At 39.7% G+C, this 72,089-nt stretch overlaps 1 protein-coding gene across 1 annotated transcript; it reads left to right on the forward strand.

Moving 5' to 3' along the window:
- Positions 1-40,560: 40,560 nt before the first annotated feature.
- Positions 40,561-41,349, forward strand: LOC125160408 (U2 small nuclear ribonucleoprotein A'-like). The gene is given in 2 exon segments (XM_047849346.1): positions 40,561-40,715; positions 40,718-41,349. Coding segments are annotated over 2 exon segments (759 nt in total). The 5' UTR covers positions 40,561-40,567; the 3' UTR covers positions 41,329-41,349.
- Positions 41,350-72,089: the final 30,740 nt, after the last annotated feature.

The following is a 72,089-nucleotide window of genomic DNA, read 5'->3' on the forward strand; positions in this document are numbered from 1 at the left end:
ATGCTGTTTTAGAACTGTATGTTTTTATTCACGCTGTTGCCTCTTTCTGGTATGATTTTCTCACCCACTTGGCCCATGTTCATTTCCCAAAGCCCAGTTGGTTTTCTACTTGTAGGAAGCTTTCTTCACTGCCCCCCTCCTTTCTTTCTTTCCTACACCTTAAAGATCCATTCTTTCACTCATACCGCTTGATTGCAATTATTTGTTCATACAGATGTCTTCCCTACTTGGCTGCGAGCTCATTCACAATATGGATCATATTCTACCTTGGCATCCTGGTATGTAGCAGAGAATCAGTAAGTGCCTGCTGGATTGATTTGAATGCCAATGTCACAGGTATCTCAGAAGACTCACAAGCCTGAGTGTACAGGGTAAGGAAAAAATTGAGATTAGCTCTACTTTCCCAGCCTTCTGATGCCAGAGGCATGAAAGACCTCAAATATGAAAAGGTTTCTAATTTGAGATGTTCCAGTGGAGTCCATTTTCCTCTTAATTTATTTTTGGCTGATTTGGAAAAAGCTAAGTTACTTCTGAAATTGAACGGAAGATCAAGTGTGTTATTCACTTACAGAAACATCTTTCTCTTCCTAACTACCTGGGAACATGTGCTATCTTTGCTTCTCATTGCAGGGGTGGCCCAGGGTCAGAGCCTTTCATTTCCGATGCTCTGTGTATAGCCTCCAGTGGATCAGATTCTGCTTGCTATTCCTGGCGATGTTTTATTCATTAGAATGTTGCCAAATGGAAATTACCTTTTGACTGCTAACAAGCTGTACTAACATGAACCTTTATATATATATATATATATATATATATATATATATATATATATTTATATATGTTATATAATTATATATTTATATATACAAATAAATTATATATTTTTACATATGTGTAAATAAATTATATATATTTTTTATATATTTATACATACATATATAAATAAAGCTAGCCTAAATCAAGGTGCAAGGATAGAGCCATCTATTTGTCTACTCCTGTCTGCAAAACAGCGTTGGACAGAGCTCTTGCTTGGTGACACCTCCCTGTAATCAGCACTTTCCTGATCACCCCATCACACTCTGTTCCTTTACCCTGCTTGACTTGTCTTCATGGCTCTTATCACCACCTGACAGATTTGTTAGGTTATTGGCCATGTTTTCTCCTAGAGTACATGCACCATGAGAACAGGAGTTATGTATTCATTGCTGTATCAAAGCCCCTAGAACCATGCATGGCACGGAGTAGGTGCTTGATAAATACATGTCAAGCGAATGGAGGATGGGACTTCTCACCAGTACTCGTAATGCCCTCAACATGTGTCAAGCATCGGGGTGAGCACTTGGTATACATTATTTCCTGTCCTTCTCACACCATCCAACCGGGAGGGTATTGTGCCATTTCCACTTACCCTGAAGCAAATGAAACTTAGAGCTAGCAAGGTGCGCAAGGTTTCACAGCTTTTAAGTGGTGACGCTGAATGTTGTCAGAGCCCATGTGGTTAACCAGTATGCTGTTTGTGATGGGTGCGTCCAGGTTCTCTGTCCAGTCACTGGAGTTAAGTGGTGCTGTTTCGTGTGCAATATTCTGTCATTTAGGGTCTTGGGAATCCGCATGTGTCATTCTGTGTCATTTGTCTAGTCTTTACCCCCATAAAGATAATAATTGCTAAGATTTAAAATTTTTAAGGAACTTAAATTTTAGGGATTTTATCAAGTCCTTTATCTGGATGATCTAATTTGATCTTCCACCCTACAGAAGAGGTATTATTATCTCCCTTGCATGGATGGGGAGAGGAGATTCAGATAGGTTAAGTGACTTACCCAAAACCACATTGCTGACAAATGGCAAAAGTTGGGACTTGAATGCAGCTTTCCTGTTTTCCATGCCTATTTGCTGACCTTGAACCCTGTACTCTTTAACCGGAATTCCCTGTGTGATATTATACATGCAGCTAGAAGAATGTACTAGTGCATCCCTAAACTGTATATTCAGAAACTGCACAATGGGAGGAAATAATCTCAGGGAGCTTTGTCATGGCTGAGTCACATGTGGAGAAATAGGTCCATGTTCAGGAGATAGATTTTAAGGGAAGGTACCAAACCAGAGAACTTTGTATGAAGATGGGAAGGATGAGGAGCTTAGAAGCCCTTTACTTGAAGATTTTTTTGGGCAGGGCAAGGATGTTTACCTTTTAGAAGGGAAAACAGAGGCCAGAGGCACATGATGGTACACAAGTAGGGTAGGAAGCAGAGTTGGACAGGAGAGGAGGGACCACTTTGCTGTTTATTAGGAGGAAGCATATCATGGTGGTTATAAGCCTGCATCCTGGGCTTAAATGGTCTAGGTTTATGTCCCACTTTATCCTCGTACTAGATGCTGTCCTTGGGCAACTTATTTCACCTCTTGGTTCTTTTGTCTTAAATGAAGACAGTCTTACTTCCCTCACCATGTTGAGATGAGAATTGGGACAATGTATCGAAAGCCCTAGCACAGGGCCTAGCTCAGAGTAAAATTCTGATGTTGGCTGTCATCCTTGTTGCTAGTTGTGGCTTCAAAGTGTAAAAGGAGAGCTACATGTCATGGACTGAGGCTCCTGGTGTGCCAGTGCTGCTAGGGGAAACTCTCACTTATCTGTTTCATTGGCTTCATTCTTCAAAGAGATACCTGAGCCCTACAGAGGACAAAGTTCTGTCTTGAGGCTGTATAGGGGGTTATCTGCAGGACCAAGGCTGTTACTTCGCTCTTCTAACAAATACTGTCTAAGGTTGTTTTAAACAACTTTTTAAGTGTTTATTTTTGAGAGAGAGAGAGAGAGAGAGAGAGAGAGAGCGAGCGAGCACGAGCAAGTGGGGGAGGGGTAAAGAGAGTGGGAGACACAGAATCTGAAGCAGGCTCCAGGCTCTGAGCTGTCAGCACAGAGCCCGATGCAGGGCTGGAACCCTTGAATGGTGAGATCATGACCTGAGCCAAAGTCAGACACTCAACCTACTGAGCCACCTAGGCACCTCAAGGTTTTTCGTTTGTTTGTTTGTTTTAAACATGGCTGGTGGCTGTACTAAGCACCAGCTCTAGGACAGTAATGCACTACCAGCCTCAGGGAGTAGGCCCTTGGGTACATCTGGATCATCAGTCCCTCAGCACTATTGGAGACAGGTGAAGCAGAATGGTATTAACTGCTCTATGCTTGTCTTGCCAGTTCCACCACAAACTGTCAGAATCTGAACCACTACTCACCAGCTCTCCTGCCGCACCCCAGCTCTTGCCACCATCACCTGCATGGTTACAGTAGTCTGCAGACTACTGTTCCCTGCAGCTAGTTTTTCTCCCATCAGATATTCTCCATGCAGCAGCCAGAGGGATCTTGTGACCTATAAATTTAATCATGCTTCCCACTCTCACCCTGTTTAGCTTCTTCCACCTGGCTCATGTTATACTTGAAACAGAATCAAAATTACTCAATATTGTCTTCCAGATATTATAGGATCTGCCCTTGATTTTTTCTCTGATGTCCTCCCCTTTCACTCCCACTCACTCTCAACCTCTAGCCACACTAGCATTTTTCCTATTCTCAAAGGTACCAGCACAGGACCTTTGCATATGTTCTTCCTCCAGATATTTGAATGGATGGCTTCTCTTTTTCCATCATATTTCAGCCTAACTTCCCCTTCCTTAGTGAGGCTATTCCTATGGTGGCCCTGTCCTCCTCTCTCTCATCCTGTTTTATTGTCTTCATGGTGCAGACCCAGTTTCTGAAATTATCCTTATGTGTTTTTTTTCTAAGCAAATTCTTTTACACTGGGGTCTTTTTACTTGTTTGCTGCTATATCATCATTCCCAAAATGATGTCTGAGTTTTGGTAGATGTACTTTAAATATTTTTTAATGAATGAATGAACCCCTTGTAAATCGGGGCTTACTTTACCACAAGAGAGTTGTGTTTATAATATGAACACAGAGGTCCGCATCAGGGGAAGGAAGTTTGGGCCTGAACTCAGTTTTTATGGAGATTTAACTTCTCCATTAAGGAGCATAAATGTAGGTTCTTTTAAGCTTGGAGCACAGGGATCTGTTATTAGGAGTCTAGGAGGGCATTATAGCTAAATGTAGTGGGAATCCAGACATCAGCAGCTAGAGCTTGAGGTGAAGAAGGGGGAAAGCCAGAGAGGGGTCAAGGAGGCAGTTAATTTATCATCTCTGCCAATATTTGAAATACCATAATTAGCCTCTTGTTCTTCCTTTTCAGTTGTATGTTCCTTCCCCTTTTCTCTTTCTGGTATCAAAGTGGCAAAAGATAGGATGGGGTTGGCCCCTGGAGCTTAATCTTTGCCTAGTTAATTTCTACGGTAGGGTTATGACCTTTCAAATGTCATCAGGGGTCAGAGGAAGTAGCAGAAATGTATCAATTTATAGGGGGGGGGAATGGAGAGTGGTGGGGCGGGTGAGCTGGAGAGCATGGGCCCAGTGCAAGGGGAGCATGCAAACCACTGCTGAGTCAGTAACCAGATTTGCTACTTGCCTGGCCAGTTTGAGAGAGAGTCAGTATTAAGAACATTGATCCTTCTGATTTTATGATGAAGTGTTTTGTTTGCTTGTTTGTTTTTTAAACTAGCCCATACTTTGTGGATTTGTAAATTTCCTTCATACAAACATTTGTTTGGCATATGTTAACTTAGAATCTTGGTGCATGACAAACCAAATTGTCATCATACATGTATCAAGAAGTTGGCTGGGTTTTTGTTTTTGTTTTTTAAGTGGAGTGAATCCTAATTACCCATTTGGTTTCATTCCTTCACCTAAGACTTACACTTAATATAGTGTGGTTAGTTAAATATCAGAGTTAAATATACATTGTTGGCTACTTTGTTACTTTTTCATTATAATGTGAATGATAGCTGCCCCAACCCAAAGTCTCTGTTTTCTTAGTATTACTTACGGATCTTCTACACAGGTGTTTCTATAGAAGTATATTAGAATAGAATAGGATATCTAGTGCTGTTTTAAAAGAGGCTGTAACAAGCCTCTTTAACAAATGGTGCTGGGAGAACTGGACAGCAACATGCAGAAGGTTGAAACTAGACCACTTTCTCACACCATTCACAAAAATAAACTCAAAATGGATAAAGGACCTAAATGTGAGACAGGAAACCATCAAAACTTTAGAGGAGAAAGCAGGAAAAGACCTCTCTGACCTCAGCCGTAGCAATCTCTTACTGGACACATCCCCAAAGGCAAGGGAATTAAAAGCAAAAGTGAATTACTGGGACCTTATGAAGATAAAAAGCTTCTGCACAGCCAAGGAAACAACCAACAAAACTAAAAGGCAACCAACGGAATGGGAAAAGATATTCGCAAATGACATATCGGACAAAGGGCTAGTATCCAAAATCTATAAAGAGCTCACCAAACTCCACACCCGAAAAACAAATAACCCAGTGAAGAAATGGGCAGAAAACATGAATAGACACTTCTCTAAAGAAGACATCCGGATGGCCAACAGGCACATGAAAAGATGTTCAGCGTCGCTCCTTATCAGGGAAATACAAATCAAAACCACACTCAGGTATCACCTCACGCCAGTCAGAGTGGCCAAAATGAACAAATCCGGAGACTATAGATGCTGGAGAGGATGTGGAGAAACGGGAACCCTCTTGCACTGTTGGTGGGAATGCAAATTGGTGCAGCCGCTCTGGAAAGCAGTGTGGAGGTTCCTCAGAAAATTAAAAATAGACCTACCCTATGACCCAGCAATAGCACTGCTAGGAATTTATCCAAGGGATACAGGAGCACTGATGCATAGGGCCACGTGTACCCCAATGTTCATAGCAGCACTCTCAACAATAGCCAAATTATGGAAAGAGCCTAAATGTCCATCAACTGATGAATGGATAAAGAAATTGTGGTTTATATACACAATGGAATATTACGTGGCAATGAGAAAAAATGAAATATGGCCTTTCGTAGCAACGTGGATGGAACTGGAGAGTGTGATGCTAAGTGAAATAAGCCATACAGAGAAAGACAGATACCATATGGTTTCACTCTTATGTGGATCCTGAGAAACTTCACAGGAACCCATGGGGGAGGGGAAGGAAAAAAAAAAAAAAAGAGGTTAGAATGGGAGAGAGCCAAAGCATAAGAGACTTAAAAACTGAGAACAAACTGAGGGTTGATGGGGGGTGGGAGGGAGGAGAGGGTGGGTGATGGGTATTGAGGAGGGCACCTTTTGGGATGAGCACTGGGTGTTGTATGGAAGCCAATTTGTCAATAAATTTCAAAAAAAAAAAAAAAAAAAAAATAAAAAAAAATAAAATAAAATAAAAAAAAAAAATAAAAAAAAATAAAAAAAAATAAAAGAGGCTGTAACATACCTGATTATTTATAATAGCAAAATGATTGTAGGAGCATGTCCACTTAAAAGAAGATTAGATTAAATTGCCCATTATTGTTTGATCACTTGGAAGAGAGAAAGTATATGAGAGAATTGACAGTAAATTTATTTTATGGGAAAATTTTGGAGTCTGGTTATTTTCCTGCTCCAGGGGTGCCCAATGTAGAGAATTTAAAAAGATTAGCTAGAATTGTAGTTTGTAATGACAAATTCTCGTCTATACTAGATAAATAACCTAGCTAGAGGATTTCAGATCCAGATAATTTGAAAGTGAAATAATACTCACTACCATTGGCATGAGTTAATCTCTGTTGGAGACTGCAATGCTGATGGAAACAGTCTTTTGTGTCACGGATCCACAAGGGCCTTAGGCAAGTCATTGGTTCTCTAGTAAACAACTCTCATTCTCTGTACAGATTCTAGCAAGAGACCTCCCAGGTCCAGTGTGAGTTACTGACCTCGTATAGACTTGTCCCCTGGGTACTACTTTAAATTTATCTCAGTCTGAGAGTAACTGGGTTCTAATATCTAAGGGCTGTTGAGTAGCCTTTGTGAAATGGTGTGTGGCATCAGACCATTAGTGCACCGACAAGCTGTATATCAGCCAACCTCTATCACTACCTCTTTTCTCCCTCAAGGTTTAGAGACTGGGATGGAAGAGGGGAAATGAAAGTGGCCTTCCACCCCAAGAGTTCTCTTTGTAGTACAGTTAAGGCATAGTGGCAGGTAAAATAAACCTTGTGCAATCTCTTCTGACAAGTCTTCACCTCTAAGACAGGTTCCTTTAAGCATCTTTCCTTATAATAGTAAACCATTTGGAACATCCTGGGTCTCTAGACTTCATGCAAAGGGACAAGAAGGGTTGGGATCTACATCTGCATCTATATCATCTATATTCATACCTCTATCCTTTTTGAACATTCTAGTTTCTCACCCAGGAGTGCTCTGTTTGATAAGCCACTCCTCTTTTGGAGCCTGTCTTTATCTGTCCTTTGCTGACTGACTATAATCACCTCAGGAGCATATGAATGAACCCTGGATTCTGGAACCCTGTCTCAGACCCGCTGAGTCAGAATCTCCCTGGCAAGAAGCTGAGGAGTCTGCACACTGGGAACAAGTGTATGTACTTTGAGTTTGGTCTTCCCTTCACCGAGTTCTCATTCATCTCCTTCATTTGAAAGAGGTGCATATTGGCAAAAGGCTTTATTTCTGTTTTTATTTTCAGTGTGTCAGACGGAGCCGGGGCTAATGATATTACTGAACTAATGCATTTGGAGATTGCTGGGTTCCATCACTGTGGGGCATGATGTATTGAGATTATGTTTCTTTGGTTTTAAACAGCAACATGACATAGGGAAGGAGTGCAAAACCAGGAGTCTTTAGGAAAGACAGTCCAGATTTGAAAACATGACCATTAGGACTACCTGGTTGGCCTTGTTAGCTGAGTGTGCTACTCTTGATTTCAGCTCAGTCATGATCTCATGGTTGTGAGATTGAGCCCCATGTCGGGCTCCACACTGGGCACAGAGCCTCCGTGAGATTCTTTCCTTCTCCCTCCTTCTGCCCCTCCCCTGCTTGTGTGCATGTCTGTGTGCACATGCTTTCTCTGTCTCTCAAAAAAAAAAATGAAAACATGACACATGAAGTGGGCTGGGCCTTTTTTCTTGAGTGTAGATAGCACAAGGGCAGGAATGTCTACAGTGTATCTTCAATAAATATTTGAATAAATAAATAAGTGAATTAGTAGAGGACTCTCATTACTGAGGAATAGTTCACTGGGGTTTGTGAGAGGATGCTAATGTTTTAGCACCCTTTTAGGGAACATGCTGCTATGGATTGAAAGTTTATATTCTCCCCAAAGTCTTATGTTGAAGCCTTAAATTCAAGCATAATCATGTTCAGAAAGGGGGTCTTTGGGAGGCAATTAGGTTTAGATGAAGTAGTGAGGGGGGACGCCCGGGTATCTCATTTGGTTGTGTCTGACTCTTGGTTTTGGGTCAGGTCATGATCTCACAGTTCATGAGATCAAGCCCCACATCTGGCTGTGTGCTGACTGCATGGAGCCTGCTTTGGATTCCCTTTCTCCTTCATAATCTGCCCCTCCCTCACTTGCACATGCCCTCTCTCTCTCTCTCTCTCTCTCTCTCTCCCAGTCACTATCTCATCTCTAAATAAATAAATAACTTAAAAAAAAAAACCTTAAGAGAAAAGATGCGGTAATGAGAGTGAGACCCATTATAGGATTATTGCCTTTATAGGATGAGATACAAGAGAGAAGAACTCTCTCATTGCTAGGTCAAGATATAGCAAGATGTCTATTTGTAAACCAGGAAAAGAACCCTCACAAGCAACCACGTTGGCCAGCACCTTGATCTTGAGTTTCTAGCCTCCAGAGCCATGAGGCATGCAGGTCTGTTTCTTCACCCACTCATTGTATGGTATTTTGTTATAATATTGCAAGGTGACACATGCTCATGTGTGAGGAAGGTCTTTCTGGAAAGATAACACCATTCTATGAGTCAAGATGTCGTTCTGTCTTCTTTCTTGCTCAGTCTTGGGAGCCCGTGATAATCCCTGTCCTGTAGCAGGGGCGAGTTAGCAGTTAGTTGAATGAATGACTTGTATAGGTCTTGAGCCCAAGGGAGCAACTACAGTTTGGCAGACTCCTGGATGACAAGAATGGCAGGGGCTCACTGTGAGCAGCAGGGGCATCTGTGTCTCCTGGACACTGACATGCTTGCTCAGAGCTTGGAAAGGGCCCTGCTCCCAGCAGCTTGGCTCCTGGACACACTCATCCAGGGTCCACCTGGAAGGTAAAAGGACTCTTGAAACTGAGGGGACATGTGGGGTGAACGGTGAGTCAGGCCAGCCATGTGGGTTTCACAGTCACCCTGATAAGTATGAGCTTTACCAGTGACTTTGCTGCCACCTTGGCTCCACCAGTCAGACAGCACTTTGTAACCTTCCTTCTGGGGTCTCATTAGTTGAGGGAAAGCTTTTGTCTCTGCCAAGTCAGGGATGGCCTCTCCAAGAAGCAGGTTAATTAAGGTGGTGGACAACAGGAGGCGCCAATAAGAAAATCTTTTGGAGTAAAATGCTAGCAGCTTTAAGGGAGAGAGACGCCACTGGTGAAATATCAGGTCACCCCAGCAAGTCCAACCTTTGCCTCTTTATCTACAAAAGGAAGATAATCATATTGGTGACATCTGTCATGAGAGCTAGTGAGGATTACTTGGGATTATATACATGGAAGCACTGGGTATATTAATGTCCTATACAAATGCTAGCTTATTCTGTTTACTTTCTGGCAGAGACCTGCTATATGGTAAGCTCTCTGTGTGGGGAAAAGTTTGATGTCCTGGTATCTAATTAGTCTCTACAGTATAAAATTTGTTTTTACATTTATTTATTTTTGAGAGAGTGAGACAGATTATAAGTAGGGGAGGGGCAGGGAGAGGAGGAGACACAGAATCAGAAGCAGGCTCCAGGCTCCTAGCAAGCGTTCAGCACAGAGCCCGTACTCTCTACAATATAAAGTAGAGAAAGGAATGTTTTAAGGGGGAAAAAAACCAAGCAGAAGGTACTGGGAGAAAAACTGCCTAAAGGGGGAGAAAGAACATTTTTGGGCCGAGGAATTAAAATGCTTTATCGAGCTCCCCTATATTTATTGCTACATTATTTATAGTAGCCAAGAAATAGAAACCACCTAAGTGTCTATCATTGGATGAATGGATAAAGAAAATGGAGTGGACACATGCACACACACACACACACACGCAGGAATATTAGCCATAAAAAAGAGATCTTGCCATTTATAATAACAAGGATGAGCCTAGAGCATATTTGACTAAGTGAAATAAGTTAGAGAAAGACAAACACCATATAGTTTTACTTACATGTAGAATCAAAAAAACAAAACAAATGAACAGACAAATAAACAGAAGCAGACTTGTAAATACAGAGAACACACTGGTGATTGCCAAAGGGGCGATGGGTCGGGGATGGGTGAAATAGGTGAAGGGGATTAAGAAGTACAGACATCCAGTTATAAAGTAATTAAGTCATGGGGATAAAAAGTACAGCATATGGAATATAGTCCATAAGGTTGTAATAATGTTGCATGGTGACAGATGGTAACCACGCTTACTGTGGCGAGCATTTTGTAATGTATATAATTATCAAATCTCTGTACACCTGAACCAAGAACATATTAGATGTAAACTTAGCTTCAATTAAAAAAAAACACAGAATATTCTTCAAGGAGACACTATGGAGCTGGGCTTGGGAGACTGGATAGGATTTTTCTGGGGTGCCGAGATGTGGAGGGAAGAAGACCTTTGAGGAAAAGGGATCACCACCAGTAAAAGGGCCGGAGACTTCGAGACTGTGGAACCTGGCTTGGCAGTGGTGAGAAATCCACACAGGATACAGATGTGGGTGCAAGCAGGAGATGAGACTGGAAAGGCAAACGGCAGCCAGATGGCGGAAGCCCTCAAGGCAGGTGGAGAGCTGATCTGTGTGTAAAGGGGGCCGTTAAACGCAGTGGAGGAAGGATGTTCTCTGACTCAGGCCATACCCTAGGAAAACAATACTGATGGCAGTAGGATAGAGACAGGGTGCTAATAATGCACATTTTGGTTTTCACCAACTTCAGAGGTTATTTGGAACCATAGGAAAATGAACAGGAAAGAACGCTTGGAATTTCAGATCTACTTCTGCAAAGGGATGAGAAACAAAATGCTTTCTGATAATGATCCAGGAACAGTTCCTATGACTGGAGCAGGTTCTTGAAACAGCCAGGCCAATTCAGATATAGTGGAATCTCCGGGCAGAGCACTTCACCATATTGCTAGTTCAGTGAAACTATTTTTTTCCTGGGCTTATTGCATTGTTTTGGTAACCCCTTGGAAACCTGGGAAAGTGGAGAGTGCAATAATAAACGCGAGACTTGCTCTTCACCACCTGTGTTAAAATGGGGGTTTCTATGGATTCATTGTTACCCCGATTTTCTGAGTTAAGGATAAATTATTTCACATATTGGAAGACTTCATGTTGTCTGCCTATAATCACATATTAAAAATGAACATTTTCTCATTTTGTTGCTAATGATAAAGCAATATCTTTTCAATGCAGAAAGTTTGGAAAACAGAAAGGCGCTTTTGCAAGATAACGATTGTAAATATTTTCCCTTAAATTCTTCTAGTCTTAAAGAGATATGTATACCAGATATATATGTATGTAGATACACATATGTTGGTGTGCCTGTACATCTGGATATGTTTATACAACATCAACTTTCTCTAAAGTTTCATGACATAATGTTTCTCTCTGTACCTATTGTTGTAAATATATTTACACATATCAAGTTATGCACAATATTTTTGTGTGTGTGTTCAGCTTTGTTCCCTTTTAAGTAGATTATGCACATTTTCTCGTCATAAAATAGTCCTTCTATTATGTGCTTTGATGTTCAGAAAAGTGACCCCCCCCATAGTGTGAAGTCTTTACACTAATTTATAGCACACTACACTGTGCTGTGACACAGTACTTAATAATTTCTTAGATTTCTAAAGAATTTTTATGCATATTATCTTTGGATCGAGGGGTTATCATTATTCCTGCTTAATAGATTAAAGGTTGTAATCTCAAAAATTTGAGACTTTGTCCAGGTTAAATAGTCAGTAACCTTGTTATTAACAAGGCCCGTTGTGAATAAGCCTTGAGTGTCTGAGAATACGACTCGAATCATAAAACAATTTACACCAGTGGTTAAGCACATGGACTATAGAAAAGACTTCCTAGGTTTAAATTCCAGCTCTGCCACTTACTTGGCCAAATTCCTCAACTTGTCTGAGCCTCTTGGCTGTGAAATGGGGATACTAACAAGATCTTTATCACCTGGATTGTGGTGGTGAGTGAATGTACTAATTTATGAGCTGCTCTTAGACTCTGCCTAGCTCATGGTAAATACTGTCTTTATGAAAGACAGTATTATTAAAACAGATAATTAAAACAGATCTTTTCTTTCCAATGTGCCAACTGTCTCTTTTTAAATGTCTAAACCTTAATCTCTTGAATTTGTTTATTTCATGTTCTCCAGCAAAGGTGATTTTATTTAAGACTCTATCTAAATGTAACAAAGGAAAGTTCATTCAAGGAAGGCATATGCACAGCTGTTACCTCCCTTCTGAGAGGGCTCATTTTTTTTCCTAGAGGTAAATGAACATTTGACAAGAGAATAATGCAGTATTTTCCTTAAGATTGTTGCTGAAGCTGGAGGCAGTACTACTTATAGGTTTTGCCTGGTGAAGGATCACACTATGGGGGCAATTTTTGGCTTGTTGGACTTTTAGTGTTGCCCCAGTTCCTGGCTGAGTTGCTGACACCCTTGGTTAAAATTTCAAAGGGGAGGCAGCTTCACTCCCTTGTTAATCAGGGTGTTTAATGCAAGAGATAATGATGTGATATGTAACCACATGCAACTGCCAAACCATATGGCACCTGCTTACTGTTATTTATGGTGAAGGCATTTATGCTTTTAGTTTCCCGAAGCAGTGGACTACATCTGAAATGATGCTCCAGAGCGCTTGGAGAGGCCGTGGGTGCTCCCATCATGTCCTAAATCAACCTCCCTAGGTCCAGTCTGTGAACAGCATGACGGGGAATCAGCACCTGTGATACAGTTTGAATCAAAATGCAGCATGTACTCGAAACTGCACAGAGCAGGAAAGAAATTTAAGTGTTCACCTAGAAACAAAGCCTTGTCACCAACTTTTCAAGAGATTGCTAGGGTATCAGCTGGAGCTCTTAGGTAAAAAGGAGAGTGAAAACAATATTTTATTGGTTTCTCGTAATGTAGATGGATTTGGCTTAAAAAAATAGCTATGGGGTAAAATTTTGTATTCATAGTAACACTGAAAGCTACCATGTATCAAACTTGCAACACGCTAGACACAGCAGCTTTAAGGGCAGGCTGATCATGTGCCCACGTGCTAGTCTGTGAGTGGTGTGAGAGCATCACTGTGAGAAGGGAAGAGAGACTGTTTACCAGATGTCATCCCCACAGAGAGTGCTGTATACACTGTGTCACTTAGGTCATACACATTTTCTGTCCTATGTATCACTAGCCTGTGGTGAGAGGGGATACCCAGGGGCCTTGTGCAACCTCATGGGGCTGATAATACAAATAATGAATGGATGGCATGGCATGGATACAGGCCAAACATTTCAGATTTGAGTGAGGACAGGGGTGGTCCCCTTGGTGCTCATCAGGTAAATGTCTTCGTCATTCTCTAGAGCAGTGATTTACAACTAGGGGGGTGATCCCCCACCCCCATCTTGTGGGACGAGGCTCTTGGCAATATCTAAGGACATTTTTTGGTTGTTCTAACTGGTGGGGAACGCTAGTGGCCTCTTGTAGGTAGAAACCAGGGAGAAACCACTGTCAATTCTACAGTGGACAGGACACCTATTTGCCTCCCCTGCAATAAATAATCCTGGCTAAATGTCCAGGGAGCTGATATTGATAAACCTAGCTCTAGAGTGAGTCTGAGGCCAAAGTTGAATTCCTGAGAGAGGAAGGACTGGCCAACATGTTTCTCTTCTCCATCCTTCTCTCAGTGCAGCCAGTTAGCATCTTTACTAAATAAATGTTAAACAGATATTTAAAGAAATTATTTCTGGGACCTATCAGCCTGTGCAAGATGCTCCTGTGTCCTGGTACTGACTAGGCACTGTGCGAAGTGTTTGAAATGTGTTGTTTTATCAAATCTGATAAATAACCCTACAAAACTGAAGATAGCATTAGTCTCTTGTAGAAAGCAAAGGAGAAAAATCCAAACCTTTACTTTTAGTAAGTACCTCTCAGTATTATTTAGAACCAAATAACAAGGCAATCAGTACCTTATAACACGGTTGTTTTTCTGGAAGATGGAAATAAACCTTATTTTACACCTAGGAAGGGACCAGGAAACTGATATTTTTTTTAAGGGACATTACAAAGCCATAGACTTGAAAGAACTGACAAATAGCATTCTTTCAAGCTTGGTTATTAGGGAAAGAATGAACTTATTAATGCATGCACGGAGTGCTTCCTGCCACATAAGTGCATGAGAGATGATACATGGCTGTGTGCATAGAACTATAACTTTCCCGTTGTGGTCTCCATTCATGGGGGAGACACAGTACCCAAGGAATGTAAATTCCTTAGGCCTCAGAGCCTGATTTGTTAGCTGGACGACAATTTTCTTACCTACTTGTTTGCTTTCCTCAGGACCTACTATAAGGTCTGATCTTGATCCTATAGACTGTTAGTTTTGAAATGAACTCAGACTCTGTTTTAAGTACATTACACATATTAACTCATTCATGCATCATGAATATGTCCATTTTGTTCACAGGGAACCTCAGATGCAGGGAGCTAACTACCCAGTGTCAAGTCAGGGCTAAGCCCATATTTGAACCCAGAATTCATCCATTAGGATGTTCAGTCCCTCTGTGTCTAGTGTGTATTGTCAGAGCATGCCTGAACGGAAATTGGCTAGAACCCAGACTCTACTACTTCCTGCCATGTGTTCTTACCCCTTTAAGCAAAAATCTCTTTATTTGTAAAATAGAAGTAAAAACTATCTTCTGTGTTGTTACAAATACATCAGTTCTCATTATCTGAGGTAGTTATGGTCTATAAAGTTGCTATCAACACAAATTAGCGAATACATTTAGGTTCCTATGAGCTTATGTTCATTTTTGTCAACCAGGCAGTACATAATCTTATTTTATGTGTGTTTGTATTTAAAGCTACGTTATTTTATATATATTGATGATTCTTTAACATTGAACTCATGGCAAACAGCACTGTAACTTGTGCCTGAACAAGGCTTATCTAACACATGTATGTTTTCCATAAGGCACATCATAGCCTTCTTGAACTTGAGAACACTAGACAGCATGAAAATATGTGTGGGCCATTTTAAGCAGTGAAATCAACAAAATGTGAAAATACAAGGTACTAAATAGACTGTGGAAAAGTTACTTGTTTACACATGAGACCTGAAAGGAGGCAGAGTGTCACCTTATTTGACCTTAGCTGGAAACGTGTACATGTCTGAATGAATGCAAAATTCTGAGAGTATTGCTTTTAGAGTTACAATTTTAGAGGGTGGGCAGATTAGCATATGTGGAATACGTGAAGCATGAGGATGGCTTCCATGTACCTCCAGGGTTATAATAAGTATATATGAACTAAGCTGTGTATGTATAGTAAATAGCATGTAACCATGAGCACATGGAGAATGTTTAACAAGTGGCAACTCTTTTTATTTTATTTTTTACTTATTTTTTTTAAAGTTTATTTATTTTGAGAGAGAGAATGAGAATGATCGGGGAGGGACAGAGAGGGAGGGAGAGAGAATCCCAAGCATGTCCCATGCTGCCAGGGTGGAGCCCAATGTGGGGCTTGAACCCATGAACCGTGAGATCATAGCCTGAGGTGAAAGGAAGAGTCAGTGGCTTAAGCGTCTGAGTCACGCAGGCTCCCCCATTTTTGTTATTTTAAATCAAGGTATACCAATAATGATGTCCATTTGTGTGGCTCTGCACTGGACTTCTGTAGACCAGGAAGTTCTGTTCAAGAGGAGATATGTGACTACAAGAAACAGCCTTTTTGTTGTTGTTGATTTATTTATTTTGAGAGAGAGTGTGTGTAAGTGAGCAGGGGAGAGTTGGGAGGGGGTGTGCAGATCCCCATTGGGGCTCAATCCCACAAACCATAAGATCATGATCTGAGCCTACGTCAACAGTCAGACGCTTAACTGAACGACTCAGGTGCCCCCAAGAAGTAGGCTTTAAGGATGGTACACTTGATCTACCTGCTGTCTTTATTTCAGGGTGTGAACTAAGCGAAGAGTTAGGATAGATTGGATTTTTTTGGGGGGAGGTATGGTAGAATAAGGGAAATGGGGGGAAGGGTATGTTCAGTCTCCCACCTCTGCCTACATTGTAGGCTTCCTGCTTTTTATTCCAAATTTTGTTAATGCTTCTCAAAGTGTGATCGCCCAAACCAGCATGAAGCATCAACATGAGCTAGGAACTTGTTAGAAGTAAAAATTTGCACCCAGACCTCCTGAAATCGAAGCTCTGTGGATGGGCCCAGCACCTGTGTAGAAAGATCAAGTGGTTCTGAAGCAGGCCCAGGTGGAGAACCCCTGCTCTGGTCTAACCCCCTGCGGAAGATAGTGAGTTCTTTTGGTCACTGAGTACTTGGCAGCCTATGAATCCAGTGAGATGACTGTTCAGAACTTTTTTCTTGGTGGTTAAAACTTGAATGGATTTGTCTGGGATTGTTTGGGGACTAATCCTTGTGTTAAAAAAACAAACAAAAAAACCCACAAAAAGACTCTCTCTGTTTGGCTTATGATAATTTCTGAAGCTTCCTTTTCAGGTTTCAGCTTTTTATTTAATGGCTAACAGTAGAGCTTTTTTTTTTTATTATTTTAAATTCATTTTTATGCAAATGCCTCCATTCTCGAGACAGATAAGGCATGTGAGTGGATTTGTCTTTCACGTTCTAAGGCATATGGATTGTCAAGGTTTTCCTTTCATTTGCAAAAAGTTTAGGCCATTTCATGTTTCTTTTTTGCCTACCTGTTCTCTAACCAGATTTTCTCTTTGGGTGTTATTTGATAACTCCCACTTTGCAGGACAGTGATATTATGACTGTTTTTAAAGTTTCCGTTTTTGTCAAGTTATTTATGCATTTAGTTGACAAATGTTGATGACACCACACTCTATGCGGGGCCACTAAGCTCAATTTTCGAGATCCATCACTGGACATAACAGAGATGGTCCCTGTCCTTGTGCTGCTTGCCTCCACATGGCGACAGATGGTAAATAGCACAACAGTTATCAGAGCTTTGACGGCTTCTATGGAAGAAATGCATGAGGCTCTGAGAGAGTACGTGATGTAAATAAAACCTGGTCAGGAAATGGGTCCCTGTGTGCTTAACATTTGGATAGGCTTTTTAACTGATGAGGAAAAACTGATGAGGCAAAGGTGTACACATGGTAGGGAGTGGGGAGGGGGAAAATGTGTGCAGATCTTCAAGAAGAAGTAAATGTGGTCAGGGATTCAGAAACTGAAGTAAAGAGTGGTGCAAGGCAGAGCTGGTCAGGTAAGCAGCTGACATGTGCATGACTAATATGGCGCAAGGGATTGTGCCAAAAAAAAACTCCAGCTGATGGATCACACAAAGCACATTAAGATGTGAATCTCATGTTCTTAGTGATCATTGTACTGGAAGGGAAGGTTGGGAGTGCTACTCTTCCTATGGCTCTGTAGGATTGACGGTCCAAGTATATTAGAGTGGAAGGTCTTCATGCTTTCAGTTGATTTTTGAAATATTTAGCCATTATTGAAGGTATGTGATCACCAGAAAATCTGTGTAGATCAATTACTTGTAAACAGGTGTTGGAGATCATTTTAGTACTCCCCTCCCCCCACCCCCACCCCGTTTATCTGCTCAGATTTAGGGCAGGGAAGTTTTGCAAGGTTAGGGTTTGGGCAGTCTGGACCAGAGGATGTTACTAGGAGAGTGACCCAGGCCGATGAGCAGAATGCAGTGGTAGGGAGAGGAGCAGGTTAGGGACATTGAAGATGCACATTTTGCATCTTGCCTGGAACTTGATTCTTTAAAAAAAATTTTTTTAACATTTATTCATTTCTGAGAAAGCATGGTCTGGGGAGGGGCAGAGAAAGAGGGAGACACAGTATCCAAAGCAGGCTCCAGGCTCTGAACTGTCAGGACAGAGCCTGAGGCAGGGCTTGAACTCACAAACCATGAGATCATGACTCCACTGAGCCACCGAGGCGCCCCTGGAACTTGATTCTTAGGCAGGGTATATTTCCTCCCCTTTTCCCTTAGGCCTTCAAAATAATGATCAGATCCCAAAAATCCCAGACCAGAGATCATTTCAAATCCCAGATGACATAGGTGAAGCTTTATGTGGAAAGAGATTCTCTGTTTCATAAGTATAGATACAGGAATTAGATTAGGCACTTTTTCCACCTGCAGACACGAGATGTCTAAATCTGAGATATAGACCAGTGCTTCTTTCTAGCATACCCTTGAGCATCTTTTACGTAGTGGGAGGCAGAGTGTGAAAGTAGATTACCCTGCTACGTTTTGATGAACAGCATTGGCTGCTGTTGGGCAGAAGGAGGAGGGGCCCAAAGTGCTATCATAAATGGATACCCTGGGTGTAGGGAGGGACTCACAGGGCACAGAAGACAAAGTTAGTTGACTTCTCAATATTACTTTCCCCTCTGGTTCTTTGAACCGCATTCTATTCTTAAGGCTACTGTGGCCCCTTGAGGCTTGGAAATAATATTAGACATAGACATAGTTATTGTAGTTTTTTGAGACAACTTTGAGTTATGACATCACTATTTCAAGATTCATTTCCATCTTTTTGAGGATGAATCCTTTTATTTCATGATTAGAAAATTTTGGAGGTCATTCCATGTATATGTTTCAATTTGCCTTGAAAATAGCTTTCCCAGTATCTTTGAGAAAAGCTTCCATTTGAAGTTATTTTGGAGAAGCTTTGCATTGTAGTAACATCTTTGGTTAAATTGAGCTGATAACTGACCATATGAGGTATTTTTGGTCTTCAGACACCTACTGGGCCGGTCTACCTTATACACATATTAGAATTTCAGTTATTGGAAGTCAGTTATCATGAATGACTGGTGTTTCGATATTGTTTTCTCCAAAACCTCTTGGGTTTTGGTAATCTGATTCATCTCTCAAGGTTCAAATGCAGTCTACCTGGATTACATTTGAGGATGAGTTCACTACTGACAGCTTGCAGTGTTGAAGAGGTAGCATCTCAAAATAACAGACTTTATTTTTTTTTTACCTCTAGCACAAAATTAAAACTATTAAGTCTTTGAATAAATGTTCAAATAAAACATAATGGTTGAGCTCTAACAATTTTATTTTAATACAGTGCTAGTAGTAACAGGCTTGCAGTCATAAGCTAGATTTGTACTCAGTGTTTTCAAGGAAAACATTTTCAGTCAGTTTTGGGTATAATGAAATATTTGAAACAACATTCAATTCTGTTTTGTTTTCTGGGATGAATCCTCTGAGAACATGTCTTGAGTTCCATTCATCTATCTTTCTGTTGTTTACTAAACAGAGAAATGACATGGGTAAATTAAGCAGATTCTTAGGAGGCAAGGTTGTTGGTGGGGTCATCCCCTGCTGGATGCTTTTGGGTGCCTGTATTGCTTTTTATGAGTTAGATAACAAAGCACGGGCAGCAGTTATGAGTAGGGGGCTTGGTGAGGAAGAAGATGAAGACCGTAACTGTGACATTTTGGCTTTGAATTGCCTATGGAATATCCAAGAATATATACCCCTTAGACATTGGATTCCTGTTTGATGTTCAGGAGCAAGATCTGGTCTGGTAATACAGACTGGGAAGATTTCACCATATGAATAATACTGAAAGAATGGGGAGAGGATGGGAACACAGAAAAATGAGCCAGATAAGAAAAAAACGAGTACAGGAATGAAGGCATGCATGACTTCCACATTTAAAAGAGGGGAAAAAAGAAAAGGGGAAGTCGGAAGGTAGCTGAGAAACAGCAGCTAGAGAGGTAGATAGAAAACAGAATGTGTGGGTTCCTTAACCCATGGTTTCCTCCTATCTCTCTGATTTGCCTTCTCTGTCAATTCTAGTGTCCAGGGAGACAGCTTCAAGGAAAATGAGGACAGAGCAGTATTCATTATGTTTAGCAATAAGGAATCCATTGGTAATCTTGGCAAGAATACTTACAGTGGAATCTGTTCTTCCTTTCTTTTTAAAATACTTTCTATTATGGAAAATTTCAAATGTACACAAAACTGAAAGGATAATTTAAAAAATGCCCACAAACCTATAATCTTTACATAATAATGACCTTCATTTTTGGATTCCTGTGAGTTCTTTATTATTATTATTTAAAAAAATTTTTTAAATGTTTATTTTATTTTTGAGAGAGAGAGACAGAGTGTGAGCAGGAGAGGAGCAGAGAGAGAGGGAAACAGGGAATCCAAAGCAGGTTCCAGACTCTGAGCTGTCAGCACAGAGCCCAATGCAGGGCTCGAACCCATGAACTGTGAGATCATAACCTGAGCTGAAGTCAGACGCTTAACCAACTGAGCCACCCAGGTGCACCCTACTTGATTATTTTTTAACAGTAGTGTCTAACACAGGGCCTGGTTCATTGGAAGCAGTCAGTAAATACTTGTGGAATAAATGAATAAATATAAGTCAACAGTATGTAGTGTACAGTTTAGGGATGCAAAGATGAAACAAGGGATACATAGCCACCTTTAAGGAGTTTATAGTTGGGTCGATTGAAGCAAATCTAAAGCTGCAAGAGCTAAGTCCAAATAAACAAGAGGTATGGGTTCTTATGCCCTGAAAATAGATCCAGGGAATAGTTGTATCTTGCATGCAATCCTCTCCAGTAAATGAGGTGCCATAGAACCAGCACAGTCTGAGCTGGATTTCAGCTGAAATCAGCTGAAATCAGCTGAGCTGGATTTTGACTCTACCCTTTCCCTGCTGGGAGATTCTGGGTTAAACATTTAACTTCTTTGGACCTGACTTTCATCATGAAATCTTCATGGTGAAATGAGAAGAAATCTTTAGCATTTTCTGAGAATTAAATTAAAAACATATGCAAGCACTTAGCATAGTGTCTAATCTGTGGCAGGTGCTCATTAAATGGTAGCTGCTGTTGTCATTGGCGTCGTCCTTGTCATTGTCATCCTCATCACCATCTTCACCGACCTATCAGTCCATCCTCCAATAAGAATTCTCTGTTCTTCTTGTCCAGGCTTCTTGGTCTTTCCTTCTGCCAAACATACTTTGTTTGATGTGTATTCACATCGCATATCGCATTTTTCCTCTTTACCTTTTCATTTTTAAACTTCTTGTCCTGGAATGTTATTGGACTAAACATGTCAACCTAGATCCAATCTGCTTTCCCACTTGGATTTACCCAATGATATGCGGTCTTCTGTCCTGGCATTCGGGTGTCTCCTCAGTCCTGACCCTCCCTTTACCCCCAATCTTGCCAGTGTGCCTTCCCACTACTCCTGAACATGTCTTCAGGCTGCATTGCTGCTGTTCTGAATGCACACTTTTGGTGAGGCTTTTGTAATAATGATCCTTCCACCCGAAATCATCTCTTTGTTCTTAGGTTGCCTTGACCTTGGAAATATTACCCATTCTTCCTGACCTATGTAAGTATTGCTGCTTCCATGCATATTTGCCAGTCTCCTCACAACTGAATGTAGTAACTCTCTGATCTGTCAGGGGCACCCTTTGTTGCTCCACTTGTACTTGTCATATTTTCCTTTGCCTGAAAGATAGGTGTATGTCCTTATCATTCTATTATGTGGAGGTTCTCAGGTTTAAATATTAAAAATGACATGATGATTGTGACAGGACTTATTAGAACATAAAAACACAGATACAAGCTACAGGAAAAAAGACATAGAACATTTACTTGGCAATAATCATGTGCCCATTAATAAATGCTAGGCATCTACTATCTCATTTAATCTTTATGATGGCATCATGAGATGTGTACACATACCCCTCATGTTCCTTTTAGTTGAGAAGACGGAAATCTAGACATATTAATTGATTTGTCCAAACTCAAACAGTGATTAAAGAACAAAACTAGGATTCAAACCTGGGCCTGTCGGATTGTAGGGTGTAAGTACTTAAAAGCCACCCATTATAGTGGCTTTAAAAAGTATAGTAAGTGCAACTTTACCTCAAATTAGCTAAATGACCTTTCTCTTGAAATATATGCATACTTCTATAATTACAGTGAGATTAGGCTCCTTTTTAAAAAAAAAATCTTCAGTATCTTTTCATCTGCTGTAATTATCTACTTTCCATTGTTAGTGAAGACCTGACTAAATGAAGACCTTTGTTGCTACTGAAATTAAAATGAACTTAGGTTAAAATTATGGCATAGCTCCTTTCCCAGGAGCTGGAGATGAACCATTGATATGAACATCATATATTACTTCATTGTAGAGGATTCTCAACTCACATTTCATAATTGGAATGCATAAGAAAGCTGACCAATGCCTCAGGCATTAAAGGCAAACTACTCCACTTCCATTGGGGCTTGCTTGCTTTTTTTGTTTACAGCTCATTTATAACTTTGTGTGTGTGTGTGTGTGGGCAGAGGAGTAGTAGTTGGGGGGTGTTGAGCTGCCTCAGGAAGGGATAAGGAACAGTTCTCTCAATCTTGGTGTTAGGTCCAGAGGTGACTATTTCTAGCCATTTATTTATTAACACTGGGGGATATTTTCTTAAGACTAGGTTCTCAGAAATATAATTTCCAGCTCATAATCTATGGATTTCAAATGTTCTTTGTTTTTAGGACACGTTGTAAAGTTGTTCTCTAAGATGGTCATGGTCGTCATTACTACAGCTTACTGGAAGGTGTTCCTGCTCTCCTTACAGCCCTCTCTGTGCTTTGTGGGGGTTATGACAAGTTCTAGTCAATGGTTATGAGAAGAAATGACCTACTAATTCTGGGATGGAGGATTTGATGGCCAGTGTGAGAACCTCCAGGATACATTTTTTCTTCTGCATGGGGACTGACAGTGTTTCTCTGTCAACCTGGATCCTGGATAAAGAACCATGTAGAACAGAACCCCAGTTGACCCATTACGGTCATGGAGTGTGGGGAGGAATAAACCTGTTATGAGAAGTCACTGAAATTTAGGGTTAGGTACAACAGTATAACCTACCTTATCTTGACTACTAGAATGGTAATAGAATTTATAATGCTGCTAGCCACATTTTAAAATACAAACAACATATGAACTATGTAACTAGTGTGATTAATGTGTGTGTGATTAATAAGTCATCTGCAAGGTTACCATGTGTAGATTCCTCTCCAGGTTTGCCTTCCTGTGGTTAGTTCACATGGGTGTCCCACACTCATATTTGTTTCTTAGGCATTCTTAAAGAGGTTTTTAATGAATTTTTCTGTAACAAAAAGATTTTATTTTCATTTTTTCCTTTTTTTAAAGATTATTCATTGTTTTTTGAGAGAGGTAGTGAGAGAGAGATCAGGTAGGAAGAGAGAGGGGGGAACAGAGAATCTGAAGCAGTCTCTGTGCTGATAGCAGAGAGCCCCATATGAGGCTCAAACTCATGAACTGTGGGATCATAGCCCAAACTGAAGTCATAAGCTCAAGGGACTGAACCACCCAGGATCCCCTCATTTTTTTTTTTATATACAAAAGATATTTGATAAACTTCTGTACATTTTGCTTCTTTAAAAATTTTTTTTTAATATTTATTCATTTTTTGAGAGACAGAGGCAGAGTGTGAGCAGGGGAGGGGCGGAGAGAGAGGGAGACACAGAATCCGAAGCAGGCTCCAGGCTCCGAACTGACAGCACTGAGCCTGACGCAGGGTTCGAACCCACAAACTGTGAGATCATGACCTGAGCTGAAGTCGGACGCTTAACCGACTAAGCCACCCAGGCACCCCTGCACATTTTGCTTCTTAACCTAAATAATATTTTGGACATTTTATCAGTGTATAGAAAGTTTTGTCATATGCGTACAGCTGCATATTACTGCCTCATATGAACTACTCTAACCTAACCATTCTCCTATGATTGAACAGGTTTCTCTTAATCCTCAGCCTTACAACAATGATGCAACAAATGAATTTTAGCTTGCATAATTTCCTACATGTTCAAGTGTATCTATAGGATAAAATTCTAGAAGTGGAACTGGTAGTTCAAAGGGTATATGGATTTGGAATTTAGATTGGTATTGTCGGCTCACTCCCTTCATGTGGTATCAATTTGTGGTTCCACCAGCAATGAATGCGAGTGCCTGCATTAAAAAGTTTTTGTCGTATCAGTTTGATATATTTCTTGTTGAATTCATTTCTAAGCATTTCATCATTTCTGTTGCTAGTGTACTAATTCAATTCCTTTACTGGTTATGGGTTTGTTCAAATTTTTTACTTCTTCCTGTTTGAGTTTGGTAGTTTATATGTTTCTAGGAATTTGTCCCTTTCTTCCAGAAAATGAAACGTTCCTGGGTGCAGCTGGCACCTGGCCTTTGCATGGTGAGACCCTCCTGCAGAGGGGAAGAACAGGTCAAAGCCGCAGTCCCTCAGAAGTAAGGGGTCAGGAAAAACACCCGCATCTGAGATAAAACTCAGGAGGGAGGTGTGGCCTGGGGCTTGGTCAAGGACAGTGTAAAAGTGGGGAGTGTATGGAAGCGGAAGACAAAGGACAAGTGCTCAGTTGCTGATCAGGGAGAACAGAGTTCTGATACTAGAGACTGGGTAGTTGGGTGATGCCATTTTCACTGCTTCCGCACATGTGCATACACACCTACAAGCGCCACAACAATCCACCCCAGTAAGCTAAGCAGCGCCATATAGTGGAGAATATAGCCATTACACTAAGCCCCGCCCAACCTCCCTCTTCAGGAACACACGTCTTTCCGCCTTCTTAGTTTATGTACTATAAAGCACTTCATAGTTTGACTTCTAGGGGAAAATGAAGTAATTTTAATCATATTTCAGTCCATTCACTGGTCCATCTATTAAATTTTGTTTTTTCCTTTTTTTTCTTTATTCTCTTTTTCATTTCTTTTCTTTTTCTTGAATACAGAAAGAGAAAACTTTTTATTTTCAAATTCTATTAAAAATATTTTTCTTTAATTTTTTCTACTATATTTTTTACTTTTGTGAAATTTTTTTTCAAATTCTATTTCACTTCCATCATTTCATTTTCATTGAAGGCCTTGTTCCAGCACCAGCGAATGTGGTTGTTCTCCTGGGTCCACTGGGGCCTTTGCCTTTGGGGGAGCCACACAGCCTCCACCACGTGTCCTCCCAGCAGGGAAACTGCCTCTCCCCATGTGGCCTGAAGACCATGAGGCCTCCAGACATCACTCTCCTCCTAGGGATTTGCTCCTCCCACCAGAGCACCACCAGGTATTGAGCTGCTGCATTTCAGACTCTGTGCAACCCCTATTTGTAGAGTCTTAATGGAATTTAAACCCTCTCCTTTCTTCCTTTTTACTTCAGTCCCTACAGCTGTTTCCACTTTTCCACTTTCTCTCCAGCTGCTTTTTGGGGGGTGCTTTTCCCGTATTCTACCCCCCATCTCAGTCCTCTCTCTGCAAACAAAAACAGCTCCCTGCCCACTACGGCTTCTCTCTCCCCTAGTTTACCTCTCTGTGCCACGTACCTGCTAAGTTCTATGGTTCAGGTTGTGCAGATTGTTGTGTTAATACTCAGTTTTCCAGATGTGCAGGATTGTTTAGTGTTGATCTGGTTGTATTTCATAGATGCGAGACACAAAAAAAACTTCCATGCTTTTCCGCCCTTTTGGCTTCTTCTTAAGGAAATTCTTTAGAAAATATTTTCACTATTCCCATATTGTTATTTTATTAATAGAATTATTATTTGATATTATTGTAGGCCTTGCTCTGCAATAGCCTCTCTAATTTTTTTTGTTTGATTTAGTATTTATCCTAAAATTCTTTGTTTTATGGAGATAGGGGCTATTTAGCTGGGTTCATGTCAATTGACCACTCAACAATAACAAGCAAGAAAAAAATCTTAGAGTCTAAGGCAATTAGTTGAGATAAATAGAAAAAACACAATAAAGGCCTTTATATCAGTCTTAGACCTGTCAAGTTGCTTCCCTTGGAAGAGATTATGTCAAAACTTGGGCTTAAAAACAAAAGACATTGGTAAAGTTTTTCTGTCTCTCTGGTTCATTCCACTTTTGCTTCAGTATTACATCACTTTATGATTAATGTTCAGTGTCTGTGTTATTAGTACTTCTCAATAGTTGGTAACATAAACTTGTTTTGGTTATAGTTGGTAAAATTGTCCTCTGTAGACATTAATTCATCCAGTGTGAGAAACAGATTTTATTGTGCTAAAACTGGATCTAAGAACATTGATTCTATTATTCAAGAGCATGTAATGTCAAAAATTCAGAAAGATAGAGTTTTATGGGTAAAAAATGTACCAAGAAAATCATCCTTGGTTCAGGTTGTAGATGTTCTCTTCTTAAATTTGTCTTGTAAAATGGTTCACAGAAACTATGGGGAATATATACTTTTCCCAGGCTTGTAACTTAAAAAGATGCTATGTTTCTACATCCAGAATAAAATGTTCACAATGGCACATTTTATTCTTGGTGAGAATTCTATCAATTTAAATATTTGTATCCATAATCACATTCTCATTTTGGCATATTAATGTCAATGTTATGTTAATTTTTGATGTTTTCATCCTTTTTAACATAATTGTTCCTCCTTAATTTAATTAAATGTTTACTGTCATAAAACTAATTATATCATATCTCTGAGTGATTTGATCTGTGGAATGACTTCAAAATGTGTTGTACTTGCTTCATTTTGCCTGGGAGAAAATCATGATAAGGAAAGGATACATTACTATCTCAGCAGATATAAATTACACTAAGAGTTCTTCTTCTGCTATCAGCTTAATTGTTTTGGTGGAGATTAGTTCGTGAAAGGAGATTTCTTTTGTAGAGAATTATGGAGGGAATAGAAGTGAAAAAAGATAAACATTGAGTGTTTTGGCTTAAATAAATGTTTTTAACTAAGCTGTTTTGGATGCTTGACATTTCCCTCCCCCAGAGAATGCTGGGATAGTTGTGCTTTGTTCCTTCTTTCCAGGTTCTAGTTGGCTGTCAGTAGAAAATGGATCTATTATTCTATTTTAATTTGGACTCTGAAATTTCCATTCATATTTATTTATTTATTTATTTATTTATTTATTTATTTATTTATTTATTTATTTATACATTTATTTATTTTTGCTACAGAGAGAGACAGAGCATGAACGGGGGAGGGTCAGAGAGAGAGAGAGAGAGAGAGAGAGAGAGAGGGAAACACAGAATCTGAAACAGGCTCCAGGCTCTGAGCTGTCAGCACAGAGCCTGACGCTGGGCTCAAACCCATGGACCGTGAGATCATGACCTGAGCTGAAGTCGGAGGCTTAACTGACTGAGCCACCCAGGCGCCCCTTCCATTCATTTTTAAACACATATATCCAGACACACACACAGTGTTAAAACACAGTTTTGAAAATCAGTGACCAATATGGAATCATGCAGACTTGGAATCTAATCATTTGTAGTTGTGTGGCTTTGAAGTTGCTACATTCTGAGCAATTTGCTTGATTTGTCAAAACCCTAAATTCTCTGCTGTCAATAACAATTGTAATACCAGCCTTACAGGATGGCCCTTGTGATTAAATTAAATAATTTATGTAAAACACACAGTGCATCACCTGGCACAGAGGCTGCATTCTCCACTGTGGAGTTATTATTTTTACTGCTTTTAATCAAATTTGAAACAAAGTGGAAAAATCACCATTAATTTTGTTCTTTTAATAAAACAATGTCTGTTTTTTATATTAACCACTGGTGTGTTTTTATAAATTCCTATTAAAAATTTTTTTAATCTACAAAGGTACAAACTTTACAAAGCATTTTGTTTTCAAAAATATTTGAGGTCATATTTATTGGTCATGGTTAATTGAAACCAAGGCAAAACACAAAATTATGCTTGCTATCAAAAGCATTGTCGTTATCTTAATTCTGATTCTTTTCTTCACAGAGACAGCATGTGAGTGCATGCGCGAATTGGGTAGGGGCAGAGGGAGAGAGAATCATAAGCAGGCTCCATGCCCAGTCCAGAGCCCAATGTGGGGCTTAATCTCATGACTGTGAGATCATGACTTGAGCAGAAATCAAAAGTCGATCTTCAGCCACCTGTGCCATCCAGGAACCCCATAATTATTGATTATTTTTGTTCCAATGATTTTTTTCCTTATAGTAAATAATTTTGAGAGAAATTACTGATTCAAAGAGTGTAACACTTAGGTGACCTGATACTGAATTGTTTATTAGCTGTAGTACTTTATTTTTTTTTTTTTACTATTTTTCGTTTAGATTCAAGTTAGTGAACATACAGTGTAGTCTTGGCTTCAGGAGTAGAACCCAGTGATTCGTCTCTTGCATATGATATCCAGTGCTCATCCCAACAAGTTCCCTCCTTAATGCCCATCACTCATTTAACCCATCCCCCACTCACTTTCCTGCAGCAGCCCTCAGGTTGTTCTCTATTTAACAGTCTCTTAGCATTTGCCTCCCTCTCTGTTTTTATACTATTTTTCCTTCTCTTTCCCTATGTTCATCTGTTGAGTTTCTCAAATTCCACATATGAGTGATATCTTATGATATCTGTCTTTATCTGAGTTATTTCGCTTAGCCTAAAACCTGCTAGTTCCATCCAGTTACAACTATTAGCTCTACTTTAAAAATATACATAGTAACCTGATTGTGGCAAAAGCAACAATAATTCTTGAGCCATAGGAAAGTTTTATTGGATAAGTTTTTTGAGGGTCTTTAGGTGGTTATCTGTGTTTCAGAATTCTACCCTTCCATGTACACTTCATTTCCTCTTCTGATGAATATGAACCCTTAGGATTGCCAAACCAGACGGTTAAACCCCTTTTTCCTAATTGTAAATGGGGTTCTCTTTGCAAAAGGTATTTGCCACTCTGCCTTTTACCCATGCTTCCCAAACTTAAGTATCTTTGTCACATTTTCACCTCATTGCTATAATAAACTTAAATCTTTATCAAATATTCCACTTTTTAAAAACAAACATTTTCAAAAATACTTTGTATCGTAATGCACATAGAACTCATTATCACTTGTCCATCCTGTATAAATTCACGTAGGCTCACCAGTGCCTGAGTAAGCTTTGGGAAACTGGTTCATCTGCATAGTTTTAATTTTTTAGTCTGCAGTTTTAGTCTTCCCAAATTCATTCGCCTCTCTTTGATGTGATCTTTTTTTTCCTGAATGTTTATAGCCCTTAAAGACAATCTTGATAGTTTAGTGCATAATTAACTATGGTGTTCTATATTTTCTCCTTCATGAAAATTAGATTTGTTTCTATAACTAGTTGTTGTAGGGTATGATCTGTATTTATTTTCCACATGTCTCTTAAGTGTTGAACCTGGGAACTTTGTATCTGAATGCTGCCTATGTAGTAATAGAAAGCTGGCCATACTTAACAGAGGTGTTCCATAGATGTGGTTGCAACCAGGATATCTTGGATTGTCTTTCCCATTCTTATCCTCCCTCTAATTCTCATTGATCACAGCTTAGTCTAAGTTCTATCTTCCATTTTAATTTCCCTAGTTTCTATGAAAGACTGCTTTAAATAAAATATCTTTATTCAAGCATTCATTCATTCATTCACTCATTCATCACCTGTCAATTGAGTATGTAATATGTGCTTGGCTCTGTACTAGGGACGAGGTACAGCCGAACAAAACAGACATGGCCCCCAGTCTGATGGAATTTATGTTCTGCTGGGATGAATATTTATTAAACACTCACGATAAGGTAATACTTTGCTAGCATATCTTTTTTGCATAAAAGTTCTCAGTAAGTTTTTATATTCCACAAAATATTGTTTGTAAGAACTGTTTAACCAGAAGTTCAAAGTCTTGTAAAGCTTGATCTAGTTTCACTTTCCAGGCCTTTTTATTTTTATTTTTCTCAGTTTTGTCTCTTCTTGCTTGGGCATAATTGATTTTCAACTAAAAACCTCTGAAAACTGCCATTGCTTTGATGCCTTTCAGGCTTGGGCCTCATCATCCCTTCACGTTATGTGATCACCCTGTCTCCACCAGTCTTTCCTGCTGGTCCTTGAAAGTCCATCTCAAATGCCATGGTCTTTATGAAACCTTTCTAGATCTTAACTCAAAGTGACTCCTTCCTCCTCTTCCTCATATATGTCTTTATGTCTGCTTAATGGCGGCTGTAGAGTTACATGAAAACTGCCCCTGTTCATTGAGTAGACTGTGAAGGTCGTGAAGGTACCAATGTCACCTGTATCAGTCAGGTTGTAGGAGGGAAACAGATGGCTGCTTTGATTAGGATAGTTGGATGAAGGTGTGTTTGAAGAGAAACCAATTACATAGGTTTGCGAAGAGTGTAAGGAAACTGCAAGAGACACTGAAGGAACATGGGGCTAAAGAGTGGAGCTGTAACCCTGAGGAATGAGCCAGGGGAATTCACTTCTTGTCTCTGGTCTGCTGCTGAGGTTCTCAAGTGGTCAAGCCCATCCAGAAACTGGAGTGTATGGTTGTCCATGAACCCACTACCCATATGTCAACCACTCTGAGAGAGCAGGGTTGAGGAGAGAAAGTGTTTCTGGTGTAGAAAACAGAAGCAAATGGAAGACATCTGTGCTGTGCTCATCTTTTGAAAGTTTTCTGTGCCTCACTCAAGCCTGCTATATTTTCAGCACCCGTAAATAAATGTTTGAGGTTCTATATTTTTGCACCTTTTTATGTCTTTTGTTTCTGTGTAATTTATGCCATTATGGAAATTTGTTTTCTTTTAAAAATATTTTATTAACATTTCTCTCCCCAAACTGGATGATTCAGAGACTTAAGTGACATATCAGTGACCAACAAACTATTTCTTTTGATTTTAGATGTATGAAATATGCATATAAACATATATATACATATATATGCATATATACATATATACACATCTATCTGTAGGCATCTATATATGTGTCCATCTTTCTATACACACACATATACACACACACACACACACACTGAATCCATGGAGAAGTGGTTGATAATAAACAGTGAGAGGAGGAAAATTAGCAGTCATGTATATCAAGAAAATCACTAATATATCTTGAATTTTAAGGACAAGGCTAGAAGATTTTTACATTTGTACTGAAATAAAATATATGACATACCCCATACTCAGTCTCTGAGCTGAGAACAGAATCCTTCATGCTTTAAGAGTGAGCAGAAGAGGAGCCTCAAAAACTATTCCTAGGGCTTTGATTTCAAATCCTAATTAGTTGTACTTGGAAAATTAGTTCTAAGTACAGATCTTGGCACTTGTAATTGTGAGCTGACATTGAACTCACTTTATTTTAGACTTTGAAAGCAGATTAAATTCATGTTAAATTAAGTTTTTCTTCTCTCCTGTTGCTTTTTGAACGTAAATCTTGAAATAATTCATCAACACTGCCTCTCTGGCTTCTGGGAAAAGGGTCCATTCTCACACCTCAGTGACCAATGGTTGGTTTTCCTGAGCCTCCCAGTTTTCCACTGATGAAAATTTAAGCGGCTTAAATCTTTCCTACAAATTACCAGGTCATTTAAAAATAAATTGGGCTCATTTTAATCTAATTCCTAATGCACAACTGCCTGGGGAGTTATTTTCAGCTCCGTTCGTTGCAGTTGGCAATTATCATGCTCCTTTTAAAGAAAAGAAAAGTAACAGGACTATATTTTATCAGAATTACCAGTGATCTTTCAGAGCAACTCATATTTAAGCTAAGTAATGGGAGAAATGAAAGACAGAATAGGCAATGACATAGGCTTGAGAAGGCCCAGCCAAAAACAGAAATGGTGAGGGCATGTAGTCCAGGTGCTAATATTTTACTTTTTTGGGCCATGAAGATCCCAGGTCTGCGTATGACAACAATTAATGTAAATAATTGAAAAGACTTGATGATTTTCTACATCTGCCAATTCTGACTCCATGACTCTGAGACTGCCAGCAAAATTTTACTTTGAATATTCCTGTTTTCCAGAGGATAGGACTTGTGTGCTTAGTTACTGAAATGAACAGTGTAATTCAGTCATTGATTAAACCAGAGGGAATTGCTTCGACTCACAAACCTCAGATCACAAAATCAGAATTGATTTCCTCCTCCTCCTAGTTCTTTATATTGTAAGAGTGTGGGTATTACAAAAATCATTTCCACACTTCAGATGGAAATGTCTGTATCCAATACCCTGTGCAGGGTGTGTGGGTTCACTGGTTTAGAAGCACCTGCAAGGTGTAAATCAAAGATTGTGGGAATTCAAAAGAAGAAAAGATGTTGTCTGATTTGGGAAGGAGGAGGTTGAATATTATGAGTAGGCTTCATGGCAGAGGGGCTATTTGACAGGAAGGTGGATCACATTTAAGAAGGTAGGGATATGAGTGCATTAGACTTTTGGGATCAACAGTGGTGGAAGAGAGAGTAAACATTAGGTTTAGAGTTTGCTGGGAAATGTTTCAGACAGGGGGCTGGTGAGCAATATGTTTGGGCCAGATGGCAGAATGCTTGACCAAAGCATGTGGATTCTCTGCTCTGGGCAGCAAGGAACCATTGAAATAATTTGAAGAATAAAATACTGAATTACTAAAGACAACATTGGGAATGACTTTTATTCCTTCAAACCTTTGTGAACAGTTACCATAATGTTGTGTTGCCACTTTGGCATTTTAATGGCAAATATAAATTTCCCTCTCCCCCAATTTAGAACAGAAGGAGCTGTACTTCTAAAATAATATTGATATATGAGCTAACTTTCGACAAACATAAAAGACGATAATTAGCAAACGTGTTGATTCAAATTTAGGTTAAAAACACATGTATTTAAAAGTGGATACCTTACCATTTGGATGGCAAATAGCTAATAAAATCTCCTTCTATTTTGTTTAGGTACGACTAAATCTAATATTATTCTCCATATACCTTTGAGATGTTAATGATGACAATAATAATGATATTCTAATAATCTAAGTGCTTTACATGTAGAATTTTTTAAATCCTCACATCTCCATGAGGTAGCTGCCATTATTATCCCTATTCCATAGATGAAGGGAATGAGGTACAGAGAGCCTGAATAATGTGTTATAGGCCACACACCTCATGAGTGGCAGAGCTGGGATTTGACTTAGCATTTTGGCCCCAGAGTCCATAATCCTAACCACTTTTTTAGGCTGCCACTCCTAGCACAGTAGGGACATAGTCCAGGCTATGGGAACAAAGAAACTGAGACATAAGGAGTACAATGACTTAAACAAGGTCTTCTAGAAATGGGAAAATACAGGATTGCTAAATTTACTTGTGTTTTTTTTTTTAATTTTTTTTTCAAAGTTTTTATTTATTTTTGGGACAGAGAGAGACAGAGCATGAACGGGGGAGGGGCAGAGAGAGAGGGAGACACAGAATCGGAAACAGGCTCCAGGCTCTGAGCCATCAGCCCAGAGCCTGACGCGGGGCTCGAACTCACGGACCGCGAGATCGTGACCTGGCTGAAGTTGGACGCTTAACCGACTGCGCCACCCAGGAGCCCCTTTACTTGTGTTTTAAAACAATAGCTTGTGCCAACGAATGGCCCTTCTTGTGAATTGCAAAACTAGATTTTTTTTTTTTTTTTTATCTGTAGTGACCATCATTTCTTTGGAAATTTGGCTGAAGTTAGATTAAGTGGATGTTTGGCAGGATGCATGGACAGAGAGTTTGATGTATGCAAATCAGTGGCACACCCCAAGCAGGACAGCCTCCTTCAACCACAACAGTAACAAGAGAAGGATTTCCAAGTTCCTTTTCCAGGCCCGGACTAAGTATCCTCTGCAGTGGTCTTATCATACCCCAGATTAAATTTATAGCAAGGCTTTTTAAAACACATTGCCATTCATCTGTGTTTCTGTCTCTTCCTTTCTCAACCTTTAGTTTCTCAACCTTTAGTACTGTTGACATTTTGAGCTCGATAATTCTTTGCCACAGTGGGCTCTTTCTCTGTAATGTAGGATGTTTAGCTCCATCCCTGGCTTCTCCCACTACATGCCAATAGCATTACCCTAATCTTGATGATAACACTATAACCAGACATCACTGGTAACCTGGGGAGCAAATCATTCCCAGGTAAGACATACATTTTCTTCCTCTATGTTTAAGTATAGGCAGGGACTAGTTCCCTTCTGTAACTACTCTTAAGCCCTAGGGTATGCTCACTAGTAGGCTAGAACAGAAGTTGGTAACCTGGGATCCAGAATCTCTGGGTTTGCTAACTAGGGTCCATAATAACCTTGACATTATACACCACTGTTTTGTGTATGCAGCCTTTTCTCTGAAGTCCCTAGTTTTCAGAACATTCTCAAAGAGGTTTGTGGCATACTAGATTATTGAGAATATTGCCCTTGAGGGAGTGCTGTGGATTACATATCATAGAATTTTACCTTGGGTAGACTTCTTTCCCTCCCCCCCCTCTTTTCTTCCCACCCCCCAATTTAGGCTAACACACAGTGGTCACAATACTAATATTGGGCAGACATAAATTCCTAAGGATCAATCTTATACCCAAGGTAGTCCAGGCCTGCTTAAATGAGGAAAGTGTTGCTAAAGGAACCATTTGTGGTAGGGCATGTTCTCTAGGCTAGTAGTAGGGAAATATGGGCACTGGCCCTCTGATGGTGTGGTCAGGTGAATTAGCCCTTATGCCTCATGGGGTGAGGATTAGATCCCTCATCTTGGATGCTAGCCTCCTAGTAGTCCCTGGATTACCATAGGGAATAGCATTGGTTCCAAGGGGGAATTCTGAGCAGGATGAAGAAGCAGCCACTACAAATATTGTGTTTCCTGTCACTTATCTCTTGTTTCTAGTCCAAACTCCAAAGTTCTTAGACTAGGGGTGGTACACTTTTACATAAAGAGGAGGCTGAGGAGGTAGTATGTGTAAAAAATGAAACAAGATAAAATTCCAGAAATTGAAAAAGACAGGAGGTTAGTAGAAGTCTATAGATGACCATTCATCCTCAGGAAAGTCTTTTTCTTCAGAAATTAAAGATGTATGGGATCTCATACATCAGTTTCATTTTGCATTTGGGGGGGGTTAGAGTGGGGTAAGGAAATTTGGCTGTATCTTCTTTTTCTTTTGGTTTTGATTACTACTTCTAGCAATCTAAGGCTGTGATACTAAAATTTTTAAATTTTTATTATTTATTTATGTTTTTATTTATGTATTTATTTTTAATTTACATCCATGTTAGCATATAATGCAATAATGATTTCAGGAGTAGATTCTAGTGATTCATCCCCTATGTATAACACCCAGTGCTCAAATCATCAAGTGTCTTCCTTAATGCCCCTTACCCATTTAGCTCATCCTCCCACCTACAACCCCCTTCCTTGTTATATTATTTTTGCTTCCTTTCTCTTAGGTTCATCTGTTTTGTATCTTAATTTGACACGTGAGTGAAATCATTAAGATAGTTGTCTTTGACTAATTTCGTTTAGCATAATACCCTCTAGTTCCATCCACGTAGTTGCAAATGGCAAGATTTCATCCTTTTTGATTGACGAGTAATAGTCGATTGTGTATGTGCGTGCGTGTGTGTGTATACACAGCACATCTTCTTTATCCATTCATCTGTCAATGGACATTTGGGCTCTTTCCATAATTTGACTATTATCTATAGTGCTGCTATAGACATTGGGGTGCATGAGCCCCTTTGAAACAAAACACCTGTATAAAAAATAATCTCCCTTTGTACTCAACCATTTGGGATTTGGTTTTCTTTCATTTATCACTAAAGCATTTCTCATGGATCCACCTACTAACCTGCCAGTCTGGCTGATGCTATAATGTTGTTGGAATTGTTTTAAGTCCAACTGGTCCTTCTTTCTCTCGAAAAGGAATACATGGCCTTGGGCCTTGAGATAGACCTGGGTTCAACTCCTTATTTTTCTACGCATTAGTTATATTACTTGAGGAAAGATACTTAGCCCTCATTTTCTTCGTCTGTAAAATAAAAGAAATCTTACAGAGTTGTGAAGAGCATTAAATAAAATGATATTAAAATTGTTTAATAAAAGGTTTGTTCCTGGGGCACCTGGGTAGCTCAGTCGGTTGAGCGTTTGACTTCATCTCAGGTCATGATCTCATGGTTTGAGGGTTCAAATCCTGTGTTGGGTTCTGTGCTGATAGCTCAGAACCTGGAGTGCACTTCAGATTCTGTGTCTCCCTCTCTCTCTGCCCCTCCTCTGCTTGTGCTCTCTCTCTCTCTGTCTCTCTCTCTTAAAAATAAACATTAAAAAATTTAAAAATTAAATGTGGTGCCTAGGTGGCTGAGTTGGTTGAGGGTCCAACTTCGGCTCAGGTCATGATCTTGCAGTTTGGGAGTTCGAGCCCCGCATTGGGCTCTGTGCTGACAGCTTAGACCTGGAGCCTGCTTCAGATTTTGTGTCTCTCTGTCCCTGCTCCTCCTCCATTCATGATCCATCTGTAAAAAAATGAATAAACATTAAACAATTTTTTTTAATTAAAAAAAAGTTTGTTCCTTGCCCCATTCATTTGACACCGAGCCTCTCATTTTTTTCTTTAATACCCAAGACTTATCTCCACACATTAAAATAGAAATAAACAGGTATAGTTAAAGGTTTGCATTTAAGTGATACCATATATTCACGTAGTCTTACGTGAGCCTCTGCACAAATTTGTGAGACCAGAGTAGATAGCTTCATTTTATAGATGGGGAGATACAGACAAATGTCTTTGATCCACAGCTAGGAAGTGATAGAGCTGGGACTCAGATTCAGGTGCTCTGGGAATTCTATTTTTATTTTTAACTGCTCCATTAGCTCTCCCAAGTCAAGTAGGAAGAGCAGACCTATGTGGTGAAAAATGACTGAAACAGGCTTCTATCATCCAGAAAGGGCGAATGAAAAAAGTCAACCTGAGTGAGAGAAGTGAGACTGCAAGTTTGAAAAGTCAGAATTACCCAGTGGTGTCTCTGATGTGTTTGAAACCCTCTGGGAAAAGAGCACAAAGGAAAAGATTATTCCATATTAAAATTCTTCTGTTACTAAGTGGGGAGAAAGGACAAGAGAATTTCCTGTCATTTTTTGTCACTTCAGAAGGATTTCTTTTTAATTCCATTTGGTTGAATAGCTGGGTTAGAACCCCAGTAAAGGTATAGGCTCAGCAGCTTCTGGATGACAGTATCTTGGGGTCTTTGAGAAGTCACCAGCCCTTGATGTTCATGTTTCTTTTTCCTTGGCGTCTGCTCTACAGATAAGCTACCCTATAGGCTTCAGGGAAAATACCTAATAGGGAATCTGTATGGATTGTAAAAATCCCATCTTTTCTACAGGACTTTGTAACTGTAAAAACTTTGAGGGCACTTTTCCAGCTCTATTTTGTTGTGGGGGAAAACGGCATGCATGCAGAATTGCCTGCTCTATCAGAGGCAGACATATTGGAATGGTAGGTAGATAGTTTCCCAGGCAACATTACTGACCTGAAAGTGTAGTCCTCTGCTTGTTTTTACAGTCACACAAAGCACTGTTGGGAGACCTAGAGATGCAGGATATTTAAGCCCAGAATAAAATTGAAAGCATTATTGTCTTTACTTCAAAATAGAGTTTGAGAAATCCAACAGAATGCACAGCACTCTATTCATTAATATTTCCAACATCTTCTCATCTATTTCCTATTCTATTTAAGAAAACCATGGTCTCACAGTGGAGTGTGAATTCATAAATGGCAAGGATTTCTGTGACATACTTTCCAATGTTTTTTAAATCTATGGGATTTATTCACAAACACTGAGCTTTTTATTTTTCCTAGCAAAATCAGTACAACGCAAGGTGGGGAAGTAAAGCATTAGTGTTTGCTGCAGTAGAATAGCACTTCAATTTAATATTCAAGTGAGTCCAAGCTAAGTTCCATCTTTCTGGATTGGTCATATCAAGGTTTTAAAAGTTTGAAAACACAGTGAGATATTACCTATCTTTTTTCTTCCAAATCTGATGACTCTGTTTGACATTTGGGCTGCCATTTTGATAAACTCTTCATTATAAATCTTATAACCCTTCATTATAAATAGCCACGATGTGGCTATTGTTAATTCTGGACTGAATCTATATTTGGGAATGCCTTACAAATTTGCAGGCAACTTTCTTGATCATGTAATTACTAGGTCTTGGTAGCGTATTTCTTTTCATGTGATTTACATTATTACTACCTTTGTATACAGAGGCTAATGGTGGTTTCTAAGGCCACATGCAGAACTATTTTATTTGACTTCTAGAAGCTATCACATTTGAGAAAAATAACCTGTATCCATAAAGGTTACCTTTTGGGAAGGGGAAATTTAAAGTCTTATGTTTTATGGGAAGGTCGTATTAAATAATTTTGGGGGAGACCATGGACCACATGCCTTAGACCTTGAGGATCTAATGGCAGTTCTTTCCCTGTTGATTCCTTGGTGACTGGCAAACATAAAGCTAGAGAAAACTGCAGTTACTGCAGATGGTGTTCCTCTGCTGGCTGTGTCTCTGATGCCCAGATGTGACGGGGATACTAGTCTCGAGTTCTGTTTGTAGAATGTCTGTACCAAATTTTATTTAGTTGAACTGATTAATTAAAATACCAAGCAGGAAGCAGTCTCAGCAGCTTCCAGATCACAGTCTATTGATACCTCTTAGAAATCATTAATACGTGCTGTTCATATTCCTTTTGTCCCTGTCTACCACTCTACAGATGCAAATGATAAAATTCTGGGGAAATGCCTGGCAGAGTGGATTGTAAAGATTCTTCTTTTCTTTCTTTTTTTAAGTTTGTTTGTTTGTTTGTTTATTTATTTAGAGAGAGAGATATCCAGCAGGGGAGGGGCAGGAGGTGAGGGGGATGGACAGAGGATCCAGAGGATCCAAATCAGGCTCTGTGCTGAAAGCAGAGAGCCCAGTAGGGAGTTTGAACTCATGAAACATGAGATCATGACCTGGGCTGAGGTTGGATGCTTAACTGACTGAGTGACCCAGGTGCCCCAAGACCCATCTTTTCTAAAGAACTCTGCAAGTATAAAATTGTTGAGTGAACATTTGTCTTGGATAATGATAGAGTCCATAGAACTGATCCATAAATAATGGTGAAGGAATTGATGAATATCTAATTGTGCAGGGCATGTTTTTTCACATTATAAAATAATATAAAAGGCAACACTTATTTTCAGTGTGTTGGTCATCAGGTGGTTGTGGTGGGGACATTCCAAGAACCAGGAGCCAGTGCTAGCTGTTGGTTTGATGGTCATAAGTTTTATGAAGCAAAGAGCACATGAAGGGAAATACTGGGAAATAGGGGTGGTGAGTTAAGTTGGGGTTGAGTTTCAGAAGGCCTTGAATGAAGGATAAGTTAGGTATTAATTTCTATAGGTAATGAGGAGCTTTGGTGGCACTTACAATTTATAGGTGTTATTTTGGGAAGATTATTGAGGTCAAGGAGACTATGTTTTTTGGTGCTTACCTTGCATAGAGTCTTGCACATAGTAGAAATGTGAATATTAGGTGAATATGTGAATAAATGAAACTATTTTAGATGAGATAGGGGATTGGGCAGTTCTTGAAACATTCCATGGATGAGATGGAGGTTTGCGTTGGTGTGGAGGCAACTGGAATGGAATTGTCTAGAACATATAGAAGAAGCAGGGATTGATATTTGACGTGGAAATAAAGGAGAGAGAAGAACAAAGAAATAAATGAAAGAATGAAGGAGTATAAGGTTGAGAACCAGATTATGATACTGTATTATCCCATTTTACAGAAATGGGGGCTTAGAAAGAAGAGCATATTTGGGCTTAGACATGTGGCATTTTAGTCTATGACTCTGTTGACAGGCTGGCATAGATACACAGCACTGGTGGTCAGGTGAAGACCTTGCCTGAATGTGAGGTTCTCTGAAGAATGATGTTGGTTGAAATCAGGAGGTTGTAGTGTATACAGTTGACATAAACTTACAGTTCTGTGGTAACATTCAGTCCTAGTAGAAACAAGCTAATGGTGTAAGACCAATAATGTCAGTGTATGTTGAAGAGATGTATAGATATCATAGAACAGAGAGAAGAGGGAAGAGTGCCCATTCCTGGCTTTGGACTGCATAGGCATTATCTTTTCAGGGCAAAGTAGGGTAGCAGAAAGTTGGAATCCTATATCTTTGCATTCAAATCCCAAAATTACCATCTCCTGTGCTTTCTGAGAGGCCACAGCCTACTGATGAAGGGCATGGACTTGAGAACTGGAACAACCAGGTGCAGATCCTAGCTTTATCACTTACTAGCTGTAGAACCTACTATACTGGGTAGTTTCAAGGATTATTTAAGTCACTGTAGGACGTTGGGAAATCTGGCCGGCCAGAGGCGGAGGGAAGCAGCCATTGGGCCGCGGCACTGGCAGCGGGAGGCGGCAGGATGGTGAAACTGACGGCGGAGCTGATGGAGCAGGCGGCGCAGTATACCAACGCTGTGCGGGACCGTGAGCTGGACCTCCGGGGGTATAAAATTCCTGTCATTGAAAATCTAGGTGCTACCTTGGACCAGTTTGATGCTATTGATTTTTCTACAATGAAATCAGGAAACTGGATGGTTTTCCTTTGTTGAGAAGACTGAAAACATTATTAGTGAACGACAATAGAATCTGCCATATAGGTGAGGGACTTGATCAGGCTCTACCCTGCCTGACAGAGCTCATTCTCACCAACAACAGTCTCGTGGAACTGGGTGATCTGGACCCCTTGGCATCTCTCAAATCACTGACTTACCTAAGTATCCTAAGAAATCCTGTAACAGATAAGAAGCATTACAGACTGTATTGTAAAGTTCCGCAAGTCAGAGTACTGGATTTCCAGAAGGTGAAACTGAAAGAGCGTCAGGAAGCAGAGAAAATGTTCAAGGGCAAACGGGGTGCACAACTTGCAAAGGATATTGCCAGGAGAAGCAAAACTTTCAACCCAGGTGCCGATTTGCCGACTGACAAAAAGAAAGGTGGGCCGTCTCCAGGGGATGTAGAAGCCATCAAGAATTCTATAGCAAATGCGTCAACTCTGGCTGAAGTAGAGCGGCTGAAGGGCTTGCTGCAGTCTGGTCAGATACCTGGCAGGGAACGCAGATCAGGCCCCACTGATGACGGTGAAGAGGAGATGGAAGAAGACACGGTCACGAATGGGTCCTGAGCAAGATCGCCTGAGTATCTACAGGACGTGTAACATCCTCCTGGGACAAGTCCTGCTTTTTGAACTTGGAATAATAGCCTTGTTTGTGTAAGCAAAGTGGAGTTCATAAACATTGTTGAAATGCTTAAGACTGCTGCTGGTAATTTTGTAACATCATACATTTTGAAATCTAAATGCCAGTTTTCTACAAATAGTAAAAATACAAAGACATTCGCTGTGAAAAAGAAAAATAAGTTACTGTAAGTAAAGTATTAGGGCTTTTAAGTACTAGGTAGTAATAATAACCATCTTTATTTAGGGGAATCAATAGTTTGAATGATGTTTAACTTTGAGAGGACTCGGTATCCTGATCTGTACAAATGGAATTGATAAACCAAAAAGAAATCTGCTTACCTTTTTCCCAAGAGTGATGGATGTTTCATTGTAAGTGGGCTCGGGCTTTTGCTTTGTATGTTTACCTGGGGTTTTTCATGGCTTATTATACTTTACCCCTTGATAATCCATTTCTTTTCCCCAGACTCACTCCTGATAAGACAGTATCCAGATAAAATAGATGTTTTGACACCTCTAATATGAACGTCTGTAATGTGAACCCTCTGTCTCCAGTGTTAGGTTTGTTCTCTTGCACCTAAGACACACACATACACAAACAAGCAAACGTTAAAAAGACAATCAGCTCATGCAACTCAGAAGTCTGTGGGTCATTTTATCTCCTGATATGGCTGGATTTCGAAGCTCAAATGCTGTCATTGGGGCTCTATCACTTTCTTCATTTCTTGCCTCTTTCTGCTATTTTGGGGCTTCTAGATGAGATATATATCTTAGAATATCTGTTTATCAGCTCAAGGAAGGAATTCAAACTATCTCTATTTTGGTGACAAGCCTCACTCCTTAATCAGCCATTTTATTCAGATTAAAGGTGTGCTGTGATGGGCCTGACCTGGGTCACATGCCGTTTAGGTGGACAGATCCCAAGTCTGTAGGTAGCAGTCAAATAAAGTCTTCCGGGAAGTCTGGAAGGATACCTATTATAATCCATTATGTCTACTTAGATATCTACAAATGCAGGCTGGGAATGTTTCCCTCTCTGTGGTTGAATACAGAAACCACAGCAACATTTTTTTTTTTTTCCTGGCTTGGTTTCTTGTCCATTAAAACAAAACTGATGCAATATCTTCTAAAATCCAGTGTACCTAGAATAGTAAAAGGAATGCCAGGTTGTGGTTGAGTTAGGCACTGGGGCTTGGATGTCCAGAAACATTTGAGAACTGAGGCTGGTTAAAGTACTCAGAGGCAGGCTGTAGATTGCTTTCCCTAACTTTTCCAGGCACCATTAAGATCAGTAAATTGATGTTTCTGGCTAGTTTAATATCCTCATGTCTATGGGTTACATGCTTCCCAACATGTTTAATTTTTTTTTTCAACGTTTATTTATTTTTGGGACAGAGAGAGACAGAGTATGAACGGGGGAGGGGCAGAGAGAGAGGGAGACACAGAATTGGAAACAGGCTCCAGGCTCTGAGCCATCAGCCCAGAGCCCGACGCGGGGCTCGAACTCCCGGACTGCGAGATCGTGACCTGGCTGAAGTCGGACGCTTAACCGACTGCGCCACCCAGGCGCCCCCCAACATGTTTAATTTTAATTAATTTTAATTTTTCATGCGTAATTCCAAAACAGCAATAGTTCCTGTTTTAATTCTAAGGAATTAAAGCTGTTCCTTCCACTCCCCTCCTTTTCCTCCTGTTTCTTCCTCTTCTTTCTCTCTTCCTCTTCCTCTGCTTCCTGCTCTTTCTTCTTCAAGTATATTAGGTTAGCAGTGTTAATGTTAGTAATACTGCATTGCCTTGAGCACATGGTTCCGTCACCCTAAATTCTCCCCAGTCTCATTCTTTGTTCTGGATTTCAGATCCTTTGTGACTAATGTATTATTCACTATATTATTCTCACAGAGCAAGATGTATTATTTACAAGGTTGTAGGATTTCTGAAATTCCACAAGATTTCTTGTAAATTTGTAAAAAGCATGCTGGGCTAGACTAGTTTTCTGCCATACCACTTGCATCAGCATCTGATAGATGGACTCCTTTATTTGCTGGATGATGCTTTGTTTCCAATCCTTGCATATTCCAACAAGAGATATTTTTATGCTTTGTATACTAATATGACCTATCAATTCTTTCCCTCTGTAATTTCCAGAATTTATGGAATCAATGGCATTCAGCTATAAGCATCATAAACTAAATCAAACTGTACCTGGGAATTGTTGGCTTGAACTGTCTCCAGAAAAGCATACAAGATTTTATTTACCACTGGAGGGCAGTAGGGTGATGTATCCCAGACCTAAGAGTTTGTGAGCACTCCTATTTCTCTTACCTTGTGAAAAATGCTGGTTTTACAAGTTTTTAAAAAGGCTTATACCCTTTGTCATTGGGCTATGTTGGGGCTCAGACAGGCTAAGATGCTGCCTTTTCTAATTTCACTAATACTTTTGGTTTCCATAGCTAGTGGTGTGCTGGTAAATGTTTAACAACCAGCTGTCTGGGGGAAATGCCCTGATGTGCAGCATTTGCCAATTTCTGTGGTATAAATATTTCCATTGTAGCTGATTTGAAGCTACTGATTTGATATCACTGAATGCAGAGTCAGCAAGGCATGTTTACAAATCAGCACATAGAAGCATCTCCAGCACACCCCTGTTAGCTATGGTCACTTATCACTTATAGTCCATGCTGTTAGTTTTGTTTCCAGATGTACATGTCTTAACTGTTTTTCTAACAATCTAAAAGCCAGAGAATGCATGCCTAATTATTTTTGTCTCCCCACACTGCACCCAGCACAGTGTCTTAGACATTTTAACTTTGTCAGTAAAAACTTTCTGCTATAGAATAACATACATACAAAGCAATGAACAAATTTGCTGTGAATTAACAGTTGAGTTATAATGAAACCTTAGAATTACATACAATATAGCCAGCCCCTAGATCAAGGGACAATATGTCACCAGCATCCAGAAGCCTCCATGTACCTTCTCTAGCCATTAACTTTGTTCTGTCCTGAGTTCCACCTCCATACATTGGTTTCACCTATTTTTTTGAAATTTCATAATGGAACCAGATAGTATTCACTCTTTTCATATCTGCTTCTTTCACTCTCTATCATGTTGTGTGATTTATTCATTTGGTTGTAGTTAGTTTTACTTCATTTTTACCACTATGTATAGTATTCTATTGCATAAATATACTATCATTTATTATGCATTCTGTTGTTTTTTGGTTTTGTTTTTTAATTTAGGTATAATTGACAAAACATTATTTGAGTTTCAGGTGTGCAGCGTAATGATTCAATATTTGTATATACAGTAAATTGACTACCATAATAAATCCAGTTAACATCCATCACCATGATTACAGTTGTTTTGTGATGAGAATTTTCAAGATCCACTCTCTTGGTTGCTTTAAAGTATGTAATACAGTATTCTTAACTGTAGTCACCATGCTGTATATTACATCTGCATGGATTATATACTTTATAACTGAAAGTTTATTACTTTTGATACCCTTGCCCCATTTACCCACCTCCCAATCTCCTAACTCAAGCAATCACCTCTCTGTTCTATAGTCAGAAGGTTGGAGGTTTTTGTTGTTGTTGTTGTGGGTGTTTGTGTGTTTAGATTCCACATATAAGTAAAATCATAAGATATTTATCTTTTTCTGTCTGACTCATTCCACTTAGCAAAATGTCCTCAAGTTCTTTCTAGTTGTCACAAATGACAAGATTTCACTTTTTTATGGCTGAGTAATATTCTTGTGTGTGAATATATCTCACATTTTCTTTTATTGCTCATTGATTGATGGACATGTAGGTTGTTTCCATGACTTGGCTATTATAAATAATGCTGTAGTGAACATGGGGTTGCATATACCTTTTCAAGTAGGTGTTTTTGTTTTCTTCCAATAAATATCTAGAAGTACAATTTCTGGGTCATTTAGTAGTTCAGTTTTTAATGTTTTGAGGAACCTCCATACTCTTTTCCATAGTGGCTTTGCTGACTTACATTCTTACCAAAGTGCACAAAGTTTCCCTTTTCCTTACATCCTTGTCAACCTGATGTCTTGCCTTTTTGATAATAGCCATTCCAACAGGTATGAGATAATGTCTCACTATGGTTTTGATTTGCATTTCTCTGATGATTAGTGATGTTGATCATCTTTCATTTGTCTGTTGGCCATCTGTTGTCTTCTTTGGAAAAATGTCTACTCAGAGTCTCTGCTTATTTGTAAATAGAAATATTTCTTTCTTTGCTGTTGAACTGTGAGTGCTTTATATATTTTGGATATTAATCCTTATCAGATAAAATATGTGCAAAAATTTTCTCCCATTCAGTAGGTTGCCTTATTTTTTTGATGATTTCCTTTGCTGTGCAGAAATTTTTACTTTGTGGCAGTCCCACTTGTTTTTTTTTTTTTTTTTTTTTTTTTTTTTTTGCTTGTGTTGCCCTTGCTTTTGGTGCCAATTCAAATCATCCACAACAACATCAAAGAGCTTACCAGCTTTATTTTCTTCTAGGAGTTTTATGGTTTCAGGTCTTACATTAAAATCGTTAACCCATTTTTGGGTGCCTGGATGGCTTAGTCGGTTGAGCATCTGACTTTTGCTCAGGTCATGATCTTGCAATTTGTGAGTTTGCGCCCTGCATCTGGCTCTGTGCTGACACCTTGGAACCTAGAGCCTGCTTCGGATTCTGTGTCTCCCTCTCACTCTCTGCCCCTCCCCCGCTCACACTCTGTCTCTCAAAAATAAATAAACATTTAAAAATTAAAAATAAATAAAATCTTTGATCCATTTTGAGGTGTGTGTGTGTGTGTATTGCTAATTCTTGTTTTGAGATAGTAGTGTACTTTTATTCTGTTGCATGGGGTTGTCCAATTTATCCAACACTATTTACTGAAGAGACTTGATTTTTTACTCATTGTATATTCTTGGCTCCTTTAAATTAATTGACCATATATGGATAGGTTTATTTCTGGGCTTTCTATTCTATCCCATTGATCTATTTATCTTTATTTATTTATTTATTTGTCATATTATTTTTATTACTATAGTTTGATAGAGTTTGAAATTAGAGAACATAATGCTTTTAGTTTTGTTTTTTCTCAAGGTTGCTTTGGCTATTGGGGAGCTTTTTGGTTCCATACAAATTTTAAAATTTGTTCTATTTATGTGGAAAATGATACTCAACTTTTGATAGGGATTACAGTGAATCTGTAGATTTCTTTGGAATATGAACATTTTAACAATATCAGTTCTTTGAGTCCATTAGCACAGAATAATTCCACATTTATTTATGTCTTTTAAATTTCTTTCGTTAATATCTTTTAGTCTTTACCTCCTTAATTAAATTGTATCTTTTACTTTCTTACTTAAATTTATTCCTAGGCATTTTTTTTTTTTTTTGGATACAATTGTGAATTGAATTTTTTTTTTTTTAATTTTTTTTTTCCAACGTTTATTTATTTTTGGGACAGAGAGAGACAGAGCATGAACGGGGGAGGGGCAGAGAGAGAGGGAGACATAGAATCAGAAATAGGCTCCAGGCTCTGAGCCATCAGCCCAGAGCCTGACGCGGGGCTCGAACTCACGGACCACGAGATCGTGACCTGGCTGAAGTCGGACGCTTAACCGACTGCGCCACCCAGGCGCCCCCTTTTTTTTTTTTTGTTTTTGTTTTTGGTTTTTGGTTTTTTTTTTTTGTGAATTGAATTTTTTTTAATGGCCTTTCTTATAGTTTGTTTTTGGTATACAAAGATACAATATATTTTTATATATTAATGTATCCTGTAACTTTCCTAGATTTATTAGTTCTAACAGTTTTTTAGAGGAGTCTTCAGGGTTTTCTGTATGTACAAAATATCATCTTCAAATAATGAGAATTTTACCTCTTCCTTTTTAATTTGGATGCCTTTTATTTCTTTTTAATGTCTAATTTCTCTGGCTCAGACTTCCACTACTATGTTGAGTGAAAATACCAAGAGGTATTTGTCTTGTTTATAAAAGGAAAAGCTTTTGGCTTTGCACCATTGACTATGATGTTAGCTGTGAGTTTGTCATCTATGGCTTTTATTATGTGGAAGTACATTTCTTATATATCCACTTTGTCGAGAGTTTTTTTCATAAATGGATGTTGAATATTGTCAAGATTTTTTTCTGCATCTATTGAAATGATCATAATTTTTATCTTTGATTTTGTTTATATGGTATGCTCCATTAATTAATTTGCAGGTGTTGAACCATCCTCGTATACCTACAATAAATCCCACTTGATCATAGTGTATGATTCTTTTAATGTATTATTAAATTGGATTTGCTAATATTTTTTGAGGATTTTTGCTTTTGTGTTCATCAGAAATAATGCCATGTAGTTTTCTTAATTTGTGGGATGGGTTAGGGAGCAGGAAGGGAAGGGTTGGAAGGGAAGAGGTATGAAGACAACTTCCTGGGGGAGATTGTACCTGATTTGAGACCTAGAAAATGAGTGAGGCAGGGAGGAAGCATTTTTCAGGCTGAGAGAATAGTATGTGAAGTGAACTGAAGGAGGTAGAGATGGCTTGAAGAATTAGGGAATGGGAGATAATTTTCACAGTATGGCTGAAGGCTAATGTGACAGATTAGAAGAGGGTGATTAAAGATGATACTGAAATGGAAGTTAGAGTCAGATCATGGAGAGCTTTTGTACCCTCTCCTAAAAATCATGACAAGCTATTGACAATTGTAACCAAAATTGGCTATGCGTTCTCCAATTTTTGGTGAATGGAGCAAGTGGGGGCATCTGGCATAATCAATGTAGGGCATAAAATCTTGACCTTAGGAATGAAGTTTCAGACCATGTCTGAGAACTAGGATCAGTGGTCAGAATTTTATTGTAATTGTGTGCTGGTAAACTAGCTCTCTTGTGGGCAAAGGGGGAGAGGTATAAATTCTAATTTTAGTGTTGGCCAATTTCCATCATGTAAATATTCCTAACCAGTGGGCACGATTATTGAAACTTTAATGGTCGGCTCTTGTAAGCCATATGAGCCTACCTTAGCAACACTAGCTTTGCCACCAAGTTTACTCCAGGATGGAGCTCCTGAAGATTGCATTAGAGATTCTTAACCAGTAGTTCTCAAACTTTACCATCTGTTACTATAACCAAGGGCACTTGTTAAATCATAGATTGCTGGGACCCATTCCCAAGTTTGATTCTTTACATCTGGGGCAGGGCCTGAGAATTTGTATTTCTAACAAGTTCTCAGGTGATGAACCTGGGTACCATGCTTTGAGAACCCCTGCCTTCAAATCAGCTCCTTTGTTCATACCCCTAGGTGAGATTATTACCAGATGTTTTGGACCCCTCCAAATAGAAAAATTGCTCCCTTTTTGTAGAAAAGAAGGAAATGAGACAGAGACTCATGTCAGTCATGAGAGAGAAGATGTTAATAGCAGCATCAGGATATAGAAGGAATCAAAATTTAAACTAAGAATACTTAGATTGAGTATTCCCTTTGCTGGATAAACATAGGTGTGTTTTTCAATCTGACCTGTAGGTGATTGTCCTGTCTACAAAATAGGGTCTCTGATATCAGTTATTGATATAGGATTGTTGTAATGATCATGTGAAGCAAATTGTTACCAGTTGTCTATTATAGTAAACTATCATTTATAACCACAAATGACTATACAAAGGTTAGCTACTGTTTCAGAAATGATTAAGGTTGAAGCTGAAGCTCAGAGAAGAAAACAATGACATAGCTAGAAGCAATACCTGCTCATTTTCAACTTAGTGGCCTTTCTCTTATATGAGTGGTTTCCAAATATTTCTTATAGCCAAGGGACCCTTTCTTCGAATGAAACCCTGGGAGGAAGAACGATATAGGAGATGATGAAAGAGAAGGTAGTCTTATTAAAGTAGGAAAAGGAAACAAGCATTCCAGCCCTGCAGCAGTGCCCCTGAAATCTTGAGATAACAGAGTCCAGTGTGAAAATCTGAGCGCTCACCTATTGTTTTCTGAATGAGGTGACAGTAAGCAGGTTCACTGGGCAAGAGCCATGATAGCTTTAGGTAAGTTCAGCACCAGTGGGTCTCATGTAAGCAGCACATGAACATCACCTGATGGAGCTTTGAAAAAATCCCATTGTTTAGGCTCCACCCCACACCAACTGTATCACAATACCTGGAGTATGAACAGTTGTCTATACCTTTATGTTTCCCGGGTGATTGTAGTGTGCAGCTCAGGTTGGTAACCAGACATATACCAGTGGTTTTCAAAGTGTGATCCACAGACCATCAGCATCAGCATCACTGGTGATTGTTAGAAATGCAAATTTTCAGACTCTCTGTATCAGAAAACTCTGGAATCTCTGAAACCAGAGGTCCCTTCTGTTACCTGACAACCTGGAGCTGCAGATAGCTCATTCTTTGTGTTCTCAGTATTGTCTAGTGTAACACCTGGTTGTTTTTTTTTTTTTTTTTATAAACAGGGAAAATAAAATGTTACATTTATTTGGCATGTATTGATTATTTTTGTTGAGTTTGTTTCTCATTTTATTTTTTATTTTATTTTTATTTTTTAATGTTTTTATTTATTTTTGAGACAGAGACAGAGCATGAGCAGGCGAGGGGCAGAGAGAGAGGGAGACACAGAATCCGAAGCAGGCTCCAGGCTCCGAGCTGTCAGCACAGAGCCCGACATGGGGCTCGAACTCATGGACTGTGAGATCATGACCTGAGCTGAAGTCGGACGCTTCACTGGCTGAGCCACCCAGGTGTCCCATTGTTTCTCGTTTTAACTGGAATTGCCATGAGAGGATTAGAAAATGAGTGAGGTTTTGTCTGTTAGGAAAAAAAGAATAGGTCTTGGTTTGGGTGAAACAAAGGAACCATGGGGGAAGATGTAGAATACTGAAATCAGGGGGAAAAATGAGAAAGACTTCCAAGGATTGTTGTGCTCCTTGCCACTGTAACTGTAGGCAAGAAAAAAAAAATCCATTTGGAAACTGGTGAGTGTACCAGAGCTAAACTGGGCAAGGAGCCAACGGTCCCCAATCACGTGCTCTTAAATTACCTTATAGTTGATGTGAGTCCATCAGTCTTTGTGTTGGCTTTCATGTTCAATCAGATTTTTCTGCTAGGTTAACTAATGATTCTGTGGGTTCCCTTCCTTGTAATGACTACAGGTTATAATTACTCCTTTGGTGTGTGTGCTTGTTATTATTTACAGAGACTGTAAACTCCATGTCATAGCCTGTGTCCAAGATGGTCCCCAGAGATTCTAATCTTCTTCCAGTCCTATCTGTGTATATTCCCCTCCCACAGTGACTAGGACTCATGTTTGTGGCCAATAGAGTATTTTGGAAATGACAGATTATGATTTCTGAGGCTAGATTATAAGAGATGTTGTGCCTTCCTACTTGCTCTTTCGTGTATCGCTCACTCTGGGGGAAGCCACCTGCCATGTTGTGAAGATACTGAATCAGCCCCAGAGAAGGTCCATGTTGAAGACCTCCTGACAATATACAGAATAACAATGTCTGCTGTGTGAATGTGCCATCTCCTAGCTCCAATTTAGCTTTCACATGGTTTCAGATCTAGGAGATATTTTGGCTGGAAACTCATGAGAAACCCAAATCAGAACTGCCCAAGTAAAACACTCTTGAATTACTTACCCCAAATGAGTGTAAGACAACAAAATTTTATGTTGTCTTAAGTTGCTAAGTCTGGGGATAATGTGTTATACAACCATGCACAATGAAAGCACTCAAGGAAGATAGGGCCACTGTGTTTTGCTCATTGCTGCTTCCTCAGAATTTGAGCTTATATTGTGAGTTCACTAAACACTTTTTGAGTGTTAGCATGTTTTTTTCCTCCCCCTCCCCCCCCATGTCACATGCACATACACCCACCATTCTCCTTGAAGTCAGTTTGGCCCGCCTTATTGTCAGTAGGCTTTGTGCTTCTCCATCATGTTCCTTGTTTTGATTTTGAATCCCAGCCTGTGCCAAACATAATCAATTGCCACCGGACAAGCCTTATAAACAGAGTAATGTCTACATTATATTCATACTTCAGAACCCTGCTCCAGTCCCCCTGAAGCTTCCCCAATCACTACAATGCACGGAGAATATTGCCCCTTCTCCACAGGATCAGTCAGGGCTCCAGCAAATGGCAAACTCAAATTGAGTTATTTGAAAATAATTTAACAAATGGACTATTTACAAAGGTGCAACCTGTGTTGAGGAAAACCAAGAAGGGTGTAGAAGCCCCCTGAGGGCTGGAAACCTTTACCATCTGTAAGCTGAACGGGAAACTAGAGGAGTGGTGATGGACACCTGATAGGAGCCTGTAGTAAATGGGCAGGCAGGAACCGGGGAGATAAACATATTTACCTCACTCTTATTCTTCCCTCTTGATCTCTTCCTGGGCCTCCCATTGACTGAATCCAGTCAGAATCTGGACACAGGAGTTTGTTGGTGTATCCATATGGATCAGTCTCATGGCCATACAGTGGGTAGAGGCAGGATACACAGGGGATCAGGAAGGGAATACAGAAAATATCCAATAAACTCCCCACTTCCCGTAGCTCTTACTGCCTGTAAATCAATGTGGAAATTACACAAGCTCTTACTCATGGACTTTCTTAAGTTATTACTGTGCATTAGTGTTTACCATTTTTATGTTGTTTAACACTGCAGGTATTAATGATTTCTCTTCCAAGCAGTATTACAAATTTGTGGAAGGTGATGAACATGTCTGAATTTTTTTTTGTCTCCTTAGAGTTTATTACAAAGTTGGCATTCCAGTACAAGTTTATTGATTGCACAGTTTTTTAAAAAAGTATTTATTTGTTGAGGATTTTTCAGTGAGCTGTCACCCCCAAAAGTCTAGGGACCATATTTATTTAATGTTAGGTATGTCCAGGTATACTTCAGCGCTAACCAGACTTTAGCTTAAAGTGAGAGTCTCTGAAAGGTGGAATGGAATGTTTAAAGGGCATCTATGCAGACTTTAAAGTATAAATTCCTTCTGTAATATCCCTGATATATTATTACCTAACTCATGCTTTAAATACTTGTAACTGCAAAGATGTCATTACCTCATGAAGCTGTTGAATACATTGACTAGCTCTCTCTCTTATGAGCCTCTGAGTAAGTTATTTGCCTATAGCTCCTGGCAATCACTAATCTATTCTCTTTTATTATACTTTTGTCTTTTTCAGAATGTTGTATAAATAAAATCAATTGCAGTGTGTAACCCTTTTGAGAGTGGCTTCTTTCACTCAGTGTAATGGATTATAGAGTCATCTAAGTGGTTGAGTCTGTCAATAGCTTTTTTCTTTTTATTGCTATATAGTATCCTATCATTTAAATATTAAGATGTGTCACAATTTGTTTATCCCTTCATCCTTCAAAGACATTTGGGTTGTTTCCACTTTTTGGCAACTTTAATCCATATCTGGGATTGTCAAGAGGGTAAGGACAGAGAGAGAAAAAAAAGAGCAATAGGAATTCACCCCACCAGATTCTCTGATTAAAGAGGAAAGTTCTTTCTCAGAGTTCTGGGCTGTTGGGAGTGCCTCTTGGTGCTGTGTTGTGGCTCCCACAATAGCTGTGAAACTATTTGGGTGTTGCACTGCAAGAGAACAGCAAAAAGGAGAAAAGAGATTTCTCCTATTCTTCCTGTGCTTTAGGAGACCTCTTTGCTTTTCCTGTGATGGTCTCTGTCAGGGTCGATGTCCAGCTCTGAGTTTTTGGTTGCAATGATTGCAGGTCGGAGGATACCAGTGGGAAAAAACGGCAAACCCCCTCATTGTTTTAGTGGTGCTTCAAAATCTAGTTTTCTTCCCCAATTGGCATGCTCCTGTTTACTTTTCAGAGTCCTCAGAAAGGTGTTCCATGCATTGCATGTAAGCTTTATGGCTTCATTCAGTGGGAGGGATAGGCAGAGTGTGGTTATTTACTCTTTCTTACCTGAAACCAGACCACCATTCTTTGAGTTTTTAATATCAAATGTTACATATATATATATATATATATATATATATATATATTTTTTTTTTTTTTTTTTTTTTTTCCCTAGCTTAGTTCTTTTAAAAACTTGCTTGGAGATTTGCAGTTTTTAAGTGGATATGAATGTGTGTTTTATTTCTGTGTCTGATAACCCTAGTATCTGAAATCTTTGTGAATCTATACCTACTTATTTCTTGGCATGTATTTTTAAACGAATCTCTATGATGACAATATGTTTCTTGGATTATTATCAGTGGAGATTCTTAAAACCCTGAGATGAGGGTGTATTATCCTAGGAATGCATTTTATTTGCTTCTGCTCTGTGTTTGGAAGTTCTACCACAAGGGTAACAATTTAAAGTAAATTCTTGGTTTGAGATTTCATAGGCCACCTTTGTAGTGTGAATTCAGGCCATGTGGGTTACACATTCTGGAGATTTGTTTTTAGTTCCTCTCATTGTGAAGATTCCAGGAAGGAAAGCTTTCCTGGAGTCCTCTACTAGAGAGCACTTTTTGTTTTCTTTTCCTAATTCGCTCATTTTCCAGAAGTATAGTTCTTTGACTTTCTAGCTTTATGGGCTGGGACCATTCTTGCATGGCCTTGAACTTGGTCTTTAGTGTTTTGAGCCTGGCAAGAACATGAAAACCAGTGGTTAATTTCAACAGCTGTACCTACTGTCTTAAAGGTGAAGGTGGTTTCTGTGCTCTACCTATCTTCACTTAGCTTTTGGCCTCAAATACTCAAATAACTATTCCTTATTTTGTTCCTCAATAATCTTTGCATTTCTAAAGATTTAAAAACACGTATTAGCATTTTGGTTATCTTCTTTGGGAGAGTCATTTACTTGTCCACCTTGTTCCCAGAATGAGAATATTCTCTGCACTAAATCATATACTGCAATTCATTTAGATCTCAATTAAAGTAAGGTATACTGAATACATATGGTATAACAGGAAGAGTTATGAGACTAAGATTATAGTATAATGTTTTTATAACTGCCATTTGTCATCAAGAAACCATGTTCTTTCTCTGGACCTCAGTATCCTTATTTGCTATGTAACAGAAATGGCTTAGATCACTGCTGATACTTTGAAACACTGTGAAGATTGCTTATTAAGCAAGCCATGTCATGGAGGAAATGATCACTGTTTCTTCCAGTCTAATTTTTGTTATCACGATCACCTTCAAACAGTCCATGTTTAAGATTTTTCAACATCTCAGCTCGTATAATCAGAGGAATGCTGAACAGGGCTTGTAGAATTTTTTTCTCAGTAAAGTTTGGATTGTTAAGAATAACATGATTCAGTATCGCTTGATAGCATTATTCAGGCAGAAGGGAGTGCAATCATCTCAAGGGTTTGTTACTGGTGTCTCTAAAAGTGATATCCCAGCAGTGCAAGTATAAGTCACTGCACACAGAATCAGGAGGCCAGCAGTAGTCATGGTGTATTCGTTGGCTCTGGTATGTGTATGTGTTCATGGCTGTCCTGGCTTGTGTGGATAAATACAGGATGGAGGCCCTTTTTTTTTTTTTTTTTTTTTTTTTTTTTTTACACAAAGCGAACATTTTTTTTCTGCCTCTCTAGGCAATCCACATGTTTAAAAAGTAGCAGCTGTTGGTGCACCTGGGTTAGGTGTCCGACTTCGGCTCAGGTTATGCCGTTACAATTCATGAGTTCAAGCCCCATGTTGGACTCTGTGCTGACAACTCAGAGTCTGGAGCCTGCTTCAGATTCTGTGTCTCCCTCTCTCTGCCCCTCCCCTGCTTGTGCTTTGTCTCTCTCTCAAAAATAAATAAACATTAAAAAAAATTTAAGTAGCAGTTGCCTATTTAAGTAGCAAACAACATCCCTGTTGAAATGATACAGGGTATTGTGTGGCTTTCTTTTATTTATTTATAAAAAAATTTTTTTTTCAACGTTTATTTATTTTTGCGACAGAGAGAGACAGAGCACGAACGGGGGAGGGGCAGAGAGAGAGACACACACACAGAATCCGAAACAGGCTCCAGGCTCTGAGCCATCAGCCCAGAGCCTGACGCGGGGCTCAAACTCCCGGACCGCCAGATCGTGACCTGGCTGAAGTCGGACGCTTAACCGACTGCGCCACCCAGGCGCCCCGAGTGTGTGTGGCTTTCTTTTAATCAGAAGTGTTTGGGATCCTCCAAAGCATATATGAACACCTCTGAACCCCAGGTCAGGAGATACCTAGAGATGAGCCAGTCAAGTTATAGTTTTAACTTTGGTACTTGCAGTAGATTTTTTTTTCTTCTGAAAAAATAAAAATCAACTTGGTATCCCAATATATAAAACATGAAATTAATTTTTAATAGCATGAATTAACAAACTCAAGTTTTATAATATTTGGTAGAATATTTGTACATGATGTAATTTTTGATGAAACAAATTTCAAACTCAAAAATATGAATTTAGAACTTTATTCAACAAATATTTACTGATTTTCTATTTGGTGTAAGACACTATGCTAAAGTACCATTTTCCATATAGATTCCAGGATATTTTTTTTTTTAAATTTTTTTTTTTTTCAACGTTTATTTATTTTTGGGACAGAGAGAGACAGAGCATGAACGGGGGAGGGTCAGAGAGAGAGGGAGACACAGAATTGGAAACAGGCTCCAGGCTCCGAGCCATCAGCCCAGAGCCCGACGCGGGGCTCGAACTCACGGACCGCGAGATCATGACCTGGCTGAAGTCGGACGCTTAACCGACTGCGCCACCCAGGCGCCCCAAGATTCCAGGATATTAAGAAAGATGACAGTAGCAGTCTTATGTCATTTTTTCTTACAAAATTAAAATAAAATTTTGCAGACCCCCAAAGCACCTACCTGGGGTATTCCACAAAATATATTTGGATTGCACTGGTCTTATCCAATCCCACTGTTGTTCATTTGAGAAAATAGAGGCCCTAAAAGAGTTAATAATTTTCCCAAAGGAGGAAAGTAAAATTACATTTGCTTTGTGCCTATTAAATGCTGATGATAAGAGGTTTTTCCAAAGATATGGTCAATATATTTTTAAAAATTTATCTGTGTTATTACTGAGAATGATATTTTTAGACCCATTTTATAGAGGAGACAATTAGGGCGTCATTAGGCTGAAGAAGTAGGTTTATCTTTTTAGATGTATTCATGATTTTGCCTATTAGTTTAAAGAGGAGTGATTTGACCCGCTGGGTGTTTTAAGTGATATATTGTGTGCATTTTACATGTATTACTTTATAACCCTCAAAGAAAATTGAAGGAAATACACATGATCACAATTCCCCTATTTTATAAATGAGCATATTAAAAAAATTTTTTTTAATGTTTATTTATTTTTGAGAGAAAGACAGAGCACGAGCAGGGGAGGGGCAGAGAGAGAGGGAGACACAGACTCTGAAGCAGGCTCCAGGCCCTGAGCTGTCAGCACAGAGCCCGACTTGGGGCTCAAACCCACCACTGTGAGATCATGACCTGAGCTGAAGTCAGATGTTTAACCAACTGAGCCACCCAGACGCTCTACAAGTGAGGATATTAAGGCCAAAGTTTTGTCACTTGGCCTAGGAAGTATGTGATGGAGAGTAAGTGGCAGTGCTGGAATTTGAACCAGGCGGTCTGGCCGAAGAACACTCTTTTTTGAGCTAAGCGGTTGTCAGTGTTCTGCAGCCAAAGACCACCCGAACACACCTATGGTTCAAGAAAGTGGGTTCATTGGTCATTGCAATAGGTGAGTGTTAACCATAGAAATAAAGCTGTTGATTATTTTACCAGCAAAAATGGGTTTATTCAGGAATAGTAGAGAATTGCAATTTGGGACATGTGTGATACATCAAAACCATGGTCAAAGGGGGAGAACAAAGGAGAGGAACATTCTTTTACAGAAGAACAGTTGAAGATAGGAGGAGCTGCTGCAAACAGGAGGTCCATTGGAGTAACCTGGGTGTCCAAAGTGTAGTAGCTTTTCATTGGCTTAGTTTTCATAGTCTGTCATTGGCTGGGCTGTCGCCAGGAGGGGAGAAGCAGCTTTCTTTGTTCTGTTGGGATAGTAAAGTAGCTGAAGTAGTATGACTAGAAAAGTATGTCTCTTTCTGTTAGGTGCATAGTTAACTACATGTTGTAGGGCATGAGATCTCCCCCTGGTGGCCTCCTGACTCCATTTTAATGAGGTTTCTCTTAATTCTCACAGGAGACTACTCATGGAGAACGATTTGTCTCTGTAATATGGGGTTAGAAAGGGCTCTTAGGATTGGAACTCTATGTGGCAATTTGAAGAGTCTTCAAGGAAGCAAAGGTTTGTTCTGGGTTGTGTGCTATCTTAGAATGGGATAATTGTATGATTGGGTTTCTTATGAGAGGAAAGGAGTGAGGATAGAGTTGAACTAGTAAAGAAGCAGCAGTCATCATTATCTGGGAAGGGCAGGGAGCAGGACTATCTGGCTGTTTTGGTGGTTTGGACAGTGTTTATGTTTTGTCTCTTCAGGCATGATTATATAAAAAGGTTCTGTTTTTATCTTGATCCATCAGATGTTGCCTGATGTTGATGTTCTGTGAAATTATGTATAGTCAACAGGAAACCACACAGGCCCAGTTGTTCAAGCTACACTGGCTCCTGTCAAGTCCAGTATGTAGTGATAGTGCCAAGCCAGCTCCTAACCATCTGGGGATGTTTTCTGTCTTCCATGATGTTGGGTTCAGTTAATGTGACCTCTCTAATTGGTGTGTGGAATCTGAGATGCAAGGGTACAAGAGAAGATGCCAGACCAGTTAGCAGGTCATTGCTTGAGGCCAGGAGTGGGATGTTGATAGGCTGGCCGTAGGAATGAAGGTATGATTGAATATCAGTGGGAATCACATATTTTTTAAGAACCCAAGCTGTGATATGTTGAAATTGAGGCACAAAACCATCTGAGAAAATACAACATTATTCATCAACTCTTAGTCAAGATGGGGTAATGAGGAAGTAAAAATCTCAGGAAATATTAATTCTGCTTCATCTTCCCCATATTCTTAGGCTACTAAATCTGATTTCTGAAGGTGCTGAGATTTACAGAGACCCTTTTTGTTCCCAGGTTACTTGGATTGTTTTTACAAACTTTTTGAGACCTTGAAAAGTACTTTTTGCTAGCTGAAACCTCTTTTTTGTTATTGACAAAATCCTCCCAGAGGGCATATAGGAGTTAGATTTGTGTTTGGGGATTTGTGTTTGGGGATGATCTGACCAGAACAGAGAGAAATGCTTTTGGTTATGAGTATAGTAGACATATAAGTGAGGACTACAGAGATTTGTATTTCTGTGGAAGGGGAAATAATTCTAAAAAAAAAAAAAGCCCATGTAACCACGAGCCTGCCTGTCACCTTGAGTCCTTCAGGATTTGAAGTAAGTCTAACTTAACTAAAGAGTAGTTTCAATGTTTGTTTTTTTTCCCCACAATTGCTTCTCATACCTTTCCCTTTAACATTAAAAAAAAAAAAAGCAAACAAAGAAACATTAGGTATTGGTTCTTCAAAGGAGAATCAAACAGAGGAATTAAGACTAAATTGGGTTCTGTCTCCATATTTTTTTTTAATGTTTAGTTTTGAGAAAGAGAGAGAGAGCACAAGTGGGGGAGGAGCAGAGAGAGGGAGACACAGGATCTGAGGCAGGATTCAGGCTCTGAACTGTCCACACAGAGCCCAATGTAGGACTTCACATCACGAACCACAAGTTTGTGACCTGAGCTGAAGTTGGATGCTTAACTGAGCCACCCAGGCACCCCATCTCCATATTTATAACAACTGTTAACAACATTCAATGGGATATATTTGAAGATCTAATTGGCTTTATAAGCAATTTATGAATTGAGTAGCATCCTAGGTAGGGAGATGCTCTAAGGAGTTTTACAAAATGAAAATGTAGATTGCTTTGGGTAGTACAAAACGGAAGGTTTTCATAGGGAGAGGGTGGGGCAAAAAAATTATTAGCAAAAGAAAAGGAAGGATTGTTTCAGGCCAGGACATCTTTGTTTGGGTGTGTGTGGGGGGAGGGGAGGAAGGATGGCAGGTTTTGCTATTATTGTTGTTTTTTTGTTTTTTAATCATGCAGATTATTTCACTAGTGCTGATAAGGAAATTTCCAGATTGACTTTTTAAAGGTCACATTCCCGGGATAGGTTGAAACTGTAATTAGATCTTGGTTTGCTGTTTCGGAGGACAGGTGACTCCATTTTGGGCTTGTGTTTTGTTTTCTTTTGTTTTTAACACAACTGAACCTCCAGAGATTTGTCAAGCCTTGTATTGTCATGTTATAACCTTATTAGAAATGCAATATGACAGCCTAGATTGAATTCTGGTGTCCTAACCTTGTCAGAATTCTCATTTCACAGTGTAACCAGGAGTTTAATGTTAAAACTGTTGGGGTTTAAGTACCCAAATATGAAGATATGAGACAAAGAAATTAGATAGAACCCAAAATATAACTTTACTATATTTATAAGATCAGGTAGTGGATAATATGCCAAATACCTGTATAAGTGGACTTTGTAATATTCATCCCCAGAATTCGGCAACCTTACCTCCAAGAAAGGCATTTTTACTTTCCTTATCCAGGAGGGCTGGAGAGAGACTGGGAACACCATGGTCTTTTGACCTTCACGTGGGAGGAAATTTAGGTAGGGGGGCAATTTCCCAGTGTTAGGGAGGAAAATTTTCTTTCCTTCAGAGTTCTTTACGTAGTGTAAGAATTAAATTGACATGAGAGAGATGAACAGGAGATAAAAACAAAGTTTAATTAGGCATGCATGAAGGCCTATTAATGAAACGGAAACCTAGAGAAATGACCAACACAGGCAGTTATTATATATTTTAGATGAAGAGACATAAATCTGTGATGAGTTGACAGGTCAAGGAAGACTTATGTTTAAGAATTTAAATTCTTAAAGAATTTTAAATAGAATTTGGGCCAGGGCAGTAAATCAGTACAGAGTAACAAAGGTTTTTTTTATATAGCTTTTTGTCTCTACATTCCCTGTGTCTGGTGATAAGAATGTCTCTTTACCTCCTGGTACAGGGAGGTTTCCTTTTACATAGGGGATTTATTTCCTGCTTTCTGAAGACAAAGGAGTCATCAGAGTGTTCCTCTTTCACTGGCTGTTTGTTAAAAACTGTTAATTCAGGGTTGCCTTGGTGGTTCAGTCCATTTGTAATGGCCCCGATTTCGAATCTGAGAGACCACCAAGGAGCTGATATCAATGCAAACGCACGAGGGTTTATTTGCAAGCTCGAGCTTGGGCCCAAGTATACCCAACACAGCGGGAGCAGGGACTTGGACCCCTAGGTTAAGAGGCATAGCAGTTTTATAGGGGCCAGTGGCCAATGAGATTGTAACACACACAGAAAGTCTGCATAGTCATGTCAGTCCGCATGCAGGTGGCCAACTGAATTACAATTTACCCTATAGTAACTGTTTGAACTAGCCTATCACTCTGGTCGGAATTGGTGCGCAAGTTTGGCGGGCAAAAGGCGGGGTTTACATTCTTTGGCAGTTAGGGGTTCCGAATTCCTATATGAGCCAGTTTCCAGTAAGGGTGTGCTCAGCTGCTTGACTAGGGTGGGGGAGTGTCTTAAGCAATAAGTAGGTCATGTGGGGGTTATACATGAGATGGTGGGTGTAGCATAAAATGGAGTTAGTCTTGCTCTGCTTGTCCAGGGGTAGGGGATTTTTGTTAAATTCCTTGGGTCCCACACATTAAGTATCTGACTCCTGATTTCGGCTTGAGTCATAATCTCATGGTTCGTTAGTTCCAGCCCAACACAGGCTCTGTACTGATAAATGAGGAGCTTGTTTGGGATTCTCTCTCTACCCTCCCTGCCCCCCACCACTTCTCTGCCCCTCCCCAGCTCATGCATGCGCACTCTCTCTCAAAATAAATAAAAATTAAAAATTAAAAAAACCTGTACATTCAAAATAATCAATATGCTCAAGCGACACATTTTGAGGCCGGCTGCCCTCGGCTGCTACACCACTAATAATTAAGTTAGGCAAAATTCTGTCTGATGGTATTTGTATATTTTCAAATCACCACTTAGCCTGAAACACAGTATCATAAGTCAACATGGATTTAAGTATTTAAAACCCAACTAGGATTATATAGTTATAAATCAGGTGATTCTAGGTGTTTAATGTTAAGTGAATTATGGAAGGCAAATATATTCTGACCTCAGAGCAGATTAAATAGTTTACATGATAATTAGATACTTTTAGGCAAGTAACAAAATTCTAATTGTGTGTGCCATTTTGGGCCCATGATTTTATTGGTCAGAAACCAATGAACTTTGATTTTTTTTGGAGGAGATTCCTGGTCCATGTAAATAGTTGGTTTGGGTCCAATGTTATAAAAGTTGCAGTCTGGGGTTTAATTCCCCCATGGCCTTGTTAACCAACTCCCAGAGAAAAGCTCTACTTATCAGGGCAGAATATACCCCTCCCCCTTCCTGCCCCCACTGAAGAATAATTTATGTAAATAGTGGTCAATTAAAAAGAATTACCCCAAGTAAGTTCCATCCAGTCACCACCCCCCTCTCTCTCCTTATCCCCCACTATTTCATGTCTCCATTCTGTACATTTATAACATGCTTGTTTCTACTTATTATATTCATTAAATGCACGAATTATGTAACAGATTATTTCACCTCTGTGTTCTCTACTAGGCTCTAGTTCTTTGAAGACAGTTTCTGTATTTATCTTCTTTTTGTGTTTCCCCAGAGCTGATAGCTTTCCTTGTATGTGTTGGTGCTCAACAAAAATAGTTGTTTGGTGTTATCTCTGGTTGTTAGAATAGCACTTAGCATAGTGTCTTACATTGGGTTCCCTGAAGACAGACTCTGAGGTGGGGAGTTGCATAGAGAGAGCTTATTAAGGAGTATTCTCAGAAGATGGAATTGGCAGGAAATGAGAAGCCAGGATTGGGCAATAGAAATGGCTATTCCACAGTGGAATTGCCACTAAGGCCCTCCACCTACCTTAAGGGAAACACTGGGGTTGGGATGTCTATTCAGAGCTGTTACAAACTAAGGCAAAGAGTGGGGTTTTTGAACCTAAAGGAAAGATCACCCCTGAGGGGGAGGGGACATGACTCTGGGTGAGGCCTGGCATGTTACCCTCACTAGGGGCAATTTGTGGTGACGACTGCAGCTGTGAGCTGTCAGCAACCAACATTTCCAGAAGCTGGGAGATGGGGAATATGAGCCTGCAGAGATTTTGGTGATCCCCACTGAATCCGCTGCTGATAATTGTCCTTTTCCAGAGGAAACAGACTGCCATGCAGCTAATAACACTTGAATAGACTGGAACCAGGGTTTCCAGACTCTTCTACCCATGGCCTTTTCACTCTGAGTAGCTCAAAGTCACATTTTATCCATTAAATATGTAAGATGCCTGATATGCTCTTAAATCATCGAGGAAACAGGTGTTCTGGACAACTGACTTATGATTCCCTGTCCAAAAACGCAGTCAAGGCTGACTGGGTTGGATATGTGGGTTTAGTGTGTAATAGGTAACACTTAGCATTTACTAATTTCCAGGCAATGTTGTAAGTCCTCTGCATGAGTTAATTCATTTACTCCCCCACAACATTATGTGACAGGTTTGTCCTCATTTTTATATTTGAGAAAGCTGAGGTACACTTATTAAAGGAATTTGCCCCAAAATGATACAGGCAGGGATTGGGAAGGCCGGAATTTGGACTCAGAGATTCTGACTGAAGGGTATATGTTCTTAATACTTTGGGAAAAAAAAATCTCTATCCCTTTAATTATTTTGAACTAACTGTGTCAGGCACTAAGCATTTTGCTTGACTTACCTGCTTTTTGCTCCCAGAGTCCTTTGAGGTAACTTCAAATATTTATCCCCGTTTTAAGGATTAGGAGAGAGATTCCTAGGAGCTTTATAACCTTTGCCAATTGACAGCTAAAGAGTGGTTGGACCAGGTTTTAAATCCAGATACTTCTTACTTCACTGTCACTATTTTTAGCTGATATTTGCAATGTTCTGGTTTTTATGCTTTGATAATAGGGCCAACAAGGCCTCATGGCAAGATTTTCAAGTTCTTGTAAGGCAAAATGAAGTTGTTTACCAGGAAGGTTGAGGCCTTGGAGGAATATCTTTATGTTACACAGTTCTCAACTTAAGTGATTTCTGTAAGAAGCAAAAATATTCAAGATGGAGATTAACATTTATTCGACATTTTATAAGTGTCTGATACCTTCATATACATTATACTGTGAAACAACACACATTAATTCTAACGATACAAAAATACAATGCCCCCTCCCCCCCCATCTCATAAATTATTCTTCAGTGGGGGCAGGAAGGGGGAGGGGTATATTCTGCCCTGAGAAGTAGAGCTTTTCTCTGGGAGTTGGTTAACAAGGCCATGGGGGAATTAAACCCCAGACTGCAACTTTTATAACATTGGACCCAAACCAACTGAGCTTTTCACTGGTTTTGAAAATGAAAAAAAGATTGTAAGGATCAAAGCAAGTTCTTCCTAAGATCCTGATCAGGCATTCTATACATATTTTTAATTTTCTACTTTTGAACTTCAGAACATGAGTTTTAAATGCAGGATAAAGAAAATCTTATCCTGTTGGGGTCTTCTCTTAAAACAAGAGCTACCAGATAGAGTCTTATGTCTTAAGACATGAGACCTGCTGAACACCTGCCTGATTCCTTCACCTGAAGTTTTTTGACGAGAATGACCAGGCTGGTTATTTACATGGATGCGGAAGGGGAAGCTGACAAGGATTTGTTGATTGAGCCTGGCATGGTTCAGTTCCAGGAATGACTTAGTGCTGACTTCAAATAGCAGTGATTTCAGGTTTATGACAGTTATCAAATATAATGATGTGGAATGGGACCGAATTGTACTATAATAGCAATAAAACTCAACCTGGAAGGAGAGATGCTTCCATCTGTTTTGCTGTTGCTTAGGGAGCTTGATTGTGCACATTCGAGGTGGTGCCATGACTGTGAAGGATCAGATTTCATGATTCCCCCTAAGTGGAGGATCGGGCCACCCAGACTGCTTTGGTCATTTGGGACTTGGCCTATGACAGCTGTTTCCTGGCCAGATATCAGCTGTCACTTTCACAATCAACACTGATGGTTGCCTCCTTGGGAATTCATCTAAGGGTTGAAGGAGAGAAGGCTTAGGCTGGCTGGGTTAGTCTTGGTGACATTAAAATAGAACCGCTGTTATACAAAAACCACAGGCGATGGCAGTTCTCCATTTTTGTCTACTCAGTGGCTTCCCTCCTTAGATAGCTGGAAAATGATTCCTTACATTTCTTACAGGGACTTTTGTGTAATACTTCATCATGTTTTAAGCACCCCAAACAAACAAGCAAACTAAAACCCATGGTTGAAGTCGATTGAAAAATATTGTATATGACGTCTTCCCTCTTTAAGTTCACCTTGCATGTGACTATACTGTACTAGAGACCTCAAGAAGTCCTGTAGCTACCTGTTTACCTGAAAACTGTGAACACTATGACTGTGGAGAATTTTTACCTATTAGTCCCATGGACCAATTTTTTTAGGAAATACATTTAGAAAACCATGCCTCATTAGCTACCAGTGTTCGGATGGAGGTGATTTCTTGTTACATGCAAGATATGAATAGTGCTGGCCTCCTCTGAGTTTGAAATCTGACCCCTTGTCAGAGCTGGGAGGATGCTACTGCATGCTCAAAGATAGCCACATATCTGGGGGAAGTATTGTCTGTATTGAGATGACTAGGGCCTTGCTAAGCTGAAAAGAGTGTTCCCAAGGCAAAGGATCTCTCATCCTGACAATAGTTTATGCCAATTTTTAAGTCTTATTTTATGTTAAGGAAAGGAGTGTTGTGTGTTCTAGAGAAAGTATAGGCTGATAAAAGGAGTCTATGCTCCATCTTTAGGAATAAAGGGAGCCAGATGATGTGAAAGGGACAGGGTCTAGGAGAACTCACTGAAACTCTAGAATCATTGCCATGTTATTTGTTAGTCAAACCCTTTGAGGTCCTGGAATAAGTTAAGAGAACACCGAGCCCTCCTGGGCTGGCTGTCAGACAGGAGACCTTATCATCTGTCTTCTGTTAGACCAAGAGCCTGTGGCATCCTCAGCAGTGTGTTGTTGTAAGCCTATCTCAAAGCTTTTGGCCAAGTCTTACACAGTTCTCGAGAGTGCTTATTAGAGTTAATGGCACAACCTTCTCTCACTGTGATCCTTGTAGTTATACAACATCTATACTCATCTGGAGGTTTTGGTTTCAGGGTAGAAAGCTGCAACTTCAACTGCTTCAAGCCTTCCAGAAGAATTCAGTGAATTATATACCAGGAAATTCAGGAATACTCTTCAGGCACAGCTTGATTCAGGGGCTCAAGCAATTTCTTTGGGCCTTGGAATCTGTCTCTGTCTTTTTTGTTTCTCTCTGTCCCTCTCCCTTTTCCCCCAGGCTTCCCCTTCTCCCCATCTGCCCTCTCCTTCTCTCTTCCTGTCTCTATGATTCTGCTCTGCATTCATCTGAGCTGTCTGCTGTTTTAGGCAAGTCTTGTCCATAAAATGGAAAAATAGCTTCTGGAAACCCCATATTCACATTTTCACAGGTTAACAACAAAGACTTTTAGTAAAGTCTTTGAATTAGGTTTTTTGGGGGCCAGTTTGAGTTATAGCCTCTTCCCAGACCCATGACTGTGGCCAGTGTGATGGAATAGGCTGATGGACTAGGTCACATCGCAGCCTCACTTCTGGTGCTGGGGTAGAGGATCAGCTGGACTATAGGGGCTGAGAGGGAGGTCCTTTCCCAAAGGAAAGTTGAGGTGCTATGACCAGAAAAGGGGTAAAGGCACTAGGGAAAGAAAAATAGCAGATGTCAAGGGTACTCATCAGGGAGGAGTTACGACTGCTGGACTAGGGGTCTGTGCTTTGTAAAGGGAGGCTCTGTGGTATAATGGACAGGGGGTTGAAAGATGTTATGTTGGGTTTCTGACACTCAGTTTTTGACTTGAGGATAACTTACTGAATTTGCCAAGTCTCATTGTTGCCATCCAGACAACGGATCAGTATAATGCTCTCTTTGGTGTTTTCATCATAGGGTATGAGATGTGAAATCAGATTTAGAAACACAAGACTTTGTTTTAAGGCTTTTTTTTTTTTTAATTAACAAGCAGAATCTCTCACATTCTCCATTGTCTCACAGTCATTGTTTTGTAGTTAAAAAAAAAAAGTGTATATACATATTCACAGCCATGTGATAAATGCTCTAAAAAGGAATGAACAAGTCCCTATGAGAGCATAAAGGACAATCCCTTAACCTTTCCCCACGTGAGTAGGGAGTACTTTTTAAAGAATAACGAGGCAGACAGATCAGGGAGGGACAAGCATTTCATACAGAAGATTCAGTAAGCACAAGGGTGCAGCAAGATACCAAAAGAGCAACAGCCACATGAACAGTTGTAGCGAATTAAACTGTTTGGGAACTGAACCCATGGAGGACCATATATACCAACCTAAAGGTTTGGATATACCAGCATTTTGCAAAGTATGTACTTTAAGATAGTCCTGGGAAATAAACACTGATCACTGAAAAATGGGAAATTACCTCACTTTGTCAATTTCCTGGAGATTTACAATGCACATTAGCATATTAAAAGTTCTCATAAATACTGCAGTAAAGACAATCATCTGTTTAATTTTGTTTTATTCAGTTTTGTCTACTCTTATTTAAACACATAGCTCTTTTGCGAACAAATGCATTTTTATACCTCTTAGAATTAATGATCCACAGAACTCATTTTAGGGAAACAGAAAAGGGAGATTATCATAGACAAATGATATGATTACACCTGGCTTTTAGAATGATCATTTTAATGACCAATGTGGACAATTGGATTAGAAGGGGAAGATGAAGGCAGAGGATCAATACAAAGGCTTCTGTGGTAATCCTGGAGAGTGAGGAAAAGATCCTAAGCTAAGACCTTAGTAAGGGGAGCCAGGAAAGGGAACCAGATGTTTGAGAGATAATCAACCATTCTGTACTTGACTGACTGAATAAGGGGGAGATAATAAGCTATAAAACTCAAATATATTTAAAAAAATCATTTATTAGGCATATAATATAACACCAACAAAAACAACACTGAGTGCATATTACATGCCAGGTAATGTTCTAAGTACTTGTAATAAATAGACAAGTATAATCTTTGCAAAAATCCATGGGAGAGATGCGATCACTTCATAGATGCTAAAACTGAGTCATACAGAAGTATAATTTTATGTCCAAGGTCACACACATTACGTGGGAGTATCATGAAACTGTAGTTCAGTGGGCCAATTCTGAGCCTTCACTGCTTTTGTGTGGCTTGAGAACTAAGAATGGTTTTTTCACTTTTAACTTCTTAAAATTGGTTGGGGAAAAATTCCAAAGAAAACGAACATTTCATGAGATGAGGAAATTCTATGAAATGTGAATTTCCTGAGATAAAGTTTTGTTGGAATACAGCCACACATACTCATTGCTGTAGAGTCTTTGGCTGCTTCTGTGCTACAAAAGTGGAGTCAAGGCATTGCAACACCGCCCTGATGGCCTGCAAAGCTGAAGGTATGTAGTATCTATCTCTTTGCAGAGAAAGCCTGTATATACCTGAATTAAGTGGCACAGCCACCATTCAGATCTTGAGAATCAAAGCCTTTCCCAGCTCTCTACAGGCAAAAACCACGCAGCCCCTGGAAATGTGTAAAACCCCGTGTGCTTTCCAACAGCTGAGACTGGTGAGAGATGATCAAGTCAACAGCTGTCCGGGTATCAGTGTGGCAGTTGTTGAGGTGTGTGAGAGACACAGTAGGGTCTTAGGATCGGAGAAACCGTTCCTAAGTTGGTCTTGGGAAGGTGCAGAATACGTTGAGGAAATTTAGTCAAAGATGGAAATGAGATGCTCAGAGAAAGATAAGGTGGTATGACAACTGTTATAGTAGGAGGAATCTTTCCCTGCTGCCTGTTTCTGCTTTTACATGGTCCTTGATCTTTGGCTGAAGAGGGAGCCCAAGATACAAGCACACCTAGTATGAAGAAAGAATAAGTGACCCTCAGAGCTTTAATACCATGTTTTGGGGGAAAACAGAGGCTCTTGTGTTAAAATAGAAATTGAAAGTGGTCACTGGGAGCTTCAGCAGCTTTGTTTAATAGTAGCGAGCTGGTGATAGAATCGACAGTAAAACAATTTCTTCCATTCAGGGCTGTTGTGAGCCACTTTACTACAGAAACACATTTCATCCCAATACCTTGATCAGATCCATTTTACTTCCTGCTGGGAAGAGGCTCATTTTGAAGTGCACCTGCCCAGTATGTGCTGGTGAGAGCACATGTGGTCGATGTCTGCTGCAGGGTCTCTGCATTGTCCTCTGTGCTTCTGGAAATTGCTTCCCATCAATGGGAGGTAAACATTTGGAAGTAAATGCTTTCATTGCATTTATTATGATGTATTTCAGCATCCCGTGGACAGCCTAACTTTTTATGCCGGGGTAATATTTGCTCATCTAAGAAATTAGGTGCAAAGTCAAAGGAGAAATGAGATAAACGTGGTATGCAATGCTGACTTGAAATTTCTGTGTCCATAACACAAGGAAACCTCATTAGCATTAAAGTCCGCATGGCCAAGTTTAAAAAGAACATCAGAGGGCTGGAAATGGCTGCTGGGTGTCAGCTTTCTGCTTGTTGTTAGCCATTATGGGAACTGAACCTTTTGTTCTCCTATTCAATATTTATTGGGTGCTTGCTTTACCTGTCTAAGCAATAGGGACAAGTGTGTTCCAAACCCAACTGGTCCCTGACACCAGGGGAAGCATGTGCAGTCTCATGCAGGCAGAAATGTCAGTCACATAGTCACACAATAAAATACAAACCTTGGGGCACCTCAGTGGCTCAGTTGCTTGAGCATCCGACTCTTGATTTCATCTTAGGTCACTATTTCACAGTTTTTGGATTTGAGCCCTACGTTGGGCTTTGCGCTGACAGCACTGAGTTTGCCTGGGATTCTCTTTCCCTCTCTCTCTGCCCCTCCCCCACTTGTGCTTGCTCTCTTTCTCCCCCCACCCCCCCCAATAAATAAATGAACTTAAAAAAAATACAAACCTTAACTGTGGTGAGTTCTGTATAGGAGAGATTCCTATGCTTTAAGAGTATATAGCAGGGAGATTTGGTCTAATCAGTGAGGGCAAGACATTGAGGAAGTGAGGTCTGCCTGAGATTTTAAGATAAACCTAAATTACCCATATGAAGAGGGGAAGGAACAGAGTTTCAGGCAGAAGAAGGCACGTGTTAGCTTGACAGCTGCAGAGCCACTTTGCCTAGCTCACTAACTCATAAATGGCTGGTTTCTAAATGCCAGGATTTCTCTCTTCATTCCACAGGTCTACCATTACTCAGTCATGTGACTAATATGAATTCACTTGCGGTTTAATTGACTTCCTTGGCTCACTGAATCAGCAGTCTTTATTGAGAGCTATGTGCCGTACTTAACACTGAGACGGAAACATTGTGATCAACATCCAAAGCTCTTACTCCTGCATTTACTGCATTACTCCTACTTGAGACACAGTCAGATCTGTAGGTGGATCTCAAATGTGCCTTTGATGAGGCTGGTAGCCTGGGCAAGATATTTAGTGTCTCTGGGACTTGGTTCCTAATCTTAAAGAAAAAAAAAGAAAAAAAAAAGGCTAGTGGTGTTTATTTAAGCTGATCATTGGGAGGAATCAGTGATATACTTCAACATGTAGTACAGTTAGAATGAAGCAGCAGTTCAATAAAGGTTTGTCGGTCAGAAAATGGGGTTTTTCTGGGGCCCATTTTGGGATTTAGAGTCCAGCCTGGTCCATCTCAGATTATGCATGGATCATAACATTGTTGTTCAACTGTCTGCCTGCCAGTTCTCCTTTATTACGGCCAGAAATAGATCTATACCCTTACAAACTCTAGCCATTCCTTTTCCAGCCAAAGCCTGAATGCATTATCAAAGAATTATGTATTTATATATTTCTAGCAACTGCATAATGATTGGTCCAGCTAGATAGTGGGGGAAAAAACCCCAAAGATTTCCATACTGTTACAATCCATGAGTATTCAAAAGGGTTGATGATTAGGGAACTTAAGAAAACTGCTGATTGATGCCAATACCTGACAAAAGAAATGCATGCATACAACTCTGCCTTCTTTCAATTGTGTCTTTTATTTTAGATAAAATCAAATTCTATCCAAATAAGGTTCTTGACTTTAATATCTGTGTCCACATGGCCTATAGGAAGCCTATAATGCTTCATTTTATTAGGAAGTGGGTTTATGTCAGTGATAGAACCAGGCATTTTGTTGTTTGGTGCCTTGCAAACCTGAAATTGTAGAATCTAGGTGCTTGCCCAGAAGATAAAGTAATTACAGTTGCACTCACCCTTTTTCAGAAAAATCTCTTAAAACATTTTGGCTTTTGGGGACATATGACATAGAAGAAACTAATATGCCCAAACAGCACTATTTATTCTTTTTTTATTCTATTTTATTTTATTTTGAGAGAGAGAGAGAGAGCGAGCATGCACGTGAGAGTGGAGGAGGGAAAGAGAGAGAATCCCAAGCAGGCTCTGTGCTGTCAGAGCAGGGCCTGAGGTGGGGCTCGATCTCACAAACCATGAGATCATGACTTGAGCTGAAATCAAGAGTCAGATGTTCAACTGACTGAGGCATGCAGGCACCCCTTTATAGACTTTCTTTAAATGGAAGATGGATTTGTTAATTCATGCTCTCTCAAAGAAAGGACTGGAATGGTCTCTGTGCTATCACAGGCTTCATGGAGCATCACCTAGTCTTGGGGCTCAGAGGAAAGACAAAGCTCCTGTTGCTAGTCACCATATTGTGTAATTCTGTATTAGTAATTGATTCTCAAGAAGTTCACTTTCCTGGGATACCTCAGTGCTGCTTCACCACCTTTGCTCCTCTGTCTTTCTTTCACCCATTTGCTTTCGATTTGTAATGGCTTATTTAGGGGCAGGCTGTTAAAACCTGTTTTTCCCCCCAACCTATCTGGTGACGAAATAGGTACTTACTAAAAATGGTCCTGTTTCATAGATAAGGAAACAAAATGGAGGAGAAAATATGTATAAAAACATGCATTCCAAATTCCTTATTCACTCATTACTTCTTTCTTAACACTTAGAAGGGTACCTTCTGTGATCAACATCTTCATGAAGCCATTTGCTCTAAAATCTTGAAATATTCACCTCTCTTGGTTTCTGAGTAAGGTTTCTGTCTTCTTTAGAGCAACTAAGGCATCAGTTGACTGGACAGGCAGGAAAGCCAAGCCCTTGGAGGCAGGCTGTGGGGAACACAGTGACATGGCTTGGGGGCAGAGGAGGTGATACAAGGGGAGGTAAGCGTGCTCGAGGTGGACATGGGCAGTGGGGGACAGAATACTTCTCGTGTCCCATAGTTCCTTGAGATAGATGAAGTCTGGTTTTGTCACACTGAAACAGAGCCAGCGTGAATGTGACACAGAGCCCTGTGGTGTACTAGCGAGCAAGGACCTCTGAGGCCCCAAGGCCTGAAGTGGTGCTAACAAGGGTGACTTAGCTCTGGTTTAATTTTATGTTCTTGCTGCAGATTTAAGTCTTGCCCTTGCGCTGGCCACATGGCCTACATATTTTCCTCCAACACCGTGATTCTCA

The sequence above is a fragment of the Prionailurus viverrinus genome, chromosome A2 (genome assembly GCF_022837055.1).
Source record: "Prionailurus viverrinus isolate Anna chromosome A2, UM_Priviv_1.0, whole genome shotgun sequence".
Taxonomy (NCBI): Eukaryota; Metazoa; Chordata; class Mammalia; order Carnivora; family Felidae; genus Prionailurus; species Prionailurus viverrinus.